Source organism: Cavia porcellus, unplaced genomic scaffold (genome assembly GCF_034190915.1).
Source record: "Cavia porcellus strain 051 isolate PalLab524CR breed Dunkin Hartley unplaced genomic scaffold, mCavPor4.1 scaffold_8, whole genome shotgun sequence".
In the NCBI taxonomy this organism is placed as follows: Eukaryota; Metazoa; Chordata; class Mammalia; order Rodentia; family Caviidae; genus Cavia; species Cavia porcellus.
In genome coordinates this window covers 20,156,933-20,229,021 of record NW_026947491.1, presented here as the reverse complement: position 1 = coordinate 20,229,021, position 72,089 = coordinate 20,156,933, and the positions used below count along the sequence as shown (strand labels likewise).

General features: G+C 38.8%; 2 protein-coding genes and 1 gene segment (V, D, J or C); all 3 read right to left on the bottom strand.

The window, feature by feature from the left end:
• Positions 1 to 21,635: 21,635 nt before the first annotated feature.
• LOC100733589 (zinc finger protein 709) lies at positions 21,636 to 36,846 on the bottom strand. Its single transcript, XM_003466738.5, has 4 exons — positions 36,706 to 36,846; positions 26,144 to 26,270; positions 25,901 to 25,958; positions 21,636 to 24,299 (listed from the first exon to the last, which is right to left on the bottom strand). The coding sequence occupies exons 1-4, from the start codon at positions 36,706 to 36,708 to the stop codon at positions 22,664 to 22,666; spliced, it is 1,824 nt and encodes a 607-aa protein (XP_003466786.2). The 5' UTR covers positions 36,709 to 36,846; the 3' UTR covers positions 21,636 to 22,663.
• A 4,326-nt stretch (positions 36,847 to 41,172) lies between these two features.
• On the bottom strand, positions 41,173 to 49,891 carry LOC111755901 (zinc finger protein 14-like). 2 transcript variants are annotated; one of them, XM_063254460.1, is made up of 5 exons: positions 49,753 to 49,891; positions 46,819 to 47,330; positions 45,243 to 45,369; positions 44,867 to 44,924; positions 41,173 to 43,349 (listed from the first exon to the last, which is right to left on the bottom strand). In XM_063254460.1, the coding sequence occupies exons 3-5, from the start codon at positions 45,355 to 45,357 to the stop codon at positions 41,780 to 41,782; spliced, it is 1,743 nt and encodes a 580-aa protein (XP_063110530.1). In that variant the 5' UTR covers positions 45,358 to 45,369; positions 46,819 to 47,330; positions 49,753 to 49,891; the 3' UTR covers positions 41,173 to 41,779. The 2 variants fall into 2 exon arrangements, with proteins under 2 accessions (XP_063110530.1, XP_023419531.1); XM_023563763.2 differs by lacking the exon at positions 46,819 to 47,330.
• Positions 49,892 to 60,071: 10,180 nt separating this feature from the next.
• On the bottom strand, positions 60,072 to 60,668 carry LOC100735173 (immunoglobulin heavy variable 3-33-like). The segment is given in 2 exon segments: positions 60,072 to 60,517; positions 60,623 to 60,668. Coding segments are annotated over 2 exon segments (492 nt in total).
• Positions 60,669 to 72,089: the final 11,421 nt, after the last annotated feature.

The window sequence follows — 72,089 nt, the reverse complement described above, 5'->3', positions numbered from 1 at the left end:
AGCTTTTAATATTCTATTCTTATGCTGGATTTCTGGGATGGTGATTATTATATATCCGGGTGTAGTTTTATTTTGGTTATGGCTATTTGGAGTTCTATATGTTTCACTGATCCTGAGGTCAACTTCCATTCTCATGTTTGGGAAATTTTCAGCTTTTATTTCTCTATATATCCTCTTGATATCCTTTGTGTTGTACCCTTCTTTTTCATTTATCTTTATCAATCTTATGTTGTTTTTTTTTACATCATCTTGCAGCTGTTGAATTATTTCCTGATTCTTTGTTATTTTTAAAAGATCTTTCCTTTCCTGTTCACTAAATGCAATCTTATCTTTGAGGTCTGAGATTCTATCTTCACTTTTGTTTACGCAGTTTTGAAAACTTTCAATGGAATTTTTGATTTCCTGTGTATCTCTTTGAATCTGATTCATGTATTCTGTTTGTTTCTTATATTGTTCATCCAGGGATTCTATGTTTTTGTTTTGTTCCTCTAATTTTTTATTTTTTTAATTTTTGCCTTCTTTAGATATGTTCAGCATCTCTTTCATTACTTTTATCATTTCTTCTTTTACCTGGGAGATTATTTCTAGTTTGAATTCCTTTAAAGCTTCCCATAGTTGTTTCCTTATTTCAGTTGCTATTACTTGAGGTATTTAAGCTGTATTGCATATATTTTCTTCTATGTACATGGCTCATAAGCTTGGCATGAGCTGGAGGTTTGAGATTGCATTTTAGTCTTTCATTTTGTCATTTTCCTATATTTCCCTGTTTCAAGTGTTGTTCCAAGACTTTACCTGGGCCTGTTGAAAATTGTCTTCTATGCCCTCAGCTCCTGGGACTCTGGCAGCCCAGTTCCCTGAACTGAGAGAAGTTCACTGCATAGCTTAGGAAGGTCAGAAAACTTCAGAGCAGGTCGAGTGTGGCAGGAAACTGGAAAGTTCCTTGGCCAGTGGGAGTGATGATCTTAAACTCCCAGGGCTCGGGATGGTGCACTGACACTCACTTCTGGCTGCCCAGTTCCCCAGATTGAGAGAGAGTCACTGGGGGTGGTGCAGACAGGCTCAAGACCTGCGGAGCCAGTCTAGAGTGTGATGGTCTTTACCAAAGAGATGGCGAGAGATTCCCCTCCACAGTGAACTCTACTACAGCTCTCTAAAGCATCACCAAGGATGGAGAAATGAACGGCTCCAAAAACAGGAATTACTTGAGCCATGAAAAATGGCTTCTTTGAAAATAAGTTCAGAAATCTATAGTGAAATAAAGAGTGAAACAAAAAAAGCCTGATTCTATCAAAACATAACACTACAGGATCAGGGACATACAAGTTCCCTTTAATCTCTGTCCCTTGACTATTGAGGGAGATGCTAATCACGTGGAGAGAGAACTCTCCCCGCTATCACCACAGGGTTGAGCAGTTGATTCTCTAGAGCAGTGTGTGCCACTCATACCCAGATGGTCCTCTGTTTCCCTGCAGAGAGGTTAATGTCTACGCTCACACTTGCATCTAACCACTGTGTCTTGCACAGTAATAGGTGGCTGTCATTTATGTTGTCATTTATGTTGTCAGGAGAGGTCCACCTGCATTTTCCTCTAAGACATCTTATGATCCAAGTCCCACCTGAGCAGAGCCAGCAGATACTGGAAATAAGGATGTGAGTTCTGTGCTTACCTCACAGAGAAGTTTCAAATCATCTGGGCAGAGAAAGAGGCTGTCTGTGTTAGGATTCCTCTCCCCAAACAACCTTGTGGAGCAAATAGGTGATCACTGCCTGGCTAGATTCAGCTTCTCCTCCTGTTATCTATTGGATATTTCTACATTTCAAATATTTAACTCATGGTAATTTTCTGTTTTGAACAATTATATATTATGGACGCCATGGACTCAAAATCAATGTCGCTAAAATTCAATCTGAACCCTTGCTAATCATACTCAATCCACATTCCTTTTAGTGGGTTTTCTGAAAGATCGTTTCATCTTATAGTCCATGATATGAGGTTGAATTTTCACTCATTAGGTAGCAAGGGCTGACCTCAAATGTGTGTTGATCTTCCTGCCTCATCCTATTAAGCATCAGTATTACAGGATGGTGACACCATGTCTGGTACAAAACATACATTTGCTTTGCTTTGTTTTGTGAGAAGATATTTTAATTCTAAGTTCATCTTAGTCTTCATCTTGAGATTCTGTTTCCTAAGACTTCCATTTTCTGACAGTATGCATATAAACCAGCATTCCTGTTTTGTGACCCAATTTTTCCTTTTTTACTTAACCTTAGAAATGTAGTCCAGGCCACACTGAGTTCCCTCTGTTCTTAATTGTTTCGTTGCATATTTCTGCTCCAACGATAACATCTCCTAGATAAAGGGCCAATGTGACAATAATAATCTTCTCCAAGGATGAGCATTCAGGTCCATTTAATGAATTCCTTGCTTTTGAGACTGAAAAAACTCATCACGTTCAACAGTTTTCAGGGAAAAAACACCCACTATTAAGATGCACATAATTTCTAGACAGAAATATAGTGTTCACGCATTGCCCTATTCCAGAAAATTCTCATGCAAGACTTTGATATTTCCTTGGACAGAAACATGAGTAATGCTGGAAATATTATTGCCATAACCAGTACAGAGCACAGCAGACATAATCAGTGTGGGGCCTTGAGTCCCTGTCCTTCTGTGTAGGATCTACCTAGGATATGCGCTGTGTTAACTTAGCAAATCTCTAGTGATTATTCTTGGGGAATTACATAAAGCATGAGGGAGCCTCCCCACAGTGTGGCAAGCACCAGTGTTTGTGCCCCGTTCAGGCAGACATTTGTCCATGGGAGTGAGCATGAGGATGTAAATGGGATGAAACCCTAGGGCCTTTTCTCAAGTGAAGACTCTGGAGCTTGTTCACATGCACAGGTCCTCTGTGGTCAAGCTGGGGCTCTCTGTGTGAGACCTTCCATGTCTCACAGACCAGAGCTCCTTCAGGCTCCAGTGTCCTGGCAGAGAGAGCAATGCAGTGGAAAAAAACCCTCCATGTCTGCTCTTTCCCTGTGTTTGACCTGGAATCCTGTGTGTCCTTTCCCTCAAAACCATGGGGTAATGTTTTTCTAGCCCACTAATCTATGTCTCCATTTTACTGCTCTTCCCAAAACAGAATGCTGTTCATAGCATGGAGGAGGATTTTTGGCCTCAGCAAATGACCCTGCAGAAATGGGTTACTCTGTCTCCTCTTCAACAGATATAACCACGGGTCACACCCTGCTCCACCACTTTACATATGATTTATTTGTGTTTCTGGTAGATCTCTACAGCACTGGAAATATTTTAATGGTTGCTAACCCTGCATAATAAAAGGTGCAGACAGGAGGCTAATCCAGCCTCTGGGCAGGGTTGTATCTGTGCAGTAACACATCCTGGATTTTTCAGGTCTGCATTGGATAAATCTATGAACTACATCAATTTATTCAGTGATTCTGAGCCCTTTTATTACATGTAATAAATGTAAGAAATTATGGACCTTACATCTTCAATTCATAATATGTTCTGTGAGGTAAGACCTTTACAATGAATCTAAGGGGAAATGGAAACCTGAGCATGTATTAATACATAAATGTTCTGCTCAGGGCCTGAGTCCTGCAGCTTTCTCCAGACAGGCAGGATCCTCACCAGGAAACACACAAGGCCCCATCTGCTTTTCTAATGGAACAGAGAGGATGCTGCTCTGCTTTACCCACCACACCCAGCCCTATGTCACCAACACTAGTGTAACCATCAGCCACAACAATTAGCAGACTTCGGGGTAGTGTTATGGACCTCACAGTGCCATCAGGAAAATCCTTTCACCCACTGCCCCCTTTGACACACAGCCTTGAGCTCCCAGGTCCTCTCTGCCTTAGGTTGATCCTTGCACCAGCTCAAAACAGCATCTGCAGATTCACACGATTCTGAGTGTACAAATTCAGGCAGACCTTCTTCATGGCTCTTGAAATACTTTGTCTTATTATTTTCTTATATTAAAATGTGTTTGAACATACATGACTGGTTTAAGTCTTCTTGCACTTTAAGCTTAAAAAGACAATAGTCCTCCCTCATGCATGTGCTGTTGGAGGGAGTGTCTGCATGATTTCTACCCAGTGTTGAACATGACACAGGGGAGTATGGCCAGGAGCAGATGGGCTGGGCCCCTAGGCTCCCTGATGAAGAGCAGGCTGAGGAGGAGGACTTGAGGAAGAAGGCAGGAACCAGAGAAGATTTGGGGTGACAAGGAAGATGCCCCTGAGTCAGAAGGTAAACAGCTTCACTAGTGGAGCTCTAAGTCCCCTGTCAGGTTCTCACAGAAGGTAAAAGACCCACAGCAATGTGTGGACAAACACATCCACATAGAAGATGTTTCATAAGCATTAGAATCAAAGAGCTTTGCATGAGCCAGGACTGGATGACATGGAGATGCGCCTGATGGTGGATGGCAGGTGTGCACTTAACATGGGGGTGAATAATCATCAGGTATTTCTAAACCAAACACTGAGTTACACTGTGTAGTCACCTGGGTGTAAATAAGAATTCACTGAAGAACACAAAGTGCATTTTATCATGAGCTAGAGGCTAAAAATCAAAAAGGCTTCCTCCGTGAACACATAGCAGTGTAAGCTTAGAGACCAGAGCTCCTTCAGGGCCCAGTGACCTGGCAGAGAGAACAATGCAGTGGGAAAAAACCCTTCAGTGATTCTCAACTGCTCTCATATGGATCCCTTGTGACCCTTGTGTCCTGAGTGACCCCTGCTAGTCCTGTGAATGCCTTCAGGGAGGGGGACTCATCACACCTAACCTGGTCTGCACCCTCTGCACCCACTGTTATTGGACACATGGGAGCCTCATGGGTGGTAACTGGTGGTTAGCTCCAAAATATCTGTGACTGACACTTGAGGAAACCCCGAGAAATGAGACTTGAGGTCACATCTTCCATGTGTAACATTGTCAAGCTCTCAAGTCTGTGCTCTCTTCTTGTGATGGGAGTGGCAGATTCTAAATCCAATTTGTATCCTTTCTCTATTTTCCTGTTGAGCAGCCTCTGCTTTCTCTTTGTCTACACTGTTGTCCTTATCACAGGTTCCCTTTATGTTACATCAGTGTTCCCTCTAGTAAACCTGTGTCATTTATAGCTTGGTCAGTCTAGGAAGTCATGAAGTTACTAAGTTTCCTTCCCTTTGCTCTGGTTTTCAATCATTGTGTCATTGGAGATGAGCTCTATTGTGCCATTTGTGGATCTGTGCAGGACATTTCTTCATCATGCACCTATGCATGTTTTCTGCATTAGTGTATCACTAAAATTTTACAGTTAGTTCTGAACTTTAGATTTGATTTCTGGACTGTTTTCTTGTTTTCTAGAACTTTTGGTTTGTCTTTTACAATGGCACTTTTTGGGAATTTTACTCACATGCAGTGAAATCAAACATTAAGTACACAGTTGAATGGGATTTTCAGTATTAAATTATTTGTGAGTCTGTCATAAAAATACTTACTCTGTATGTGTACCACTATAAGCAAGTTTATTGTATTTCTAGTTTTTCCCAGTGTAATTCATGTCCCCATAATCCCTGGACTTTGTAACACTTTTCTGGGTGTAATGACATGAAAAATGTGGATAATATGTGTCTCTAGAGTCAGACAGGAGGGAGTATTTGCATCTATGAGTATGTGTTTCAATGAATGTTCAGGAAGTCACAAAGACATAAGTTTCATTTTCTGTATGGTTGAGGAACATCTCGTGTGTGGAAATAAATGATTTGATTATCCTACATGAATTGACGCACTTTTCAAAAGTTTGTCAGTTTTATTTATGAGAAAAAATATTTATAGGTATCTCAGTTTGCAAAAGTTTGTGTAAACTGACAATTTGAAAACTCCTGGTTAACTACCCAATGATAAAATCATAGGAGGAATTCATTATGTTAATTTTAAAAGATATTAAACTAGTAGGTAAGCTGTGAAAACTCTCACTTTCACCACCATTTTCAAGCTCTCTAATATTTCCACATCCATAGCAGTATATGCATTGCCTATAATTTGAATTCTAATAACAGAAAATGGCATAAAATGTAAAAAACTGAAATTATTTTACTAAGCATTGAATTTAGAGAAAACCTCTCTATTTTAGGAATGTTATAGAAGTTTTGCAGAAATGGCAAATCCACAAAAGCAGAAATGGATATGTACTCCCAGACGGGGTCAAGGAGTGGGCTGTGCCAGAATGGAAAGGGACACTAAACGTGTCTGATGTCCCTTTGGCGTTGAGAAAACTGATTTATAATGACTTTGCACTTATTTTTAATACCATATGCTCACAAATAGTGACCTTCTTAACTTTTGATTGGGGATGTTGTTGATACATAAATTAATTAAACAATTTTGCAAAGGATTAACAGAATTTTAGTTAAAAATGTTATTAGCCTAACATGGATGAAGAAGATGTAATGAAAGACACACAGGGCCCATTATTACTCCACTTCCACAGTGGAAAGTGGGTCACAGGAGGACGAGGAGTGAGGATGACCTGGAATCTCAGGGCCTAAAGTCCCCCATGGTCTCTGTGCAGCTGCTCTGGTGCTCGGTCCTGGAAGGACTGGCTTGTGGGCATTATGATCACCCTGAGTGCTCCTCAGCTCCCTCTGAGGGGACTGCACACCTCTGAGCTGTGAGGAGCAGTGTCCGCAGGTCCTGATCCCTGCAGAGCTGAGGATTATAGCGGGGCTCACACTGACCACCCCTCGATGTGGATCCAACTTCTATACAGACTGTTACCAGGTTCCCTGAACTTCACCAAGATCTAGGCCAGATGAACACAGCAGAGTCATTTTGACCCACTATAATGTGAGTTTTGCACAGCTGAGAATGTGTTCTATCCAAGCAGCAACAGCAACTAGGCTGAAACTTCGAGGTGAGGACACACATGTGAATTTGAAGAATCAGGGATAAATATTACATGGAGGTCCCCCCGCCCAGATGCTGACAAGAACCCACATTTCACCTCACTTGATTTATATTTTAATTTTATTGGTTTACGTTCATGTACTGGACAGTCATCCTGGGGAGTGGTTAGGTGCACACACTACAGCTCGGCCCCTGCTTTTAAATCACATTCTTCCCTTTTACCTCCAACTGCCTCCTCCAATTTCCCTACTCCATGTTTCAGTCATATGGATGTTAATCTTACTGAGCTCGTATTATGGCATATAATGTTTACAGTAATTGAGGTTATTTGGTTCTGCTTCAAAAGAAAACTTTATTCTACTTATTTTCTTTTCCCTTCTATACTTCATCACTCGCCCTTGTTCCCTTGGACCACTTCCCTACTGCATGAGACCATCCCCTTGTTCTCTTCTACCCAGCCTTTGTTATTTTCCTTTTTGCACAGTATTTTAAATGTGCTCTGAGAAAGATTCTGAGCTGTGTGTCCCGAGCGCCCCCTGCTGGTGCACCGCACTTATGCAGGGAGGTTTGCATCTGGGCTCCCACTGATGTCCCCTCACCATGTCTCTCACATAGTAGTACAGGGCCGTGTCCTCAGGTCTCAGGCCACTCATCTGCAGGTACAGCGTGCTCTTTCTGTTGCCCCTGGAGATGATGAATCGGCTCTTCACGGAGTCTATGTAGTATGTACTACCATTCACTTTTGCCCATGTACACAGATCATGGATCTTTTTTTGATGTCGCATATTTTGTAATCGTGCAAAACAATGACAGTGCCATAAACCATTGTGTTATCTACATTGGATCCCATGTCATAAGTTTATGCCCCTTGTCTGGCTCTATGCTCTCCTAGACTGTGGAGAGCTTCCTGATCTGGGTCCTGGACAGAGAGGGACTCAGCTGCTGAGGTTCACATCCACTCTCCCCTGTGGTGAGAGTCTGTGTGACTTTGCTGCATTCTGCCACTTGCTGAGAGGAAATTGAGCGGTGATCATGTTGGTGCCTGTTAGCGGCTCTCTCATTGTTGAGTGTTGTTTTCTCTCCCTCTTATTCTGTTCTCACCTGTTGTTTATCTGTAAAAGCTTCACCAGATACAAGGCATCAACTGCTCATATGTAAAGTGTGCATCTGAGCAGTATTAATACACATGGGCCCTTGCACAACCACACACATCCAAAGCAGGGAGCACATGTGTCATCCTCAGTGTGTCCTGAGGCTGCTCTGCAATCCCTCCCTCCCTGCATCCCTCCCGTATCCTGTTCCCAACGAGCTCATGACCATCCTCAGGCTACTTCACCCTAACTTTCTTTCCTATGAATGCTGCTACATTGTTGCTTGGGATGGAAAGTGGTTCAGACATTTTAAACCAGTATGGATATTCTTCAAAGAATGGAAGGTAGAAATCCCTCATGAGGGCTGGGGATTTAGCTCAGCGTGTAAGTGCCTGCCTAGCAAGTATGAGGTTCTGTGTTCAATGCCCACTATCAAAAAATGAAAAAAATCCACATGATGCAGCTATTACCATTCTACACATCTTAACCACACAGCTAAAAACATCACACTACAGAATTATATGCATATCGGTGTACAACATGATTCATAACAGCTAAATTCTAGAAGCAGTCTATATTTCATAAACATATGAATATATAATGAACATATGGTAGTTGTACATAATGAATCACTATTCAGTTATAAAGAAGGGTAAATTCTACAAAACAATCATGCCTAACTGGGAATAAGGACATACATGGTATTGGAGTACCTGGGGGATAAGTATTATATGAAGAACAACTTCTAGATCCTAACAGAAAACTGCCTTTCACCTTCTTCTAAATCTTCTCTTGAGGTAGACATTGTGTTCTCTCTGTGACTCAACTGCTACCTGCTGGCCATGAGTGCCCTGCAGGAAGCTTTGTGTCTGGGCTCACACTGAAGTCCCCTGACTGTGTCTCTTGCATGGTAACATATGGCTTGGTTCCTGGATCTGAGGTTGCTTGTTTGAAGAAATAGTGTGTTCTTGGAGATTTCTCTGGAGATAGTGAATCAACCCTTTACAGATTTGGGATACTATGTGCTACCACCACTTGTACACTGTGTAGCCCTTTCGTTGGAGCTACTGGAACAAGATAATCCAGTCATCCCCAAAAGTGAATCACAGGAGAGTCTCAGGGACCCTCAAGGTGCATCAAACCTCCCCTGAAATCTACAAGCTGCTCCTTACATTGGACACCTGCAAACACAGAGACATCCTGCATAGGAAGCTGTCACACAGCTGAGTGGTTTCTCCCAATCATGTCCACTTACTCACTCAGTATTGCTTGTTCTCCACAAATTAACTTTTAAAACATAAAGATGAAAAAGCCAGCTCATTGCAAACTCCATAGTGCAACATCTCTGTTCAGTCCTGGTTCCACAGCAGGTACACCTGGTACCCAGGGCTCAGCTCCTCTGCACAGCCACAGGGTCTAGGCTGGGCTGGGCTGGGTCTCCTGCTACAGAGACTCCTGTACTTATAGAAGCCTCAGATAGGGAAGGTACAGTACATGTGAAAATGTTCTGGGAGATATTTTTGCAATATTCATAATACTGATAAGAATATGATTTCTTGCAGTATTGATAATACTGATTAGGATATGATTTCTCAATATGTGTCAGTGTTGTGAAAAATACACGTGAGTTTTACCATAGTTTTATATATATGCAATTAATGCTTCTGGTCATTTTCTATGTTTTGCAGATGTGCATATATAGAGTTAGAAGCACAATACACCTATGAGTTATGCATTGGCATATAATGAGAACCTCTTATATGTTTGGGCCTAGAAATCTTCCAAAAGTACTGAACTGGCACTTGAAGAATAGTAAGACAGAGTAGTCATGCTTAGCAATGATTGTCTTCAAGTGAGAGAACATGAATGGTTTTTCTGCATTCCTATATTTTTATAATAAATAGAAAACAACCATTCTTTCAAGCGTATGTTCAAGAGTGTGACATATCTTTATTATCTATATCTGACTTAATTTTCCTCTAATAATTGTATATTTATACATTATAATTTTAATTATAGACAAATCAACACATCTTGACACATACATAATTTTTCAGATATTGACATAATCATTTTCAGGGTCAAGATATATAATGAAATGGCACCCATAAATTCTCATGTAGTTTTCTATAAATTGTCATACCTGTGCCTTCTTGTATGCCCCATTTTCCTAAGCTGAAATATTTAGGCCTGCATGAGACAATACTCCTCATAGGAAATAGCAGATAAATTGATGGTGATGATCACGATGGCTGGATTTCCAAAGTACCCAAGTTTCTAAAAGTCCAATTTTTTCATAGTGTAAGAGAATCATAATTGCTCTTCCACTTATTTTCAGATGAAGATGAAAAATAAATTAATATATAACAGATTTGTATGTGTGTGTTGTAATTGATCTTCAACAAAACCCTTACATTCTTTGCAGTTTGGAGTGTGGAAACCTCATATGTAACCTGGAGTGGATGCATGGTGGTGTCTGGTCAGTTTACATAATGCTAAGCCAAAAAGGAAACCCCAGAGGCTTACAGGAAGCCGGCTCCCCCACTTCCTTCTCTGCAACTGTTTTTTTTTTTGTGCCCCTCCAGGCTGCTACATAGGGCTGAGGTGGTCCCCTGGAGCAGTGTTACAGCGTGCCCTCTGTTGGGTGTGAGTTTCCCTGCAGGGCTGTTAATGTCTGGGCTCACACTTGGATCAAAGCATTGTGTATCTTGCACAGTAATAGGTGGCTGTGTCTTCTGTGGTGACAGAGTTCAGCTGCAGAGAGAACTGATTCTTGCCCATGTCTCTGGACATAGCTTATAACCCCCAACCACTCCAGGCTCTTTCCTGGGGGCTGATGGATCCAGCTCCAATTGTAATAAGTGGTTGTTATAGAGAATCCAGAGACTGAGTAGGTGAGGGACAGGGCCTGTGAGGACTTCACCAGGCCAGGCCCTGACTCCTGTAGCTGCACTTGGGACAGGACACCTGGGGACAATAAAAATTATCCAATCAGTCACATGCTTTGGTACTCTTTCCATGGAGCCGAGTCCCACATTGAGGACACTCACCATGGGGAACTGTCAGCAGGGACAGGAGAAGACCCAGCAGTCTCATACTGTAGACCACACTCCTGCCTTCCTGGAAGCTCCTAGCTCTGTCTGGGGATGCAGCTGTGAGCTCCCACAGCCCATGAGCACATTTATGAATCTGAAGTTGGAGCATATATTTGCATATAGTGTGCACATTTCCTATTGGAAGAGGACACTAAACCCAGGCTGTCTGCTCCTTTTGTGTTACGGAGTAGAAATTCATTCTGAATTCTAGCTGGGTTTGATTCTGTGATAAGTGAGGAGTTAAACTCAGAGGAGTGGTAGAGGCAGGGCAATGACAGCCCTATCTTCTGGTCCCAGGAAGGGATTCCTCCTGACAACTTTTCTCTTATTATACCCAACTCTGTTCCCATCCTGGCTATGGTACTGGTTCTTGGGACCAAATTGGGCACAACACCCTTTGTGTCTCCCTGGTGTCTGTGTGGTTTCATCCATGCTGCTTAAGACCTCACTTCACTGTCATTTCTGTTTTCAGGAGAGGTCCATCTGCCTCCTGCTGTAAGACATCCTGTGATCCCAGTTCCACCTGAGCAGAGCCAGCAGGAAGTAGAAATAAGGATTTGAGTTGTGCGCTTACCTCACAGAGAAGTTTCTAATCATCTGGGCAGAGGAGGCTGTCTGCATTAGATTTCTTCTCCCCAAAGGACCTTGTGGAGCAATTTGGTGGTCACTGCCTGTCTAGATTCAGCTTCTCCTTTTGCTCTCTGGTGGTGATTCCTGCATCTAAACATTTCTCTCATTACAGTTTTCCCTTTTGTACAACTTTGTATTATGGACATCATGGCAACTCTAACGATGTCCCTAAAATTCAACCTGAACACTTGTTAATCATGTCATATCCACATTACTTTTTTTGGTTGGTTTTTTTGAAAAACAATGTGCTTTTATAATCCAGCATAGGAGACTGAATTTTAATTCATTAGGTGGCAAAGGCTGGCCTCAAATATGCATTAATCTTCCTGCCTCATATTACTAATAACTGAATTACAGGACTATGACACTGTGCCTGGCCCAAAACATGTATTTGCTTTGTGAAAATGGATTTCCATTCAAGTGCACCTTCAACTTGATCCAGGTTGCCAAATAATCAAAATAATGCTGAGACTGATTTTTACAAATATTGTTGTTCATGTACAAAACTTAAGCCATTTCATTGGTCAAAATAATACATTAATCTGGTCCCTACATCTTACCAAAAATTTAGAGATAATTATAAGTTAAGCTAGAGGGATTTACGACAAATGTCAGATTCCATCCATAAAGGAATCTAAGTGTCAATGGGTCAAAATTGTCTCCCTAAGAAACAGTTAGGGAAGGGGCTGGGGGTTTAACTCAGTGGCATAAGCGCCTGCCTTGGAAGCAGGCAGTCGTGAGTTCGATCCCTGGTACCGAAAAAAAGGAAAAAGACAAAAAAAAAAAAAAAAAGGAAACACTTAGGGAGCTGTACTGCTCACACTGTGATTATACACAGTTTGATCAAAATTTGCCCTTGTCTAGAAGGTGCAAAACCTCAAGACATCATACAGATAAAATGAGTAACAAATATGTTGATTCTTTTAAGATTCTTGCCAGAGAAAGTGTCATATGACACATGTTGACACCTTAATTAATTATACCAGAGCTTGAATGATACCAGAGTTGGTCTCTCTCTCCTAAATTTAAAAGGTAAAATTAATGAGACAAAAATCAGACAAAAATCCTCCAAAATCAGATGACATTAGACATTTTAATAGCACAGGAGATACTTGTGCAATTGTATAAATTAAATATATGCATATTCCTTCTGCTAATATTGAAATATCTGTTCAAGATATTAGATGACAAATCAATGCAATGCCATGCCAGACTCTAAAAACCCCTGGACGCTATCTTATCCTTCTTATGGAAAGTCATTACTAGCTCCTCTTGATGAAAATCTTTAACAATATTCATAATTATCATAATAATGCTATTGTTTGGCCCAGGCATGCTTAATTCTTTCTTTGCCATTGTATCCTCTAGATTTAAAGCTGTATGCCTACCCTAGATGAAAATGTCTGGTATCTATTGAGGGCCTTTAGACAGACCCTCTTCAGAGTACCTCTGATTGCCTATCAACAACTACAACAACTACAGCCTAAAGAAGACACATTGGTCATTACCCATTTCTCCCTCATGGCAGTTCAGGTTATTTCTTTGGAGCGGGTATTTCCTTCAAGAAAAGTATGATGAATACTCAAAGAATCATTTCCATATCCCATTCAGAATACAATAGACATAATTAGTGTGTGGCCTTGAGTCCCTTTCCCTCTATGCAGGAACCACATAGGATGTGTGTTGGGACATAATGTTAAATCTCTAGTGATTTATGTTGGGAAATTACACAATGGGTGAGGAAGCCTCCCCACATCTTGGCAAAGCACCAATGCGTGTAGCCCATTCAGGCATACATGGGTGTGAGCATGGGGATGTGAGTAGGGTTAAAGTCCAGGCAATTTTCTCTAGTAAAACTATGGTTGTTGTTCACCTCCACAAGTCCTCTGTGGTCAGGCTGGGGCCTGCGTCTGTAAAATCCATGCCTGCCCCTTTTCCCATGCTTAAGCTGGAGCCCTGTGTTATTAATGTTTTCCCTTGAAACAATGTGGTAATATTTTTTTGTCTCATTAACCTATGTTTCCATTTCAGTACACTACCCAAGATACAATGCTAGTCATCATATGGAAGAGGATGTTTGGCAAGAAAGGAAGACTGTACAACTGGTTACTCTGTTTCCTCATCAATAGACATAACCATGGGTCACATTCCACTCTACCACCTTTTACATAAGGTTGATGTGTTTCTGGCAGATCTCTACAACACGGGGATTGTTTTAATAATTTCTCTCCCTGCAGAATAAAAAGTATAGACAAGAGGCTAATCCAGGCTCTCTGGGCAGAGCTGTGTTCTCACAACAACATACACTGGATGATTCAGGTCTGCTTCTAAGAGATCTATGAACTACATCAAGTTATTTAGCATTTCTGTTCATTTGTTACAGATCATAAATCCAAGAAACTATGAAACTAACATTTGAAAGTTATAATATGCTATTTGAGGTAATAACTTCATAAAAATCGTATGGGGAATGGAAAAACGAGACAGTATTAAATCATATATGTCATATCCAGGGTCTGGCTACTGCAGCTCTGCCCAGACAGGCACCAGGTAGGATCTTCGCTAGGAAACACACACAGCCCCATCTGCTTTTCTAATGGGACAGAGGAAGATGCTTCTGCTGCTGCTTCACCCACCACACTCAGCCCTATGTCACCAGCACAAGTGTAGCCATGGTCAGCAAGGATGACCAGACATCAGGGTGCTAGTGTGGACCCTGCAGCATTGTCAGACAAAGCCTTTCACCCGTTGCCCCCTTTGACACACAGCCCTGCACCCCAGGTCCTCTCTGTGTGGGGTTGATCCTTGCACCAGGCCACAACAGCATCTGCACATTCACATGGTTCTGAGGGCACAAATTCAGGCAGACCCACTTCATGGTCCTTAAAATACTTTGTCTTATTATTTTCTTTCATTAAAATGTACTTGGGGGCAACTCTCTTGAGATTCCTTCTGTCTCTCCCAGACAGAAGCTTTCTTTATCCCCATTGTTCCTAAAATCCATTCTTCAATTTTATAAAACATGAACTTGTACTGGACATCCAGTAGGTTGGGAGTTTTATTCCCTTATATCATTTGGAAGTCTTCAACCGAGAACACTGGACAGAGACCAGACTTAAAGCTATATGCCTAACCAAAATGAAAATGCCTGGTGTCTGCTAAGTGCCTTTGAAAGACCCTCTTCAGAGTATCCCTCACTGCCAATCAACAACTATTGCCCCCTTCAGCACAAAGAAGCCAGATCGGTCATTTCCCATTACTGCCTAATGGCAGTTAAGGTTTCTTCTTCAAGGAGGAACGTTACAGGCAGCTGAGTTAGTTAGAAATATTATAGGTAGTTAAATGGATGTGCTTTTGAAGGAGCCAGTGCAGAAGACCAGCTCTCTTGCAACCTTGGAGGAGACAGACACCTCTGTTGATATTCTAAACAGGTGTGGATCACTCTGAGGAAGTCAGGAGTTACCATCCCAACCAACCACAGGAAGTCATTGCTCTTTAAGCATGCCAGCTTGCTACATGATTCACTTTCCTGTTTGTCCCCAATTTGATCATTTTTACCTGAACAACTAATCTTAATGCTTGACTATAGTTCTGTCCCACCCCATGCCCTCTGGCTTGTGAGTTCTCGTTTTCCTCATCTTGGACCCATCTCACCTCATGATTTTGCTCTGTAAAAGTCCCTAGAAAAGACAGAGTATTTGGAAACCCATTTGGAACCCCTTTCTGTCTCTCTCCCAGAAAGAAGCTTCCTTTCTCTCAACAAACATATTCTGCTCTTAAAAATAAAATAAAATAAAATAAAATAAAATAAAATAAAATAAAATAAAATGTATTTGGACATACATGACTTATGTAAGTCTTCTTACAATCTGAGTAAGCTTAAGAAGACAGCAGTCCCATGCATGTGCTGTGGGAGGGAGTGTCTGCATGATTTCTACCCAGTGTCGGTCATGACCACAGGGCAGTGTGGCCAGGAGCAGATGAACCAGCCCCCACTGTTTCCCTGGTGAAGATCAAGCTGAGGAGGAGGACTCGGGGAGGGAGGCAGAAAGCAGAGAGTTGGGGATGACAGGGAAAATGCCTTGAGTCAGCAGGTGAGTACCTTCACTAGCAGTGCTCTGTGTCCTGTGTCAGGTTCTCATGGGAAGGTAAAGTACCTACAGTATCACATACACAATCACATCCACATAGCCAATGTTTCATAAACATTAGGATCAAATGGCTTTGCATGAAATAGGACTGGATGGCGTGGAGATGTAGCCATGTGGATGAGAACCTAACAGAGGAATGATTAATCATTATGTATTTCTAAACCAAACAATGTGTTACATTGTGTAGTACTTGGAGTTAAATATGGGTTTACTGAAAAAAACTAAGTGCATTTTATCAGGAGTTACATGTTGAAATACAAGAAGCATTCTTCCATGAACATACAGTATTGTAGGATTAGATACAAGAAAATTTCTTGAAACTCCATTCTCCAGTATCCTGAGAGAGATGACAACCTAGCAGAACAAAACCCCTTCAATTTTTCCTAATTGCTCTAAACTGGATCCTTTGTGTTCCCCGTGTCCTGAGCACCCCCTGCTGGTCCAGAGAAATACTGCAGTGAGGTTTCTGTGTAGGCTTACACTGAGGATGCTTCACTGTGCCTCATGCAGTAATAGAAGTTTCTGTCCTCAGAGGTCACTGCATTCAATCTTGGAAAACCTGGTTCTTGGTTGTGTCTCTGTAGGTGAATATATGGGGAATGAGAAATGTATCTTACTTCCTGAAAACCTCAAAACCTACTTCTCCCATCCACTCAAGCCTCTTCCTTGAGGTCTGCCAGATCCAACACCACCAGTAACCACTGGTTGTGATGAAGACTCCAGAGACTGAGCAAGTGAGATTGTTATGGTTTATGTCTGAATGCTCTGCAAGTATCATGCACTCATGGGGGGTGGATCTTGGAAAGATGACTTAATCTAGCATTTGTGATTGGTTCATTGTCTGGTGCCAGGATTTGTCATGTGGGTACTTCACCTGCCCTGGAGTAGACAGCCTGCATACAGCCTGTTGTACTACAATGCTAAAAAACTAAAATGCAAAGTTAAAAGGATTGTTATTAGCAAAAACAGCTTTGTCATTCTGTACTATGCCTATCACCCTAGTAACCATGTAACTGAAGCACCAACCACATGGTTATAAATTAACTGAAGCATCGTCATACTGTTCTGTATGCATCATCACCCTGTTTGTTGTGCCCACCTTTGTTCTCTTTGTGAGAGACAAATGATGTTGTGTCAACCTTTGTTCCCTTTATGAGAAACAAATGTTCCTGAAATTAGCAGACCAAGGGCGGGAATTAAGGAAAGGAAGGGGTAACCACCAACTGTGAAATGTCTCTAACTCAAGCAAAGGGGAACAAAGGCCTTTTGCATTCTTGTTCTTCATCACTATGTACTTTGCGATTTTTGAGCTATGGTTAATGGGCTATAAAAATCTGTCAAATTTCTAACCCAGTTACACAGCTTTGCAAACTCCATCTGCACTATGTCACTGGTGTCAGCTTAAATAAAAGCACTTGTTCTTTTTAAAAGAAAAAGATGTCTTGCTCTGTTTTTTTTTTTTTTTTTTTTTTTTTTTTTTTTTTTTTTTTTTTACTTTGGGGGTACAACATATAAGGGAGGAAAAGAGGCATGCTATTTGCTTTTTGTCCTTTACTATTGCCACTTTGGTATTTACTGCAGCTGCCATAAACAGTTGCCCCTGAGCCATGCCACCCTACCTTGGAAAAAGTTGAAACTTTCAAAAACTGTATGCTAAATACCCATTCATTTCTTCAATTTTGGCATCAAGTATTTTATACCAGCAATGAGAAAAAGTAACCATCACAAAATTTGGTATAAGAGAAGTGGGGTTGTTGCTGTGGTTATACCTGACCAGGTGGCTCAATAGCCTTTGGAAATGGCTTATGGGAAGAATTTGTTAAGGCTCAGAGATGTCACCTGAAAGAGGAGAGCTGGAACACCTTATGCTGTTCCGTATGAGGAATTCTGGTCAAAGCCCAGAAAACCAGGATTATAGAAACCCTGCCAGTAAAAACCAAGCTTTGGAGGAATCTGCTTGGAAAGATTTCATTGCTTGCTGGGATGCCAGACAATGTATACTACGACTTGGCAAAAAGTTCACCTGCATTTTAACTGTGTCCAGAAATTTTACCTGACACTAAAGTTAAGGGTGGTGGACTAATTGATCTGGTAGAATAATTTCAAGGAAATCAAATGGTGAGGTGGTGGCAAAGCTATTGTTGGGGGCTTTTAGACAGATTTATGTTGCAAATCAAGAGCAAACAGCCAGCAGGATGATTCAAAATATGAGTTTGGCCAGAAAGAAGGCTTTGGCAAGGCTGTGAACTACAAATATAGAGCTGAGGTGATCTCCATTGTTGAAAAGGAACAGAATAAGAAAGATAGCCTGAGACCATCAGAGGAAACAGCAAATCTCTACCCTTTGCAGCCCCATAACTGTAAAAGTGACTTTGCTTTGAGAAGAAAACTGCAGGGCACCACATTCCAAAATGGCATTGGCAGCCCCCCCCCCATTTACAAAATGGTGGTGGCCACACCAGGTTCCAAAATGGCAGGAGCAGTGAAAATTAATTCCTGACAATCATATTCAGAGTGCTCAGTAATGCAGGCAATCAACCCTGACAACCAAGAAAGAGGAAAGCCTGACTGCTGCTCCACCCAACAGCAGACCTTGGCATCAACCATGTGGTGCTGCCTTTAGGTGTATGAAGAATGCAAGAACTCTGAGGTTAAAAAAGTTTCCACCCAGATTTCAGAAGATGGCCTGGGAACACAGGCAGTGTGCCTCTGAGAGGGCATTGTGGGAGGCTGTGAGGGTGAAGCCAAAGCTGCAATGGAGATGAAAGAAGTTTGGAAAAGCTAGGAAAATGAATCATCTAAGGAAAGCTGCAAGGAATGAGCAAAGCAGGCCTATCAGAGAAGCTGCAGGAGCTACAACCACCAGAAGTGCCACAGAGGAGGAGCCATGCAAGCCTTTTGCAGCTCACAATTTGCCACAGATTTCTGTGGATATTCCACATACAAGTATAGGACTTAGTGTTTGCCATGCTGAATTTTGGACTTGCTTTTGTCCCAATTCCTTGTATCCCCTTTTGCACCTTTTGGAATGGTAATTTGTTTTATACCACTGAATGTTGGAAGTGCTTAGCTTTTCATTTGTACAGGGGCTCATAGGTAAGAGTTTTTCTGTTATCTTGGAGGATACTTGGGATTTGAACATTTCAGCAATGCTGAGGCTGTGAGGTTTTTGACAACACATATTAGAGAAAAACTAAATGCATTTTATATAAAGTGTGCACATGAGTCTTTGAGGACCTGGGGCAGAATGCTTTGGTTTAAGTCTGGATGTCTCTCCAAAGCCTCATCCAGTCATAGGGGCAGATTTCTGGAATTTGTGATTAATTCATGTTCCAAAGCTGGGATGATGGGTGTGAGTGCTACAGTCACGCTATCATGGATGTGGCCTGCATACACTCATTATAAGGGACAGAAAAAGTCTTCCTCTATGCTATTCACTTTTTTCTCTTGCTGTCTTCCACAATGAACTGTTGCCTTCTGCTATGTTCCACTCTGCCTTGAAGCCAAGTATGGACTGAAACCTCCACAAACTGAGATAACTTAAACTTTCTTTTCTTAATTTGGGGTATCAGGTATTTTATCCATACAATGAATGAAAAGTAACCAAGACAGAGAGACAGCATCTCTAATGGCTTTGTGAAGTCAGGGTCATAATACTATCGCAGCACCTGGGCATTATACTTGTGAACAAATGTCTTTATTTTGTATTAGTAATCTGTTTTCACTCCTCCCTCTGGGTCCATCAGTTCTTATTGATATTCATACTCCCCTCAGGAAGCTATCACCAGGCACAGGAATATTCCCAGAATCCTCATTTACTAAAGCATTCTCTAGAGCATTCTAAATATTCTCTAGTTCACTCTCAGCAGAGGACCAGGAGTTCTCAGTCCAAGTGGGAAAATTGAACCTAGAACTTGAGAGATAATTCTCATATGAGGATTCTTTTATATGAAGGGGAAGTGTAGGGAGCCAAGTGACAGCCCATTGCTGCCTCCCTGCCTCTCTCTCCTATGGGCACTGCGTCTGCCTACATTAACCATAATCCTCTCCTGCTTACATCACATATCTGGATGTGATGGTGACCCTGTTGTATTCACCCCTTAACCTCTTCCTGTCCCACCTCCTGCCATTGGCCTATAAAAGGTGTGATCATTTCCTGAATAAACGGAGGCTTGATCGGATTATTTCAACTTGCTTTCATCTCTATTTGTCTCCCCCATGTCTTTTATTTAATCCCCGTTCCCCCTTCAGGAGTTCTCCATGGATTGATCTGCAGGCCGGATCAGGAAAGAGAATCAATTTGCATTATACTTTCTGTGTCTCATGAGATGAATTCCCATAAATAAAATTTTTTAAACTCTGATAAAAGAGCACATGTTCTAAACAAAATGTTTGAAGGCTATCAAAGTGAGATTCCCCTCATGAGATAATACTCTCCTACACAACCCTTTACGTTCCAGAGCCCCAGGCCAGTTCTCCTTGTCTTCACTGGCTCTGGTCCTTGCATAGTCAGTGCTGATTCCAGCACAGCTCCTGCAATTTTCTTTGTCCCCTACCCTAGAATGTGGTCCCCATGACCACTAGGACCTTCTTATATGGTCATTTTGCTGCTGTCCTCTACAACCTTCTTATACTGTCACTTTGTTGTTGTCACGTGAAGTCCAGGATGCCTTCTGTCCTAAGACAGCCTGTGAATCTATGACATAATTTGTCCAGGTAGGAGACAATGTGGACGAAATAGTGTGTCGTGTGTGTTTCACTGGCAGGGATGATCCTAGATATTTGGGGAAGAAAAATCATTTAAATGCTCCATTATAGATAGGACACTTATGCATGCCATAATCAACCATCTTCTTCTTCAATATGCAATAATCCTGAATTTAAACTTCATTCTTCAAAACCTGATATTACTCAGAAAGCATTCAGAGCTGGGTTTCACCTATGTTATAGTGCTCCAATTGTAAAATGATAGGGATAAGCACAAAAGACTTCCCTTCTATTGTGGGAAGGGAATTAACACATTTGCATTTCTATGTAGCACAGTTATACCACGTTAAGTATGTTCATGAGTTCTTACTTGTATCTGGTGACTGTGGTTTAAAGAAATGTGTCTGGTTGTGATAGTTAACTGATGGTGCCAATTTGAGTACTACATACCAAACTAAATTTTCCCAGCAAAATTCTGAGTGTGGAAAGACCTACTCAAAGTGGAATTGTTGCCAGCTTATTATAAAAAAGGAAATAGGAAGGCTTTGTTCTAATTCTAGGGAAGAGTTTCAGAATTCAAAACCTTGGAAACTGTCTTCTGGCTTTCAGCCAATTCTTCTGCCTTCAGCTCAGACAATTCAGTCTTCTTCCACAGACCCCTTGGTCTCCTGTTAGATTTGCAAGGGTCAGTACAGTGGACTCAAGGCCTTCAATTGGCCTATTTTAATATCCAGTGAAGGGACAAGCCTTTAACACTCTTCCACATCTGATTCTGTGGCAGCCACTGAAAGGAAATCCTGTATATCCTTACATTAAACCTGTTTCTATATTATGTGCTGACTTACAAATGACTCTAATTCATAGCCATCTTTCTTCTTATGTATCACAATTAGACACAGCAGTATGGTTATTTTTTGGTATCAGTAGTAGTGAAATTAATACAAAATTATAAGTCATATCAATATAAACATGAAAAGTAACACACTGATACTAAGGAAATTTTATATAATTTGTAATATTGAGCCCACTATGAAAGCAAAAGTGATTAATTTAAGCATTTGATATAATTGCTTTTATATAGGAATCTTGTCTGAATATGAAAAATAAAACATTTGCTAAGCTAGAAGTTGTGAAAACAAATGAAATTTTCAAATTTACATGTTCACACACATCTCTATGTATACATATATAACATCCAATTAAAAACTTCTATTTACATGTAATACGGTGTATTCACATCAAGAAAATTAAAATCAAAGCTAGTGAGAAATCTCAATTAAAAAGTGAGAAATGTGATTTTAGTACTCTACACCTATTAACAAGAAAAACAGACTAAAACTACATATATAAACCATACCTGTGAGAAATGCATTTTGATTCACCTTGTTGAAGTAGAACACTGTATTTATTAATTTTAAAGACAACTGCTTACACAAAAATATGTCAGTATTTTGTATAGTAAAGACTATAGATACATAAGTCAGGTATTTACAAGTGATTTTACACTCGAAGATACCTTCATCTGGGAAGGTATTTTCAGGAAATTTTATGAAGAAATATTGACATTGAAATTTTCATTAAATTTATACAGGTGTCTAGTACATGAGGCATTTTTATAGGATTTTCAAAATAAGGTTAAGTATGTAGGGTTTCTCCACAGTGTGATTTCTTTTATGTAATTGATTAAAACTGCTCATTGTACACTTTTTCCACATTACTTACATACATAGGGTTCCAAATCTGTATAGGAGACCTATGTATCTGAGGACTCACTACCAAATCATTGTCTAGGGCTTACCTGCCTAGGGTTATTCACATGTGGGACACCTTTCATGACTTTGACCATATTGCTGTGTAGTGAACCCTTTCTCACAGTGCTTTCACAACAGGGTGACAATAACCATTTGTGGTGTATCATTCTCACATTTCTTACACATAAAGCATTTCTTCCCAGTGTGAAATCTTTCACATATCTGACAGGTTCTCTGTTGTCTGAATGCTTTCCCAGATTGTTTACATGCATAGGGATTTTTCCCAGTGTGAATTCTTTCATGTATTTTTTTTTTACACTGCTTAAATGTATGGGGTTTCTCCAGTATGAGTTCTTTCATGCATTTTAAAATTACTCTGTTGTCTGAATGCTTTTCCACACAGTTTACATGTGTAGGGTTTTTCCCCAGTGTGAATTCTTTCATGTATTTTATAGCACATCTGTCTACTGAATGCTTTTCCACATTTCTCACATACATATGGTTTCTCCCCAGTGTGATTTCTTTCATGTATTTTACAATTACTCAGTGTAGTGAATGTTTTCCCACACTGTTTACATGCATAGGGTTTCTCCCCGCTGTGCCTTCTTTCATGTATTTTACGGCAACTCAGTGTAGTGAATCCTTTCCCACACTGGCTGCATGTATAGGGTTTCTCTCCAGTGTGACTTCTTTCATGTATTTTGTAACACATCTGTCTGGTGAATGCTTTTCCACATTTCTCACACACATATGGCTTCTGCCCAGTGTGAGTTCTTTCATGTATCTTACAATAACTCAATGCAGTAAAAGCTTTCCCACATTGTTTACATTTATAGGCTTTCTCGCCTGTATGGGTTCGTGAATGTCTGCGAAATACAGACTTATCGGCAAATCCTTTCCCACACTGCTTACATACATAGGGTTTCTCCCCAGTGTGACTTCGTTCATGTATTTTACGATAACTCAGTGTAGTGAATGCTTTTCCACACTGGTTACACACATAGGGCTTTTCCCCAGTGTGACATCTTTGATGTATTTTACAATAACTCAATGTAGTAAAAGCTTTCCCACATTGCTTACATATATAGGCTTTCTCACCTGTGTGAGATCGTTTATGTTTGCAAAATGCAGACTTATCAGCAAATCCTCTTCCACATTGCTTACATACATAGGGTTTCTCCCCAGTGTGAATTCGTTCATGTACTTTACGGTAACTGGGAGTAGTAAATGCTTTCCCACACTGGTTACATGCATAGGGTTTTTCCCCAGTGTGACTTCTTTCATGTATTTTATAACACATCTTTCTAGTGAATGATTTTCCACATTTCTCACACACATATGGCTTTTCCCCAGTGTGAATTCTTTCATGTATTTTACGATAACTAAGTGTAGTGAATGACTTCCCACACTGCTTACATGTAAAAGCTTTCTCTCCTTTATGTCTGAAAAATACTGACTTATCAGTAAATTCTTTTTCACCTTGCTTACTTACATAGGGTTTCTTTGTAGTATGAATTCTTTCATGGATTTTAACACCACCGGGAGGGATGGAGCCTTTCAATCTTTTCTTACATACAAAGATCTCCTGTCCAAGGTGAGTTATGTCCCTAAGGTCACAGTTGGTGTTGCCACATCGCTCATATTGGTAGTTTTTCTCTACAATCTTTGTTCTTGTGTCCTTTGGAAAGTACTGGACATTGCTGCAGGTTTTTCCATGTTCATAACAATTATCCAGCTTATCACCAGAGCCCACATACTCACATGGTTTCAGTCCAGTATCAGGTAAAATGGGCACATTTAGTGATAAATGCCCAGTTAGGTGCTTTCTACAAGCTAGACTTTCACCAGGCTTTAGAGCAGCTCGTGGCATCTTCACATTCTCATCTGAAGTCCAAGGAAATAGATTTTTATGTTGATTCCAAGCTTCATTATCATCAAATTTTACCACCTCTTCATTTCTTAACAACAACAACAAAAGAACAAGAATGTTAATCACAATGAAAAGGTCTCCATATCTGTACTTTACCAGGACAAGTTCCAGCTTGATGATGGGTAAAAAGGTTTTAGTCTGTATGGGCTGAATTCCTCAGAGACTTCCTCCAAAACACCCACTTCCCTAGGAATTTTACTCATTTGAAATTTTAAATGTATACATGTCTGTAATACATAAGGTCTAGTTTCATTTAGGTCATTAATACACAGGTGTCTCTCACATGGATCATTTCAGGCACCTTTCTCCGTATCTCTGTCCCTCTCTCTCCTTACTCTGGATATCTTTTCCACCTCCAAAAACAGCCTTCCTATCTCTATCACTTCTCTTTCATTTCAGTCCCCAACTTACATTTTGGAATCTCATATGAAAGGCAAAATCATGATCCTTCCCTTTATTTGTCTCATTTATTTCATTTAACTTTATGAGATGGAGTCTATCTGCTTAGTTGTTACTTGCCAAAAGACGTATCATTCTTCTTTATGGCTGAATACGTAACGTATTTTTCAGTGTTGAGGATTAAACAATGGTTTTAACCATGCATTATTCTTTTTTGTTTCTTTATTCTGAGAGCAATTCTCACTGATCATTCATTTAGTCAGGGTGAACACTTCACATTGTCTTCCTGCTAGCTCAGCTTAAGAGAGCAATGGGATTATCAAAAGATACCACGATGCGGAGTCCACCCCATGCTTCTTATCCATGTGTGTAACTGTGAGCATCTAGGATGCTACAAGAGATTAGGTCTCATGATTTCCAGAAATCAAGACACTGTGAATACCCAGGTATATGCTGCTCTGAACATGAGTACACATGTGTTGCTAAGACAGGATGATTTTAAATGCTTTCAAAATATATTTAGGGAAGTTTACTTGAATCAACTGCAAATTTCTAATTTTACTATTTAAATATCTGTAGATTATCAAAATGGTTCTATTTTACGTTCTTACCAACAGTGTATGAGCGTGTGTTCTAACAAATTCTTTAAAGGTGTTTTAAAACCTCTATTATTACAACAATAGGAATTATTTGCAGCTTGAGTAATGCTCCCAGGTTAGCAATTTTTTAGATGATGTATGTCTCATTAATATATGTATATGAACAGATATTGTCAAGATGACTTTCTCTCGGGGCTGGGGATTTAGCTCAGCGGCATAAGCGCCTGCCTTGCAAGCAGGCAGTCGTGAGTTCGATCCCTGGTACCGATAAAAACGAAAAAAAAAAAAAAAAAGATGACTTTCTCTCAAAGAAAATTTATTCTTATATGCCTATATACAATATACAAATCGAATATTACACATTTCTATGATGCTGGTCATGAAAGAACTTTTTATAGTGATCTATGAGACAGTGGTTCTTGTTGCATAATATCATCACTAACTTAAGCTTCCTTAATCTTCCTGCATTTAAGTGTCAGATTATAGAAAACTGAACTGTATGCACATCTGGACAATGTTTGTAAGATTAAATAAATTTGACCATGGTTTCCTTTTTAAAGTTTCTTTGTAATATTTCTATTTATACACTGACTGTAAGGGAATATTAGTTTTACATATAAATGCATATTACCTTAGATTTCTTGAGCAACTTTTGTATTCTTCTATTTGTTGGTTCTCCAAGGTCCTTCCTGAAATGTAACCATAAAAATATAAAAAGTCACTATATCATTATATAATTATTAGCAGATCACAGTTAGATTTATGGTATAATATAAATTCTTCAAAATGTTTTCACATTCTAGTTACTGAATCTGTTCCAATCAGCAAGAATCAAAGCTCTCTCATTGTGTTAATGAGAAAGTATCATCCTTACCTATAGCAGTCATATTCATAAACGTTTCCCACATCACATCTCTGCAGAGCTTCTTTTGGGTTGGATTCAGCACAGCCCACTCCTCCTTGGTGAAGTTCACTGTTACATCCTCCAAGGTTACTGCCTCCTAAAGAATCACACATATAATTCCTGAAAGAAGGTTGAGACTTATACCCTAAGATATTTAATCTGTTCTCATAAAAGCTGAATTGAAGCTGATTCTTTCAAATATTAACTCCATGCCTCGGTCACCTAATTCCACACAGCAATTCTGATGCTAGATTCCAACTCACAGCTCCAGCAATAGCAGAACAGTAGCACTGGTTGCCTGGTAGAGTCACTGAAATTTTATTTGTTTACTTTATGTGGTGGAGCTCATAAGGGGTGCCTGCAAATTGTCATCCAGAAAACCATGGCAGGTAAATATCTAATCAAGGGTTCTGAGTTAGAGTTGAGCAACAGATGACAACTGTTTTCAAATCCAATTCTTCATACAATCAAGTCATTTTTTTTAATGGTCTTAGGCTGCATTAAGAAATTTGATATGGTTGGAAAGAAAAAACTGAATGGAATATTAAATAAAGTTTATGAATAATAATGAAAACACATGGAAAAACAGTATTATCAGAGCAAGACTGTGGGACATGAAAAGAGTGCAAGAGAGACATATTATCTTGTACTTCAGTGACACCAAATCAACTTGCAGTCAGGAGCAGCTAAGAGAGATTAATGAGGGAGCAACAGGAATGAATACACTGAATCAAAAGTAAAGAAATCAAAAGATAATTAGACACGAATTACAAATGGAAAACCTCAGCCAGGTGTGGAAGTACATAGCTTTAATCCCAGCACTTAGGACACTTGGTACAAAGACGTTGTTTGAGAACTGTCATGGATTCAAAGTCCAGCTCCAGCTATATAGTAACTGCAAGACCAGTCAAGATTATGGGGAGATCCTAATGTTAAACCCACCTCAAAAAGGAATACGGACAACACTCAACACCTGCTGAGCACAAGGTGATAGCTTGCACAATATACATGAAAGACATTCATATTCTACCTTCATTACAATGTAAATTTAGTAGAAAGAATAACAAATGGATCTCAGGGAAGGAATAAAGCCCTCTATGGATCCATAGGTAAATAGAATTACTGACTCAAGATGCAGCTGGTTTACACATCTCTTGAACTTACCATATGGTTCAATCATGTTCAGGTAGAAGCAGGTATGTACCTGGAAACCTCAACTGTACTCCCTTTTGTTCTATGCACACAAATTACATACTTAAAGGGAACAATACACCTGAATTCCTTTGGACTTTGTAACAGAATAATTCTTAGTTATAAAAAGGAATTTCCTCAGAAAAAAAATCAAGGAGCCATCAGCATTAAAGGAGGTACAAAATCAGACATGGTGGCTCATACTTTAAATTCCAGCGCTTGGAAGGCTGAGTCAAGAGGATTGCTGTGAGTTTCAGGTCAGCCTGCTGTACATAGTGGCTCAAGACCAGCTTCAACTATATAACAAAAGCCAGGTAGGAAAAAAAAAGGCAAGTTGAAGTCTACAAAAACAATGAGAATAAAAAATCTGCTGTACACAATACAAAGATTTTGTATACACAATAAAGACAAATGAAGACAGATCTAAAGTATAATATACAATATAGCTGACTCAAGAAAAGCACTAAACATAAAACACTGTTCACTTGCAAGATGCAAATAAAACAATGCTGAGATTCCATCTCATATGAGAAAGAATGGCTATGACTATAAAATCAATCAACAAGATATACTGCCATGGCTGTGAGAAAAAACCCTTCCCCACTGTCAGAATGTAGACTGGTGCAACCACTGTGGAAAACAGTATGGAACTTCCTCAAAATTAGGACTACAGGTCTTATCTGACCCAGCTATTCTCCTTCCTGTATTTTCCCAAAAGAAAAGCATCCATACCACAGCAATTAATGCCCAGCTATCTTTATAGAGGCACAGTTTCTAACAGTTAAATCTTGAAAACAACACAAATGCCTATCAAAGGAAGAACAGATTAAAAAATGTGTGTATATAAACATATGTAAAATGGTGTACCACTCTCTGATAAATCATTTACTTGAAACATTTATTGCTGAAAGGATAGATACTGAGACTACAGTCTTAAGTGAAAAAAAGGGCACAGATGTTTGTATCACATTGTCTCACAAGTATGAGAAAAATGAAAGTGAAAGTAACAAGAGAAAAGTTGTACAAGAGTTATGATGAAATGGGGGAAATTGTTTAAAAGGAAAGGGGAACTTAGGGGGAAAGAAACAAAGAAAAAAATAATAAAAGAAGGATAAAATGGAAACAATGCTTTGTGCAGGGGGAGACAGTAGTTAAAAGAAGAGGAGGGGAATGAGGGAAAAAGGCAAATCAAGGTATGTAATGTAGTGGTACAGAATACCTATGATGAATGTGATCATCATATGTATCCAAATTGCACCAATAAGCCTAATAAAATATAAAAAACAAGGTCCAAATCTTGAGAAAATAATCAAAGAAAACTGAGATGTGGAAGAATACAGTAAGACTTATGTATGAATTAAAACTCAACTGATTTACTCCATACTTATCTCTTTTACTTAGGAGTTTACCAAAATTGACAGATCACTGATTCCCTTCCTATGTTTAGAGAATACATTCTGCTATTATTCATGACAAGATATACTTCTTGTCAAATAAACTTGAAAAATCTTTAACTTCATCATCCATGGAACTAATGAAAAAGTATTTTTTCTTTGATATACATATTAATGAACGGGAAAAGCAAGCCCTCCAAAATATTTCTCTGTGAAATTTCTGTAATACTGACAATTCCAAGGAAGCATAATAAAAACAATAATCATGGAAAATCACACGTGGTAAACTTAGGAAAACTTGCCCAAGGAAGAGAGTGGTCATCAATAATGGTAGAAAGGTTTGAATCAGGTAGTCTGTTCATCATCTGAATGCTTTCATCCATTGTCTAAGGCTCAATGAAATATTCTGAATACAAGCAGAACATTTATAGTATTATTCTTATTAAACCTCACCACAATTTTTTAAGAAAGAAACTGTTATAAAATGTTTTTGAAGTAAATAACCAATAACAAAGTTCACGTGCATCTACATCTGTTTACGTGCCTTCAAACATGAGGCATATTTCACAGATGTGGCATCAATAAGCGAGCAAAGTTGCAAATTTTGAGTCCTACAAATTCCCAGCAAGCCATGATCAAACTCTACGGTGGCCATCAGGGGACTAGGTCAGACCATCAGAAAGAGAGAGAAGAGGCATCAGAGCTGATCAGTGTCTGGATGTCTTGGGTATGGTGGAAATCCTATCACTACCTGGACAGAATTAGTAATATGCACATTGATGAGAACTGACTAAATAGGAAGCTATGCAAAAAGACACACTAGACCAGCACTGAGTCAATAAAATTTTCTGAAAGAATATTACATTGATAATATTCAATTTGTACCTCAAAATAAGTAAGGCTGAGAGTGATCAGATGATGATATGAAAGGGAATTCTCTAAAGAACAAACAGTTACTAGTACATATTCCTCTCAACAGAGCATCTACTTATTAAGGCAAAAACAAGGATGTGAAACAAAAAATCATTTGTTTACAACTATACCAGAAGACTTCAAAACAATTCTGTCAGTAACCACAGGCTGAGGAAGACAGAAAAATTTGTGTAGTCACAAATTAAACATCACCACATTTCAAAGGAATTTACAGGATATTGCAGTGTTTAGCACACAGTGGCATGGTACAGTCTTCTCCAAATCACAAAATAAATTCACCCTCATAGACTGTTCTCAGAAAACAGTAAAGAACATTATGTCTGAAAAGTATCTGAAGTCATTCAAAGCAAAATCTTGCACAATATTAGAATAAAATTAGCAATCACGGAAATACATTTAGAATAATTTTAAGAATGTAACATTAAATTGCAAGTTTAAATGACACATTTCAAGTGAAAAGGAGGATTGAATATTAAGGATTTCATAACACATGAAAGTGAATGTGTATCTTGTAATTGTTTCTGAGAACCAGAAATTAGAGTTTCAAATGAAATTAAGAACAATGCATGCCCTTATTGGAAAATAACAAATCTACCAACTTCAGAAAAGTGTAGAAAAAAATGAGATTAAAAATGAAAATTATTCCAGAGATAACAAAACATTTCAGTGCTCAATATCCATGCAGATTATAAATGACAATAGAGAAGAAATTATTAAATGTATCAATGACATTTTTAAAAAATCAACCAAATGCATTGCAATTAAATCTTGGACAAAAATCCTAAAAGTGTATGAACTGAAACAGAAAAAATACAAGAAACAACAACAGAATAGGAATAGATTTAAAATGGAACACACAAAATGATCTTCACTTGCATTGAACATCAAAATGTATGTTAGAAAATTAAGTTTCAAGAAGAAATTAATAGAATAAGATACTGTACCACAGATCATCTCCCTAGATAAAAATATAAAAATTTCCATATAAATATGTATCACACAATCAAATGGATTGGACATTGTAAACATAACAACATATTAAACCCACAGTGACGCATTTTCACAAATGTTAAAAACACACATATAAAAGAACTATAATGAGCACAAGATAAAAATCAAAAAAATATTACGCTGACAACTATAGGTCAAATGATTCTATGTGTGGGCAAAGTAAGACACAAATATCTATTAAAAAATTACCTGAAAAATTCATATATGTGAATATCTGCACAAATTTTGAAATTTTTTTTCTGAAGACCAGTATTTCTTATTTTATCAAAAATCCTAATTCATGCAGAAAAAAATCAACAGTAACATTTTTAAGCACATGAAAGACAGTAAAAACAAAAGCATGGTTAATATAACACAAACCCAGAGGCAGTGAAGTAGGGACAGTGAAGGAACTGAACTATAATCTCTCTTAAAGCATGCATCCACGAGCTTGTTCAACAGAGACCTACAAGAATCTGTACCCTATTCCCCTATCACAATTATGATAGAGCAACCTCAATTATTAACTCATAGTAACTCCTAAGAGTGGAAACCAAATAAACTCTTGCTTAATGAGATGGTTAAAGGCCAAAGAGATTACAAACCTTGATCTGTGGCCACCATGGACATCACTATAAGAAATCAGGGAAATGTAGTGGAGGTAACCATAGTTGATTTCCTCACCTCCACCTTGCTTTTTAAACATGTCTATGATGAATGTAAAACAAATACATGCATTGCATCTGAATATTTCTTGCTTCCTCAGAAGTGATCCATTCTATACTCAGTTTTAAACAAAGAAAATCCAGGTATTATGGTGAAATTTTAAAGGACAAAATTTCCAATATTCCTTCAAAAATAATTAGGTGAGCATAGGAGTAAGAAATTTGAGAACCTACGGAGCATATCTATCAAAAAGTTTTACAGCACACAGACTCTTAAATCCTTGAGGTAACTTGTATATTAGATGAGAAGCTTGCAGGAAAAGAAGCAAATTTAGGTAAAAAGGCTGTTGAACATAAACCAATTTTACAATGAAAGTTGGTGTGCCCAAAATCAGTGTACCTCCCCAAGTGACCAAACTGATGACAAATTCAGAGCACAGTCCTGGTACACTGCTTCATATGAAGATTGCTGTACAAGCCATGTGATGTCGTTTTTCATTATAAGTCATCATTCTGGAGTTCTAAAGCTGTAGCACATTAAGTCACTCCATTAGTAAAAATCAATATGATATCTCAGAATGGCTTATGATAAAAAGAGAAGGACATTCGACTACACAGAAAATTATAACAGTCTTAGATTTTTTCTTTGAGAACCTAGGGAACATATCTATCAAAAATTTTTACAGCACACAGACTCAATCTCAAATTCACAGATAATTACCTAGATCAAGAAGTTTTCAAGGAAGTCTTTCAGCATGGCACCTACTCATTCTTACTGAAAAACATTTTCAACTTTTCTTGACATTAAAATGAAAAACTGATGGTGTTTAATTTAACCAAGCACCGTGATCCCATTAGACAATTATGCTTGGTGATCCACAATCGTGATAGTGTCAATCCAGGAGGCTAAGAAGAGAACAGTGTCAAACTCAGCCTGAGCTCCACAGAAAGACCCAGTATTAAAACTGAAATAATAAAACTAAGCATGTAAAAGGTTGGACGTCACTCAGAGGGAAGTTCAACCTCCAGTAATACAAAGAAATATGCTGCACTCATTTCTATCCTTGAGAATACCCTTTACAATACACTTAGGTTCTGTTTTTCATGTTATTTTTTAAGGAAAAAAATTCCAATATTCCTTCAAAAATAATTAGGTGAGGCATAGGAGTAAGAGAAGATATATACTTCCTATATTTGTCACTGAAGTTTATAGTCTTGATGCACCTGCAAACACAGCCAGCATATTATAACTTTTCAAATCTCACACTAAGAATATCCTCAGTGAAACCATACAAGGACACACCTGTGAATTCACTGTGACTTGAGTTCATGTCAGAATTCAATAGAATTTTAGGGGCATAATTTCTGCCTCCAAAGCTGAAGAATTTGATGTAGGCATAGAGAGAACTATAGTACACATTTGTTTAAAAAAGTATGGTGGCTAAAATCAGTCCTATTCCATGCTCCTTGTATGTGACAATTTCCATTGTTCAGGATTCATTCCCACAATAGTCCTAAATCTGGAAACTCAGCAGTGCTCAGGCTAACCACACCACCACTCTACCACATTGCTAGGCCTCCCCCGAAACCTATGTTCTTCAGAGTACATTCTTTAAGCAGCTGTCATAAAATCTACAGCATCAGACATTTGAACATGAAGTCACATTTATCCTCACTGTTGCAGACACCTGGTAAACACTTCGTGGTATTTTATGTAAGCTGATGGAAACTTTATTATGTAGCAATGACATTTGCACAGAGTCAAATGAATTCATAAAAATCACCTTCATGTTATATACATGTTCACACTGAACCGTATCTCAAACCAATAAATTATCTCTGAAAATTTTGGCACAGTGTAATAATTTACCAATTTCATTTGAATACATTCAAAAATAATTGGTCCTTATATTGTACTTTTTGGTCACTTAAGCTTTTGAATTTTCTCATCATTTCATTTATCCCCAGAATTTACTAAGCCTACTCATGCAGACATGGCTGTTGAGACACAGCACTCTGGGTGAGTGCACTATAACTAAGTCTCCCTGAGCAACAGAAAGAATGGACACAGAATGCCAATAAGGACATGTGATAAATTATAGAATTAATATGTCCCAGTGGAGAAACAGCACACTACAGGAATCAGCTATCTGAAGACATGAGTGTGCCTTTTGTCCCACTGCAGCAGCATGAAAGGAGAATGTAGTAAATCTCCCTTATCAGCTGGTTCACCAAGAACTATCATGTGAAATCCAAGTGAGATTATGAGGTCATTATGAAAATAAAAGCATCTAGTGCACACTGTCTTCCACAGAGGAACTGCATACTTTCCAAGTGTAGGATAGTAAAGCATAGTTATAGGCTTGGAACTTAATGTGCTTTCTAGGCAGAATAATTCCGGTGTAGAAAGGCAGATAATGACCCATGGTCAAAGCAGTGACAACAGTCTCTAAAACTAGTGTGAGTCACAGAGAGAAATGGAAATACTTTCCCTTCAACCTTATACATGTTCAGTGTCTTGTGTTTCAATGACTCAGCCCTGAGTTTTTTCTCCAAAAATTTCCATCCTAACCCTTCATTCTCATGTAAATCAAATACTTTGACCAGAGTGGGATAGCTCTTTATAACACACACACACACAAAAAAAAAAAAAAAAAAAAAAAAAAAAGGAAAGAAAGAAAGAAAAAATGGCAGAGTATTTTTCACTTTTTGGAACAAAATTATAATGCTGTAAAAAATAGGTTGCTCAGGAAAAACTGATTCAGCATTCAAACAAACAAACAAAACCTCTGATGAGTGTCATGTCCTACAAAGGACTCTATGAAGTTCTGAACAAATGGATGGACAAATGTTACCTGAGTTGGAAACAGAGGACATCTTCATCAACTGAAAAGCGACTTAAGATAAAACATTGAAAAGCACAGAATATATGAGACCACAAGCAAATATCCTGTCTAAGACTTGGGTTCTTTAAATCTGCTCAATATGCATACCTTGTTCTGCATTTGGGAAATTTATGTAACACAGTCAAATTCATAATAAAACACAAAATATCTCATGTATTTTAAGGAATACGTACTGTAAATCACTAGTTGTTCACCTGTGGTGTCCTTTTTCTGACAGAATACTTAATTATTACTAATATCAAATTTGCTACCATGAGCCGCCATGTACCACTACCGTGAAAAAATGAGTAAGATTCAAAACTGTAAGTAAGATTTGCACTAAATTTTTGTTTTTCCCTTTACTACTAATATCTCAGGCATTCATGCATATTAGACCAGTTAGCTTGGGGTAGAAGTATACCTCAAAATATTTATTTCATATTGAAAAATGTCTTGCTCAGCTAGCTCGGCTCAGTTTCTTAGTTTAAATACTCCTGTCAAAGGTGCCCAAGTAGCTAGGTGTGTACTGCCATGCCTCAGTGATGTTTACTTTACCCAAGCACTGAAATCTTAGTAAATCATGGGGTTTGAGGAACCCAATTATAAGCTAGCAAGGTGGCACAGGTCTGTGTTCCCAACAGTCAAGGGAGAAGAGACTATCAAAATATCTCCAAACCTGAGCAACTTAGTAAAATCTGGTCTCGAAAATTAAAAACACAAAAAAGAAAAAGATATCATTTAGATACACAAGCTAGTGGCAAAATTCTTGCATTACATCCCAGTACAATCAAAAGGATCAGGCACAATTTCAAATCATTTGTATCCAAAGAAATCTCTTCCCATTTTACATCACTGTGGATATCCATCTTATATTTAAGCATACAAGTGTCCTAATTCTAATTTTAACCTAAAAATGATTAGATGAGCTCATCAATAGCTACAGAAGAAATATTTATCTGTTACTAAGCTCTCTCTCTTCTTTAGGCCTGTGACCTTTGACCCGATCCCAGGACAAGCCAGGTCACAATTCTTCATTTGTTACCACTCTAAGAACAATCAACTTCTGGAGAAGTTTACTGTTGTAGTTGATGATTGTTGCCACCCTCCAAAAGCCCCTGCTCTTGTTTCCTTTTTACTTCCCTTTGCTCTTGACTGATCAGAACCCTTTTATTCTATTTAGTCAAATGCCTGCATAACTTATCCATGGGAATTTACAACTACTTCAGTATGTCTTAGATAAAAATAGCATTTAATATTTCAATTTTTTAAAAAATGTCTATAAATGTTCCATAGACTGCAAAGCAGTTAGTTCAGAAATGATACTCCTATGCCTTTCCAATCATATTAATATCAAATGTACACCTCCCTGTAGATGCCCCAGTACAACACATATCTCACTGTGGATTTAACAGAAGTGCTCCTTAACAGGAACACTTTGCTCTCCTTTGGTAAAACCTGAACAACACCTTCATCTTTCTCAGTGTTCAAAATTCTATGGAAAGCCTCAATTAAATAGTGAATATGTGACAAATAAGTTAGACAGCCAGCTTATAAATGAGGCAATTAACTAAGGAAGGACCACACACTGAGTTGGGAAATTAGCCATTTTGATAAGAATTAAAATGAGCCAATCACCCAGAAATTTGAACCCACTGAACTTCCTGCCCAACAAGGAATGCAGCCCCTCCCTAGTAAGCATCTGAATTTCCAGGAATGTAAAACACGAACTATTCAGCGTTTCTCAAAAATCTCATTTTCCTCTTAACAGTGCATGCTGAGGAAATGGAATGAGTCTGAGTACAAAGTGATTGTTTTAAAAATCACCGCGCTCTCTGAGATAGGTGGCCACTAAACACCTGAGCATTTACTGGGCTCTGCTTATTCATGATTAGCTCTGGATCCAGCGAACACAGGGCCACTCACTGGGTGGGAACGCTTCCAGAAATCAGGGCGCTATTATTCTATTTCCAATAAAGTCTCTAAAATCCTTCTTTTCGTTTGCGATTTCATTCCTTAATGTTTTGCTGTTTTGAGACCACGAGCTCCCTTCGCGCAGTAACACAATTGCAAACAGATGTCTAACACACGCACACACACACATACATACACACACACAAGTTTAAAGTGATGAGATGTTTTAAAATTTAAAGTGATGGGATGTTTTATCGCTTGTATGGAACCCAGAATTTCCCCTACAGCCCTACTAGGTCCAGACTGCTGGGGATACAGCTGTGCCGGGGGCTGCCCAGGAAGGTATCCTGGGCTGGCAGCGTCAGAGCACGCTTGGGACGCAGCGCTGTCTCCGCCTGAGCGAAGGGGAAACGTTTCAGATGACGACGCAGCCCCGGAGCCCAGCAAGGCTTCTGAGCTGGAGCTGAGCAGGGAGGCTGTAGATCGCCCTGGCTGTTTCTGACAACAAACATCCAAAAAGCACCAGATTCCTCCCATCCCCAGCTCCCGTCCCACAACGTCACCATTCTTGATGTTCTCCCAGGATCCTTTCAATGCAGCTCGCAACCAGTAGAAATTATGGAATACGATGGTTTAGTCAGCCAGGAGCTGTCAGCAGTGTACTGAAGATAAGCACAGTGGCGCCATGACACAGGAAGTGCCCACCTCCCTCACCAAGCCTGATTGGTTAGTTAGACCAAGCCCGCCCTCATCGCTGACTGGCTCCTGCTCTTTTGACACCCAGCTCAAGGAAGACTGCAAGAGAAACAAACCTCTTTCAGCAGGGGTGGAGCTCAAAGGATAAAGTGTAACCCAGGAATTGCTAGACCAGTCCCTCTCCCAGGGTATCAATCTCACTTCTCTTAAGCGATGCTTCCATTTAACGGCTTTTCTCCTGGGTTTTCAAAGATCTTATGGTTTTCTTAATGGGCTTAGTGGCTTTATTCCCTGAAAATGAGTCACAGATGTGCTCAGAACGTTCCAGGGTTGGTGTCCAGTGAAAGAGTCAATCCTTTGATGTCAGAAAACATCATTAATCAGGGCCAGAACAAATTAGAATAGAGGGAATCCTTGCTGTTGGGAAAGAGGCAGGTGGTTTCCTTACCAGGATTTTCCCACTATCTCTCTTTTTCATATCATTAGTCTCATTTTCATCAATGAAAATGAGTGTGGCCCCAAGAGGGAAACAATTATTGTGTAAATGAAGATATTGGAGTTGCATGTTAGCAATATTTGAAAATGAGTAAAAATTTTTAAAAAGCAAGCATTCCTACCCAGTCAGAAAAGCTTCATACTTTATCCAAGGTTCTATAAAATACCACAATTTTTGAAGATAAAGGTATTTGCAGTGTGAAGACCAGAGAAGCTGCTGGAACTGCTCCACATTTTGTCCACCTGATTAATTCCTCCATGTGATGTGGCAGGGGTGCAAAATGGCTTTAGGCTGTAAGCTGGCCCATCAGGTGTTGAAATTCTCCACCTGTCAAAATTTACCAGGAGTCAAGTGATACTTGTGTTAATAACTGTGGCTTGAAAGATGTATAGGCTATTAACAAAGCACACTTGTCGGTGTGCCTGGTTGAATCATGACAGTGTGACCTGAGGGACCAAATCTATCCCTGGCTCCTTCCTCTCGGCTTCTTTCCTTTCTCTATGGATTTTGGGTCTTTTAAAGTCAGTATCTTTGTCTGTTATTTCCATTTATGACTGGGGTGGGCATCTCATAAAACAGGATTCACCTGTGCTATTACATTAGCACTTACCTAACACTCAACCATGTATCATGCAGGAAATGTTTCACTAGCATTTTTGTGCTCTGCTCTTAGACTTTCCAGCTTCACTAATGTACATTGTATATTTTCATGCTTTACTAGTCATCCTGTATGTGACACCCTGACACAGGAATAAGTAACATTGACAGGATCATGGAATAGAACAAAAGCATTTGCTTCATGACGTCCAATAACAATCATTGTCCCCAAAACAAGTCCACTGTTGACAAAAATTCCTTTGGCAGTGTCGTTCGTTCCTGATAAATCATGCCATCAACCATACTTTTTGCAGGGATTTATAAATAGGCATAGATTACTATGTCAATGTGAATGAAAAATGCCTAACTAAATGGGAAAAGCATGATTATGAGTATAGAAGATCAACTCTACAGAGGACTGTTGCAAAATATTACAAAAGAGAAACAAAGAAGAAATTATTGGTTCTTTTTCTTTGGTGTAGTTCCAGTGTACATCTTCAACTTGGACATTGTCTCCTGGCTTCCAGCACAGATTCTTTAGCCTCCAGCAAAGACAATATGGCCTTGTGGCATAGAACCTTTGGCCATCTGACAGTGACACTGAAAACTATACTGGGCTCCAGGTATTCAAACAGATGCTTCATTTCTCCAGCTCATGGACAGACCTTTGCACTGTTCCACATATGACTATGTGAGTGGCCACTGAATGCCAGACTTTTAAATTTGTATATTTTACGATAAATCTGTTTCATTAGTAAGCACTGAATGATAGAGATTTTGGTACTGGGAACAGCTCGAGAAAAACAGAATTGGGAGGATGAAGTTCTTTAACATCTTTAGAGTATCCCAGAGCTGGCTCTCTAGTTTGATGAGCTCTAAAGACAACATGGTCTCTCCTAGTACTGTGGGGAATACTGATAACCCTTGCTGTGAAGTGCTTGAATTAATACACGATGCAGATCTATTTGTTTGTCTTAATTCACCAATTATGAAATATAAGAAATTTATAGACTTTATATATATTAAACTTTAGAATATTTTTGGCAGAGTGGGAAATACAATGGTGAGGTCTGGTTACCCTAAGCATCTCTGAACAAGCTAATGAGGGGCAATAAGGTGAACCCCTTCCTATACAATAAAATTCTCTGAGGACAAATTAATACATTAAAAAAGGAATTCTAAAATTCAAATCCCAATTCCAGACACACATTAAAAATATTAAATTTTCTAAGTGTGTCCTGAAAGAGAATCTTTCTTTTAGCCATTTAAGATTGGAAAAATCCAAACAGCAAAATTTGATTAGCTGCAGTACAGTGTAAATTCAATACTCAGCCTCAAAAGTTATCTGAGTAAAGCTGAGGGCACTGATCAGAAAACAGTGGTGCCCTTTAAAGAAGGATACAAACACTTAAGAGGATCCTGATGAGGCTGAGGGTGTTGATGGTATAGACTCTCAAAATTAGTATGCCAGAGGAAGAGACTTCCACACCACAGTGGTGGATGTAGCTTTACCACCCCAGTGGATGTGGCTTCTACCACTATATATGAGGAAACTAATACTACATTGTCCAAGCATGATCATGCGGATATTGTTATTGACTTGCTCAGATCACTCACTTTTGTCTCTATGCCTATAACCAGAAACAAATCACAAAAGATTCCTATGCATGAGGTACATACTGTGACCCATGAGGAGGTAAATGATTTTCCCAAAGAACTTGAATTTTGTAAGTCTTATATGCACAGGTATGATGAGTAACGTGGGGATGGAATTTTTGTATAGTGGGCAATGATGGTAAAATATAAACCTATATCAGTTTAAGTTTAATGATATGGGCCTGTGAACAGGTGATTCTGAACTTAATGTTGCAGCTTATTGGAAGAATGGTTTTAATAGTTTATTTCACTAGTTGGCAAAGCATGCCTCAAAATAGGATCCGCTGTGAGATGCCTGACACTCCATGGTTTACTGTTGATGAGGGGATTCAGAGGACTAGGAATGGAAAAGCTGCAATGGATTTGCCATGTCAATCCTAACCTGTCACATTGGAATGTTCCAGAAAATTCAATCTTCACTGAAACCTTAAGAAATGCACTCATGAGAAGAGTACACAGCATCCTTCAAAACCCTCGTCATTGCTCTTCTCTGTATGCTAGACCTGACAATAGGGACCACAGACTCCTAACTGGGAAAGTTAAGGGAGTTTGATTAGATCTAATAGTGGTAGAATTCAAGTGGCAACCCAGGATTGCCAAAGCTAAGTTCTTGCACTTACCAAAATGGACAATGATCAGAATTGTCAGGTGTGTGTAGACCTATGGTGTTTGCTGATTATCCATGGTGTTTCCAAAAATGAAGTGGATAGAAAGCCTAAAAAAATTTTAGATTTATAAAATTAAAAAGGGCAAATGAACAGAAATTTACTTCAAAAAGTAATAATGGAATTACAGACCTTCAATCAGCACAGAGTTTACAGACTCAGAAGCCCTTTAATGATTTATAGGTCAAGTAATGAAGGTGTGAAGTAAGAGGGGTATCACACTGCATTACTTGTAGTGATCTACAAGAAAAATTTTTGCACCCTATTCTCATGAGCTTATGTTCTTCTGTCTTAAAGAGGTCTTAATTCCAGAAGGGCAAAGACCTGGGCCAGGAAGCACAACAATGATATCACTGAACTGAACACGAAGACTTCCCCAAGCCATTTTATTCTCCTAATGACTCTGAGGAAACAAGCTAAAAAGGGCATTACAGTGTTAAGTGAGATGACTGACCCAGACTGTCAAGGGAGAACTAAACCTTATTGCCCAATGGAGGAAAGAAAAAAATATACTTGACATGTAGGAGAACCCTTGGGGTGCATCCTAGTATTACTATACCCTTCTATTAAAGTTAAGAGGATATTAAAACAATCTTGGCAAAATGTCCAGTGGTCAAGGAACATTGGTACTAAAGGTATGGGCCACCATATCAAAGAAAGAACTAACACCTGCTGAGGTGCTTCCTCAATGCCAAGGAAATACAGAATGGGTAGTATAATTTAGTTCTAAATACCAGCTATGACCCCATGATCAGCTACAGAAATAAAGATACAGAATACAAGTTGTGAAAACAAATGAATTTTCCAAAATGTTTGTTTCCATGTATACATAACATCAAATTCAAAAATCTTTTCTACACTGAATATTAAGTGTGTACACCAAGAAAATTAAAATCAAAGCTAATGAGTAAATCCATGCATTAAAAGACAATAATTTACTCTTTATTTCCTGATAATAAAAACAGAATTAAAACTACATAAATATCCTACTTGAAAGTAAAAAATGCAGTTCAATTCATCTTGTTTAATTAGAAGACAGTATACATTATAAATAATGGCTTACAAAACAATGTCAATTTTTTGTAATAAAGAAAACAGATACATAGCCGGAGATTTAGCTTAGTGATTCAAGCTCTTGCTTGGTAAGTGCAAGATCATGAGTTCATTCCCTGGTGGTGGTGGTGGGGGGGGGGCGGCGACGACACAACAGAAACATAATTCAGGTATTTGTGAGTGATTTACGGAAAAACACAAAAGGAATACTCTAGTATATCTCCATCTGGGATTGTATTTTCTGGAAAATTTGTTTAGGAATACAGACATCAAAATTTCTATTAAATTTATATAAATCTCTACATGAGGAATTTTCACAAGATTTTCAAAACAGACTTAAATATATAGGGTTTCTCTGCTGTGTGACTTCTATGTAGTCTATAAAAACTGCTCACTGAATACTGTCCCCACACTGCTTATATACATGGGGCTCCAAATCAGGGCGAGACCTAAGAATCTGTGGACTAGCACGTCTTATTCCAGTTTACTTGCACAGGGTTGCTCACCCACATGAGTTCTTTCATGTTTTTGAAAATATTTGCGTGTAGTAAACCCCCTCCCACATTGCTTACACACAAAACGTTTCTCCCCAGTGTGAGATTTCTCATGTCTTTTACAGCATTTGAGTGCACTGAATCCTTTCCCACAATATGTACATATATAGGGTTTCTCCCCAGTGTGAGATCTTTCATGTATTTGACAGGTACCCTTTTGCATGAATGTTTTCCCACAGTGCTTACATGCATAGGGCTTCTCCCCAGTATGACTACTTTCATGTATCTTACAATATTTCAGTGTAGTGAATGCTTTCCCACATTGACTACATGTATAGGGTTTTTCCCCAGTGTGAATTCTTTCATGCATTTTAAAATTACTCTGTTGTCTAAATGCTTTTCCACACTGTTCACATGTGTAGGGTTTTTCCCCAGTGTGAATTCTTTCATGTATTTTATAGCACATCTGTCTACTGAATGCTTTTCCACATTTCTCACACACATACGGTTTCTCAGCAGTGTGATTTCTTTCATGCGCTTTACAGTACTTCTGTGTAGCAAATGCTTTTCCACAGTGCTTACATACATAGGGTTTCTCCCCACTGTGACTACTTTCATGTATTTTACAATAACTCAGGGTAGTGAATGCTTTCCCACATTGGTTACATGCATAGAGTTTCTCCCCACTGTGATTTCTTTGATGTATTTTACAACATATCTGTCTAGTGAATGCTTTTCCACATTTCTCACATACATACGGTTTCTCGCCAGTGTGATTTCTTTCATGTATTTTGCAATAACTCAATGTAGTGAATGCTTTCCCACACTGCTGACATACATAGGGTTTCTCCCCTGTGTGACTTCTTTGATGTATTTTACAACACATCTGTCTAGTGAATGCTTTTCCACATTTCTCACATACATACGGTTTTTCCCCAGTGTGACTTCTTTCATGTATTTTACGATAACTGAGTGTAGTGAATGCTTTCCCACACTGCTTACATATATAGGGTTTCCCACCTGTGTGGGTGCATTTGTGTCTATAAAATGCAGGATTATCAGCAAATTCTTTTCCACATTGCTTGCATACATAGGGTTTCTTCCCAGTGTGAATTATGTCAGGGATTCTAAATCCACTGTGAGGGCTGAAGCTCTTTACTCTTTTCTTCCATACAAAGGTCTCCTCTGCAAGGTGAGTTCTTTCCCTAGGGTCATAAAAGGTGTTCACACCTCGCTTATGTTGATTCTCTTCAGGCTTTGTCCTTGCATGCTTCTGAAAGGACTGCAAATCGCTGCAGGATTTTCCATGTTCATTACAATCACCCTGCTTGCCATCAAATTTCATATATCCATGTTGTTTCAGTACAGTGTCAGGAAAAATGGACATATTTTGTGATAAATGGCCAGACAGGGATTTTCTACAAGCAAGGCTTTTAGCTGCCTTTAGAGCAGAATGTTGCATCTCCATTTTCAGAGCTGAAGTCCAAAGGAGTATTTTTTCATGTTGATTCCAAGTTTTATTTTGATAGAATTTTACCGCCTCTTTATTTCTTTAAAGAAAAAAAAATAAAATAAACAAAACAACCAAAAATATCAATCACAATAAAAAAGGTCTCCATGTCAATAATTTACCAGGACAAGTTTCAGCTTCAGGGTGGTAAGAAATTTTGGGACTAATAGGCTGAATTCCATGGAGGCTTCCTCTAAAAACACTCATTTCCCCAAGGATTTTATTAATTTGGGAATTTTAAATGGATAAATGTTTGCAATACACAAAGTCTAGTTTAGGTGTATTTCACACTGATCATTTTTGAGACATTTTCCCATATCTCTTACCACTTTTCTCCTCATCCTGATTATCTTTTCCATCTCCAAAAAATTAGCCTATCACTTCTCCTTAATTTTACTCCATAATTTACATTTTGGTATCTCATATAAAAGAAAATTAATCAAGATATTCACTTTCTGTGACTGCCTTATTTCATTTAACTTAATGAAATGGAGTCCACTTATTTTTTATTTGTCAAAAGGTATATTATTCTTCCTTATGGCCAAATATATAGCATGTTTTTTTCAGTGCGGAGAATTAAACCAGTCTTAGCCATAAATCACTCTTCTAGTTTCTCTGAGAGCGATTTTCACTGATTAGTCATCTGGTCAGGGTGACCTTCATGGTGTCATCCTGCTCACCAGCCTCATCCATTGTGGGGGGATTATAGGAAGGTATGACTATGGTGAGTCTGCCCCCCACCCCATGCTCTTTATCCATGCACAAAATGATGGGCATCTAGTGAATACAAAGGATTAGTACTGATTTCCAGAAAGTAGCCACTGTGAATACTGATGGATATGATAGATCCATACTATGGATAGAGCAGTGTAGCTCTAAGTACAAGTATGCATGTGTCACAAAGATAGGAAAGTTTTATGTCCTTTCAGAATATATTTAGGGAAGTTTACTAGATCAAATGCAAATTTCTAGTTTTATTTTCTGAAATATCTTTGTGTTGATTATTAGAATGTTTCTATTTTATGTTCCTACCTACAACATAAGAGGGTCCCTTCTAAGAATATTAAATTTCAATTCTCTGGAGGGTGTTTACAAATCATGTATTAGTACAATAGGATGCATTTTCATTTTGAATAGTGCTTCCAGGTTAGCAGTTCTTTAGAAAATGTATGCTTCATATTCATATATACACAAAAATATATCTTGATGATGAATTCCTGTCAAAGTACAAAATTTATTCTTTTCATATATGCCTATACACAGTATGTAATTTCACTGGTTTTCGTAGTTAAGATCACGAAACAATATTGTACACTGATATATGACAGTGTCTCTTGTTGCATAACATCACTACTAAAATAGTTTCCTGTATCGGAACATTTCTGTATTCAAGTGTCAGATTTTAGAAAATCAATCTGTATGTATAGCTGGAGAATTTTTGTAAGATTAAATTAATTAGACTATAGTCTCCTTTGTTAAGTTTCTTTGTCTGTAATATTTCTGCTTACACATTACACTCTAAGGGAATATTAAGTTTTACTTGTAAATATAAGTTACCTTAAATTTCTTGAACAATATTTGTATTCTTTTATTTGCTGGTAGTCCCAGGTCCTTCCTGAATAGAAATTAAAAAAAAAAAAAAAATCACTACCATTCTATAAAAATTAGAAGACAGCAGTTACATCCATGGTATAAAGTTGGCCTGAGATATTCCTTTACATTGCTTTTCTTTTTTTTTTGTTTTTTTTTTTGGTACTGGGGATCGAACTCATGACCTTCCCCTTGCTAGGCAGGCACTTAAGCCATTGAGCTAAATCCCAGATCACTGGTCTGAGATATTCTTCAAAATACTTTCACATTCTATTTACCGAATCTGTACCCATCAGCAAGAACCAATGTTCTCATTGTGTAAATGAGGAAGCGTCACCCTTACCTACAGCAGTCATATTCATAAACGTCTCCCACATCACATCTCTGTAGAGCTTCTTCTGGGATGGATTCAGCACAGCCCACTCCTCCATGGTGAAGTTCACAAGCACATCTTCCATGGTCACTGCTTCCTAAACAATTATACATGTATTTCCTGAAGAAGGTTCACATTCACAGCCTGAGAGCTTTAACTCCTCTTATAAAAGCTGAATTAAAGTTGATGGCTTCAAATATAAACTTCTTGCTTTGGTTGCCAAACACATGCACACACTAGTTTCTACACAGTAATTCTGATGCTAGATTCCAGCTCACAACTCTAGCTATAGCAGAATAGAAGAACTTGTTGCTTGTCGGGTCACAGAAATTTTATTTGTGCATTGTTTCTAAGGGAGAGCTCATAAGAGGGTGCCTGCAAATGACCACTCATAAAACACAGGCAAACATAAATATCTACCGAATGGTTCTGATAGACCACAGATGATAACTGTTTTCAAATCTAATTCTTCACACAATTAAGTAACTCTTTCTTTGATGCTCTCTGGCTGCACTTTGGAATCTCAATCTGGTTTCACACAAAAAACTTAATAAAACATTAAACAGTTTATGAGTAATAATGAAAACATCAGTGGAAAAATAGTACAATCAGAGTAAGTCTAAGGACAAGGAAAACAGTAGAAGGGTGACATATTATAGTTCAATGACACCAAATGATCAACTTGCACTTCAATATAAGAAATCCTAGGAACATCTAAGGGAGTTTAATAACAGGAAGAACAGGAATAAAATACATAGAACACATTACAAATGGAGATAATACAAAGTAATCAGGCTCTAATTACAAAAGGAAAACTTCAGCCAGGTGTGGTGTACATGGCTATGATCCCTGCCCTTGGGAGGCTGATGAAGGAAGATTTCTATGAGTTTGAGAATTGATATGAATCCAAAGTACAGCTCCAGTTATTACTTCAAGGCCTGTCAAGATTATGGTGAGATCCTGTGTCAAACTACCCCTCCAAAAACAAAACTTAGAGAAAGCCTTCTGTGTATCTACAGGTAAACAGAACACTGATTCATGATGCAGGTGGTTTAAACATCTCTAGAAGAACTCACAGTATGTTTAATTTATGTTTAGAGAGAAAAGGGTATGGACTTAAAAATCTAAACTGTCCTACACTTCTACATAAATTGCATATTCAAATGGGAAAGATACACTGAATTCCTTTGAATTTTATAACATTAATTTTTAGACGTGAAAAAGCAGTTTCCCCAGGGGGGGAAAAAAATCAAGGAGCCATCAGTGTTATTAGGAGATATAAATCTAGGTGTGGTGATACATGCCCATAATCCCGGCACTTGGAAGGCTGAGTCAAGAGGATTACTTTGAGTTTGAAGCCAACCTGGTATACATAGTAAGCTCAAGGCCAAATTAAACTAACAGGAATACCCTGCCAGAAAAAAAAAAAAAAAAAAAAAAGTAGAAACTTTATTCTTTGAAAACATAGGAACAAATGAGATAACAAAATATTTATTAATAATTTCATAAATATTTGATATTCTAAGTATAGGATAATAAAGTATACCTATAGACTTGGAACACAAAGTAGTTTCAGGAGGAGTAATTCCAGTGTAGAGAGGCAGATGATGATCCAAGGTTAAAGAAGTTATAACGGTTTCCATGATGAGCACAAATGAAAACAACAAAGTGGAATATTTTCCCTTTCAACCTTGACACCACTGGTGTCTTGTGCTCCACCTACTCAGCCCTGTGTTCTTCCAGTGAAACTTATCCTATTCCCTTCTCTAGGTGATGTAATCCAAACAGTGTCACCAGAGTGGGGCAGCTCTTTATAATTAAAAAAAAAAAAAAAAAAAAAAAAAAAAAAAACAAACCAAAGCTAAAAACAAAACAAAACAAACACAAAGGCAGCGTATTTTTCACTTTTTGAAACACTATTATTCTCTTCTCAGATTTGGGTTGCACAGGAAAAATTGATTAACACAGCATTCAAAATGAGAAACAATGTAGTGAGTGTCATGTTGTACAGACGACTCTATGAAGAGTTGAACAAATGAATCTAGAGGGCTTCTTGAGCTGAAAAGAGACATCAAGCCAAAGATAAATGAAGATAAAATGTATTGAAAAAGCACAGAATAAACCCAATTAAGCAAAATTCATAACTAAGCCTTGAGTCCTTTTAACCTGTTCACTACACATATCTTGAGGTGTATTTGGGGAAATTTATGGAACACAAAGTCAAATTCATAGTAAGACACTAAATATCTCGTACATTTTATTGAATAAAGTACACTGTAAGTGTGGTTGCTGCCCCCATGGTGTCCTGTTTCTGATACAACACTAAATTGTTACTGCTATACACCACCATAAGAATCTATGTACCACTAGTGTGAAAAATGAGTAAGACTCAAAATTAAGATTTCCACTAAAATTTTCTTTTTCTCTTTATTACTAAAACTAAACTCAAGTCCTTGTGCACATTAGACAAGTTAGTTTGGACCGCAGGTATACCACAACAAATTTATTTCATATTGAAAAAAAGGTCTTCCTCAGTTAACCAGGCGGTGTTTGGTGATTTAATGCTTCTGCCAAATTTTCCGAAGTAGCTAGCATTAAAGGTGTGCACCGCCATGCCTCAGTGGTATTTACTTTACCCTAGCACTGAAATCTTGGTATATCATGGTGATTGAAGACTCAAGTCTTTAAACTAGCAAGGTGGCACAGGTCTATGTTCCCAATAGTCCAGGACATAGAGATTATCATAATGTTTTCCAAGCCTGGGCAACTTAGTAAGATCTGATCTCAAAAATTAAAAACAAAAAAAGAAAAAGAAAAATCATTTAAGCAGAGCAGCTAGGGGCAAAATTCCTGAGTTCCATCCCTGTACAATGAAGAGGATCAGACACAGCTTGAAATCTTTTGTATCCAAAGAAATCCCCTTCCCATTCCATATCAGGAAAGATGCCTACTTTTAAACACCCAAGACTAGTTTCCAAATTCTAATTTTGCTGTAAAATGATAGGTACGCTCATCTGTATTCACAGAACAAATACTTCTGTTACTAAACTCTCCTTCCTTCTCTAAGCTTGTGACCTTTGACCCAATCTCAGAATAAAGAAGCATACAATCCTCCACTATAAGAAAAATCTCACTTTTGGAGAATTTTACTGTTGTAGCTGATGATGTTTGCCATCCTCCAAAAACTCCGGCTCTCCCATTTCCTTTTTATTCCCCTTTGTTCCTGACTGCTCAAAAAACCCATTTATTCTATTTAGTCATATGCCTGCAGAGCTTAACTATGGGAATTTACACCTACTTCAGTATGTTTTACATAAAAATACTCAATATTTCAATTTTTTTAAAACAAGTCTGTAAATGGCCCACAGACTACAAAGCAGATAGCTCAGAAACAATACACCTTTGCCTTTCCAATCATATCAATATCACATGAGCACCTCCCTGTAAATGCCCCAGTACAACACGTAACTCAGTGTGGCTTTAACAGGAAGCCCCTCCAGGTAGTTATTTCTTAGCAGGAACACTTTGCCCTCCTTTGGTAACACGGAACACATCCATCTTTATTAGTGTTCAAAATTCTATGGAAAGCCTCAATTAAATAATGTACCTGTGAAGAATAATTAAGACAGCTAGCTTATAAATAAGGCAATTAACTAAGGAAGGACCACACACAGAGTTGGGAAATCAGCCATTTTGATAAGAATTAAAATGAGAAGAGCCAATTACCCAGAAATTTGAACCAACTAAACTTTTTCCTCAACAAGGAATGCAGCCCCTCTCTCCTAAGTGTCTGAATTTCCAGGAATGTAAAACACAAACTATCCAGTGTTTCTCTGAAATCCCATTTTCCTTTTAACAGGAAATGGGTAAAGCCTGAGTACAAAGTGATTGTTTTAAAACCACAGAGCCATCTGGGATACGTGGACACTAAACACCTGAGCATTTACTGGACTCTGCTTATTCATGATTAGCTCTGGATCCAGAGAACACAGGGTCACCCACTGGGGACGCTTCCAGAAATCAGGGAGCTATTTGCAATAAAATCTCTGCTAACATCCTTTTCGTTTGCGACTTTATTCCTCAATGTTTTGAGACCACGAGCTCTGTTCGTGCAGTAATACAATTGCAAACAGAGGTCTCATATAAAAATTTAAAGTGATGAGATGTTTTATAGCTTGTATGAAACCCAGGATTTCCCTACAGTCCTGCTAGCTCCAGACTACTGGCGATACAGCTTTGCCGGGGGCCGCCCAGGAAGGTATCCTGGGCTGGCAGCGTCAGAGCATCTTGGGGACGCAGCGTTGTCCCTGCCTGAACGAAGGGGAAACGTTTCAGTTGACGACGTAGCCCCGGAACCCAGCAAGGCCTCGGAATCCGGAGCTAAGCAGGGAGGCTACAGATCAACAAGGCTGTTCCTGACCACGAACATCCAAAAAGCACCAGATTCCTCCCATCCCCAGCTGTCGTCCCACAACGTCACCATTGTGTAGCCTGATGGTCTCCCAGAAATCCTTCCAATGCAGTTCGCAGCCAGTAGAAATTATGAAATATGACGGGGTAGTCAGGCGGGAGGTGTCAGCAATGCACTGAGCATACGCACTGTGGCGCCATGACACAGGAAGTGCCCACCCCTTCGCGCCCCCTGATTGGGTAGTTCAGACAGCCCGCCTTCATCGCTGATTTGCTCCTGCTCCTTTGCCACCCAACTCAGTTAAGCCTGTAAAAGAAACGAATCTCTATCAGCATTGGTGGAGCTCAAATGATTAACGGTAACCCAGGAATTTCTGAACCAGTCTCTCTCCCAGGATATCAGTCTCACTTCTGAGGAATGGTTGGTTGCATTAAAGGCTTTATTCCTGGAGTTGCAGAGATCCCGTCATATTCTTAAAGGGCTTAGAGGCTTTATTTCCTGAAAATGGGTCATAAATGTGCTCAGAAGGATCCAGGGTGGCTGTCCCGTGAAAGAATCAATCCCTTGATGTCAGAAAACATCATAAATCAGGGCCAGAAGAAATTAGAATAGAGAGAGGGTTTGCATTTGGGCATGAGATTCTCTGATTCATTGCCAAGATTTTCACACTGTCTCTCAGTCTCATTTTCATTTCTGACGATGCATATATGGCCCCTCGGAGGAGTACGATTATTGTGTAAGTGAAAATATTAGAGTTGCATGTTAGTAATATTCGCAAATGCGTAAAGATGAAAGACGAAAATCAAGTTTGGTAGTGCACACCGGTAATCTCAGCACTAGGGAGGCTGAGGCAGGAGGATCATTGCAAGTTGGAGACCAGCCTGGGCTACAAAGTAAGCCCAAGGCCAGTCTGAATGCATAGTGAGACCCTGTCTTAAAAAGCCAAAAAAGAAAAAAAAAAAAAGACCAAGCATTCCTAGTTGCTCAGACAAGCTTCATGCTTAATCCAGCATTCTATAAAATAGCAAAATTTTGAAGATAAACGTATTTTCAGTGTGAGGGTCAGAAAGACTGCTGAAACAGCACCGAATTTCATCCATCTGGTCACTTCCTCATGATGAGGCGGGATGCAAAATGGTTTTAGGATGTAAACTCACTATGACCTGTCCAGGCTCATCACATGTTAAAATTCTCCACCTTTCAAAGTTAAAATTCCTGGGAAAAATTACCTAGAGTCATATGATATACTCCTATTAATAACTGTTTGGCTTGAGAGATATACAGGGTATTAATAAAGCACACTTCTCGGTGTGTCTGTTTGAATCATGATAGTGTGATCAGATGGACCAAAATTACACTGTTCTCCTCCTTTTAGCTTCTTTCTGTTGATTTCTATAGGGGACAGGCTGATGAAGACCACTGCAAAGTGGCTCTAAGCAGAATATAAAATTAGCCAATTGGCTTTCTCTGTTCATTTGTTAGTTTGTCCAAGCTCTAAGCTTCTTGTCTGGAGATGGGCAGTAGATTGGTAATAAGTGAACCTCTATGAATCCCTAGTCCTGGCTGTGATGCCAGTGAAACCTCAAAGGACAAAATAAGGCCACAACTGAGGACTCTTGGCTCCAATCTCAATTAACTAGATAAAGACAGTAACTGCAGGCATCTCACTCCTGCTGTCTCAGTCCTTCTATGAATGCCAGCCTAGAGATAAGATTTCTCCTAAATTAACATGATTTTTATACTTGGAGAATTCTTTGAACTGAATCTCAATGTCTTGTTCAATTCACATTTTCCTCAGTTTCTTCTCCCTTTGTTTGAAATTCAAACAAATGTGGGCCACCCAGAGAAGTTCTTGGTCTCAGCCCCCAGAGGATCTCAAATTCTGCTAGAGGGTTTTGATCTTCTTAGAGCTTTCAAATCATACCATTTGGCTCCTTTATTTAAGCCTTGTCTGTCCCTTCATTTGGAAGGTTATGGACATGATCCATCCACAATAAATGGCATCTGAGAAAGAGACCTAAAATCTTTGGACTGGAAATTTTATCCTAAATGAGTAAGTCTACTTAGTGTGGAAAATGTGGGAGACAAAGAGGAACTCACAGAATAAAAACTTCACCAGGGATGGCTGGAGAAAAGAGGAAAGAGAAGCCTTCAAGGGTGAATCTTCCAGCTGTGAATGAGCCATTTTAATTGGCAGTAAAATGGTCTAAAAGTTTCCAGTTGAGGAGCAAAGATACATACAGCTGCTCCAAGGCCTGCTCAAATGCTCAGGGCTCCCACCAACCAAAGACCTAACAAGAATGTAACAAGAATGTAACAGAACAAAATCCATGGTTTCCTTGGACAAGTACTATAGATATTGATAAGTAGAAAAGAGCAGGAAAAAATCTTATAAAGGCACATATTAGAGGAAAAGTAATTTCCTCTGAGATGTTCTCAACTTGGAATCTGGTTCATTCAGTTTCGAGTCCATTCCTTAAAGGGACCACCTTAATAGGAGCCGGGACCTTTCATATTGGCTCTATCTAGAAGTTTTCAGATTTTAAGGTATGAAGCAGCCACAAAAGAAGTCAGTGGCACCCTTGCTTGCTTCCCTGGTGGCACTCAACGAGAAGATAATGATCAGGAGATTTTTATTCATATGTCTTTTAAATTACAGCTGCTAAAAAGCTTAAACAAAATGTGGCTAACAATGAAGTTCAAAGCTCATTTACTGTCGGGACTCTTACAATGTATTTTTAATACATATCAGATGACACCGTATGGTATCAGGCAGCACAAATGCACCTGTCTCCTTCTCAATTTCTTCATTCTGATGTAAAGTGTATAACCTTGTTTCAAGCAGGCTCGCATAAACAAGATAGGTCCTAACCTGAGTTTGGCAATAAATGAGGAAATGCTTTCTGGGACAGGAATGCATGTGCCCCTCAGGGAACAGATCGAATGTCCTGATGGGCTATATCCCTTCAGGCAGGTTACAAAAAAGGCATGGCCAACTTTTCCAGAGGATGAGACTCCTGTACAGTCCTTTTTTACATTCTTCAAAGACCCAAGGAACCCCTTTACTCAATTTGACTAAATTACAAGAAGTTGTTCACAGCCTGGTTCCAAAAAAGCAAGCTTCAGACATTTTAGTTTTACAATCCGCTTGTGTAAGTGCCTGTTGAGACTGTAAACAAGATTTAAAGCATATAAAATAAACTAATGATTTAACAACATGTATTCCAGCTTGTCAGGATATTGAGACTAAATCATATAGGACAATAATGATGGCTCAGGTTGGTTAGTCTGGCAAATGCAAAACAGGGTAATGTGAAATGCTTTAACTGTGGAAAAATGGGATATCAGAAAAACTTGTAGAGTCTTGCTGGAGCTAATAGGACCAACACTGATGCTGCAGCAGTGCCTCTGGCATGGAGGACTCAGGTCCCATTCCTGAACCCTTTCTGAGATGCCAAAAAGGAAAGCATTGAGCAAAACATTTTCATTCTAAATTCCATAAGGTTGATACACCTTTGCTAAAAAGGAGATGAGGGCATTTCCTCAGACCCACCAAACAGGAGTGGAAAGACAACCTATGAATTGAAGTGTCACCCAGCTTTACCCGGTGCAAACACGCCAGCAGGTTCAGCAAACATAAAGGTGGCTCCCTGGAGAGATGATAGCTCCTTCACCAAGGGAATGAAAATGCAGGGTTAGATCTTCCACAGCTCATAGAGTCACTCTTATCAGAGGTGACCTACCTAGCCCAATTCTCACAGCAGTTTGGAGTTCCACACCTGAAGGAACAGTTGGTCTTGTACTGAGAAAAGCTGACCTAAACTTAGAAGGAATAACTATTGTGTCTAGTGTGACTGATGGTGATTGTTGAGAAGGGATACAGCCTATTTCACATGCTATGGACCTCTGGTTTTTTAAATAGGAAGAATATGTATCGCACTTGATTTTGTTACCTATAGAAAAGCCTTTTGTTAAGTATAGACAGCTCATGAGGTACCAAGATGCTCAGAGCAAGACTACAAAAAGAAAACTTTTACATAGGAAGTGGCTAAAAACAGGCCTATGTGTCTAATAAAGATTAATGGAAAATACTTTGAAGGTCTAATAGACACAAGCACAGAGGAGTCTGTAATTGCGTTAGAACAATGGCCCACCACGTGGCCAACACAAAGGTTCCAACCTCCTTAATAGGACTGCAGTTCCCTCAGGACTTACCACAGAGTGCCTCTCTTGTGCCTTACAGAGGCTTCACCAACAAAAGGGTTTCTTTTGTACTACACATGGCACCAATCCTGTCAATTTGTTGAGAAGAGATTTATTACAAAAGTGGACATTAATGTTTAGTGATTCTGATTCTTAAAATTAAACAAGCAAGTTCCAATTCTGAAATTGACCAAATAGAGATCTTAGAATTAGACAAATGATAACTAACATGGGATATCAAGAAGACAGAGGACTAAAAATATAGAAACATACAGGGAATCAAACAGTCTGTAAGTACTACACCTAAAAATGACAGGCATGGTTTTTGACAAGGGCTGTTGATGCTTCTCTCCACAAAACAACTCTGCTTCTACAAAGGAAAACCTAGGATCCTGTTTGGGGAGATCAATGGCCTCATAACAAGGAGAAGCTAGTTCAATTACACAAATTAGTGTAGGAACAATGTCAGCCAGGACATTTAAAAAACTCAGTCCTTGGAATACTCCCATCTTTGTTATTAAAATAAATCAGGCAGGGGCTGGGGATTTAGCTCAGCGGCATAAGCACCTGCCTTGCAAGCAGGCAGTCGTGAGTTCGATCCCTGGTACCGATAAAAATGAAAAAGACAAAAAAAAAAGAGTTTTACCTAAAATAAATCAGGCAAAAGAAGGTGCTTACAAAACAGAAGAGTTGTAAATGCTTGTTTACTTCCTATGGGGGCACTGAACCCAGAACTCCCAGTCCAATTGTGGCCACAGAGACTGCCTCTCATCATAGCTGATTTAAAGATTGCTTCTTACATATCTTCCTTTTCCCATGGTCAGGCCACATTTTGCCTTTTCTCTGCCTCAATTAAAGGAACAGGACAGGATGGGGTTTTAGTTCAGGGGTATAAGCACCCGTGTTCCAAGTAAGCAGTCATGAGTTCAATCCTTGGTACCAAATGAATAAATAAATCAAGGACAAGTACAGTTAACCACATGGGAGCAAGGTTATGCTTGGATCTTAACAGGTGGCGATGGATTCACAAGGTGTTGCCATCCAGGAATGAATGATGCTGGCAGGAGACAGGACAGATCCCAGAGACAGCCCCGTGATGGCTCTGCTGACATCATACAATTATCATTCTTGCTGTGAGAAAATTTAAAACTCCTTCTTTTTTCTTTAGCAGGAATTGAACTCATTACCTTGTGCTTGGCAGGGAGGGGCTTGTGTTGCTTAGCTAAATCCCTGGCACTAAATTTCACTGAGTATAATGTCTGAGTGCTAACTCTACTCAGCATGTGGAAGAGAGCAGCTTAGGAACTTGTTCCTCTGATTAAGTGAATATTCAGTCCTGGGATGGACATCTCTCCCACCCTCAAAGTCGAGCCCCAGTTAACATCCATTGGATTCAACAGTTGGCTGTAATCAATATTTTTAGATTCTGCTTGTAAATGAGAACGTGCTTATTTTTCTGTATAGGTTTGTCATAATATTTCTTAATACAGTGTCTTACCGAATCCTCCACATTGTCATGAGTGATAGCAAATATTTCTCTAGGATACTGAAACATGCATCATAACTACTGACTTAGACTCCAGTATGTGGGTGGGCATGGTGGCTTTCATACCTTGCCTGTGGCAAAGAGTGTCGATTTGAACACAGGAGTGCAGATTAAGATTTCTTATTGTAATCAATGAACTGGAATGAATGAGTTGAGAATATTATCTAGCAAAAACATGGTAAGAATGTGCTTTGCTTATCATGCATAGCTCAGGTCCAGTTATTTGCCTGAGAATTGTGTCCAGGCCCTACTAAGGCATGGCCGTATAGAGAGAGACACAGGTTTTCAGGTTATCAGAGTTTCCTACCCAGTGGACACTCATCACCCCATCTCCCACCTGATATGGGGTCTCTGACTTGTCCCTAATGTGTGAGGGAAGCAGTGGTAGTAGATCCACCCTGAGCTCTATCCAAACTGCACAAACTAGGACTGGCTACTTCCAAAATGACACCTTAGAATTAATGATTCCAACTAAATTAATGAAGAAATTAATCAAAAACTTCTCATTCTTGGGGCAGCTGTCAACTGCCTTGGCAAACATTGAATCCTATGGGTAGGCAGTCAATTAAACTCTGATACTCACTTTTGTATAATGTACATTATTCTTATTTCTTTCAGTCATTCTGAATACTTGGAGGAGGTTCAATGGCTTCTCCAGGGTGCATTTCATAAAAATCTGGATGGAGATATTGCTGATCTTCAGGATTGGCTTCAGACCCAACCTTAGGATCTTCATATGGAGGCTCACAGTGCTATATTAGATCATCATGATGAGACTGCCTTCTGCCTAATCCTGGTCTCAAAATTCACATTTGCATTCTTACATGTATTAGAATAACCTTTGCAGTCTCAAGAGTCCTTTGTGTGCAGTTCCAAAGGCCCTTCCCTGGGGAATCCATGACGCCTTTCCTGCATCAAGCTCAGCACCTTCTCCTCTGTACTCTCCCCAGCTCTGTCTATTCTAAACTATGAAATGAAACAGGGGAAACATAAGGGAGACCCTAGACAAAGTATGATTACAGTGAATGCAAAAAGATGAAGGGACTTGCTTCACAAAAGTCCAGGACTCCAGGAATGAATAGGATAATGTTAGAGCAGATCTTCCAGACAACATTCAGTAGACTGAGAGCAAGTTATGTTCAGAAAATATTCCCTTGGTGCAGGAGGTTCACATAGCCTCCACTCAGCTTGAGTGAGTACAAGGACCTATGTCCTGTAACATATGACCTCCTCCCTCCCTATCCTGTGTCCAATACTCCTGAGGAAATGTTTGCTTCTCATTCTTCCTTCTCACATCCTTGAGTTCCAAATCAACAACTACAAATGGCTCAAATCACATCTCCTTCCCTAAGGCTAGACTGAGTATAGGAAGCTGCAGTGGTATTTCTGGACTGAACCAAGTCAGGACTCCATGAAATGTTTCTTGCCCTCTAAGCAACCAAGGCTACCCATCATGATGGTGGTGTGGAGAAAGGTTTTGCAGTGGCATTGACTCCCCTGCATCTTCCTCAACACAGCTGCACACACAAAACTTCTCTAACACAAGTCTTCAAACTAGAAAGAGACAAGGAAATTTCTGGAGTCCCTTAGGGTGTGACATTTCCTTCCCTCTGTTGCAGGGGCTGAGCCTGCCTAGTTGATATCCTGTGTTGCTCCAGAGGAGGAGAAATCTCCATGGTGTCTGACAGAATACAGAGGGATGTGGAAGTTTTCATTTGCCAATCTGAAACGTTTAATTATGCAGGAAGCAATTCCTTATCATTCAAATTAGTTTATCAGGTTCATTTTTAGATGATGATAACGATTTGATATTCCAAAAAGCACAAAACTCACCAAGTTTACAAGTTATTTTGGGATTAGGACAAGTCATGTTTACCAAGTAAGTGAAATTCCTATGCAATTTAATGAAACTGATGATGTTTATGTGGACTTCGATACTTCATTGCAGTTCACACAGTATAGGGTCAGGGGACAGACTGGGCTGGTTTTTACGAGAAGAGGGAGGCTATGTTTGCATGGCCTCTTGCTATATAGCCAGTTCTGCTAATGGATAGCTCTGAGTGGACAGTGCCCACTGTCCCCTGTCACACTGGATAAATCCAATGTGGGTGTGCTGGGTAAGTTTGTCAGCAAGGATGAACAGACCCGGGTGAGGTTATGAACAAGAGCCTTTATGCACTGCAAACCTTAGATCCACAGCACGGGTCTCCCCAGGGCTCTGCATGTGCTCAATTCATCTGCAGCTTCTTGCTGGGTCTGAGGTCAGGACTTCTGGAAGATCCTCTTCATCAGCTTCAGAATTGCTGAAAATGTTGTCTGGTTATCTTGCCTCATTGATTAGGACAGACTTGGACATACATGATGTATTTAAATTTTCTCATATTTTGAGTTAGTTTGAAGTGATAGTCCCATGGGTGTGCTATTGGAGGGAGTGTTTGAATTATTTCTGCCCAGTGTTGCTCATAATCTCAGGCAGTGTGGCCAAGTGCACATGGACTAGGTTCCACAGTCGCACTGGAAAGAAACAGGGCTAACACAAGGAGGACACAGAGAGGGAGGTGGGAAGCAGAAAGAGTGTGGGGATGGCTGGGAGGGTACAGCTGAGCCTGTAGGTGAATGTTCTCATTTGCGGCACTATCTATCCTCTGTCAAGGCCTCAGAGAACAGAAAAGTACCTCCAGCCATGTGAGGACAAACTTATCAACAGAGAGACTGTTAACCAAACATGCTGAGCACAGGGATTGTGTGTACCAGGACAGGATGACGAGGAGATGTGCCTGATGAGAGGGAGCAGATGTGCAATTAACAGGGTGTCAGGAATCAATAAGTATCTCTAGATCAAAGAATGAGTTACTCTATGTACTCTCCGAAGTTGTAAATAAGGATTTCATTGAAAACTACTAAGTGCATCTTGTCATGCGGTAGATATTAAAAAACAAAATCTCTATGTCCAGATAAACACAACACTGCAGGATTAGAAACAGAGAAGTTCCCTGGAAATTTGGTGCCTGTTATCTTGGGAGAGAGAACAATAAAGTGGAGAAAAATTCCTTCATTTTTTTTCATTTTCTCCAAATTTGATTTCTGTACTCCATGTGTTCTATGCACCCCTTGCTGGAACCAAGCATCTTAGCAGGCAATTTTGGGTCAGGGTTCAACATTCAGACTCCTATGTGTGTTTCCCAGGGGTGACAGAGCTCAGTTGTGTGAGACCTTGCTGTTGGCTACGTCTCTGTAGATGGAGATGTAGTCTCTCTAGGGGGACACTGGTTGTACTTCCTCACGGCCTCATCACCTATTTCTCCCATCAATTCAAGCCTCTTCCTTGAGGTTTGACAGATCCTAAGACACCAGAAAGCACTGGTGGTGTGGAGAATCCAGGGACACAACAGGTGAGACACAGGGTCTGATAGGACCTCACCAGATCTCGTTCACACTGCTGTAGCAGCGCCAGGGACATCTGTGGACAAGTGTCATTGATACATATTGGTCAACTACTTTCACCACCTCCATCTGGGGCCATTAGACCTCCCTGATATTCACCTCAGACAGGTGAATTGCCAGTGCAGCCTTATTCTAAAGACTAGAGCTCTGCCTTCTCCATTCCAGACCTGACATATGACTGTGAGCTCCCACAGCCCAAGATGGGTATCTGAACCTAGAGTTTGAATAATGATTTGGGAATGTGTATTCTTTGATATAAGTGGAAAAAATAAGAGTTGCACTTGTACTTTCCCTGTCTCTCAGGACCAATTTTCATAAATTGCAGTTGTGTTTAACAATAGAGTACATGTTCCAAATACAGTGGTAGAAGGCTGTCAAAATGAGATTCCATCTTGATGAGATCAGAGGTCCTTGCCACTCAGCCCCTTTCAGTTTACAGGCCCAGCCCAGTTCTCCACATCCTCACTGGTTCTGGTCCTTGCATCCTATCTGCTGAGGCCAGCACAGGTCTTGCCCTCTCCTTGTTCCCTGCCCTACAGTCTGGTCACTAGGTCCGCAGAGATCTTTTATGGTCACGTTCCTGTTGTCAATGTTTCCTGTCCTCTAAGCAACCAAAACTGCACATTGTGATGATAGGATAGAGAGAGGGTGGGCAGTGACAGCGACTCTCCTGTCTCTTCCTCAACACAACTGAACATAGAGTACTTCTCTCAGGGCACAGTCTACAAAATAGAAAGAGAGAAGTCAACTTCTGTAGCCCTTTAGAGTTCGAAATTATCATCCCCGTGCTGCCATAGCTGAACCTGCCTCTTGGATCTCCTGTGTTGCTCTGGAGAGGTGAAATCTGCATAGTCTCAGACAGAATGGAGAGGGATGCAGAAGTTTTAATTTCCTAATCTGAAAGGCTTAATTATGCAAGATACAATGCCTTATCATTCAGACTAGATTATCAGGTTCCTTTTTAGATAATGATAATGATTAGATGTTTAAAAAACTTAAAATTTACAATTTATTGAGATTGGTATTGAAATGAATTGGTAGTGAGATTGGTATTGAGTGAAATTCTTGTGCAATTGCATGGAACAGGTGATGTTTACATGGATTCAGATACTTCATTGCACCTTGTGCACTGCAGGGCAGGATCAGGTGCTATGAATTAACTCAGAAGGGAAACCCCAGAGGCCCCAAGGAAGCCCTAACCTCCTGCTTCCTTCTCTGCAACTGCTCCTGGGGCCTGGCCTGGTTCTTCCTGGACCACAGCAATCCCTGCTGGCATGACCTTCCCCACAGTGAGGTTTTGTCTGGGTTCAAAACAATGTTCCCTCTCTGTGCTTGCTGCACAGTAGTAATGCATGGCCATGTCCTCGGGTCGCAGGCTGCTCACCTGCAGATACAGTGTATTCTTGCTGTTGTCTCTGGAGATGGTGAATTGGCCCCTCACGGAGTCTGCATAGTACGTTTTACTACCGTCGTACCAGATAACTGAGATCCACTCCAGCTCTTTTCCTGGAGATTGACGGATCCAGTGCATGTCATAATTACTGAAGGTGAATCCCGAGGCCATGCAGGAGAGTCTCAGAGAACTTCCAGGCTGCACCAAGTCTCCTCTGGACTCCACCAGCTGCTCCGCTCCCTGGACACCTGTAAACACAGAGATACCCTGCTCAGGAAACCATCATAGACGTCCCGGTTTATGTCATTCAAGTCCACTGAGAAACTCAATATCTCTTGTTCTGAGAAATTTACCTCTCAGAATCGCAAACAGGAAAAGCCAGCTCAGCCCAAGCTCCATGGTGAGTCGTCTGTGCTCTGCTCTGATCACTAATGAGCAACTACTGGCCATCCAAGGCTGTGCTCTAATGCAGACTCTGGGGTCAGACTGGGCTGGTTTTCTTGACAGAGGGAGGGCCTATTTGCATTCCCTCTTGCTATATAGTTGATTCTCCTAATGGATAGCTCAGTGAGGGCAGTGCCCACATCAGATATGAGTGTGCTGTGGATGTTTGGTAGCTATGATTTGATTGTATACCACATGAAATCTCATCATGTTATGTAGTGCTATTTATGTATTTCTCTAATTTTTTTCACGTGCACATAATATGTATTTTTCAAATAAATTAATCTGCTTTGGAAGCATGAAAATGAGTGGTTTGGGAACATTTTCCAGTTTGCACACCAGCTCCATCTTTGAAAAGCATTTGAACTTTTTCTAGCTTTGAACACAAGTATGTTGGGTTCCAGGGTTGCTGAGCAAACATCAAAGTTTACTCTGCTACAGCAAGTACTCATGACAAAGAATGCTTGTTGCAATAGAAATGGTTAATGTGCAGATGTGCCTGATGGTGGATGGGAGATGTGCACTTAACAGGTGGTCATAAATCATTAAATACTTTTGAATCTAACAATTAGTTCCATTGTGTTAGTTACCTGAGTTGTAAATAAAAGATTTCATTGAAAACTGATAACTACATCTTCTTATAAGGTAGATGCTAAAAATCAAAAACCCTATGGCCATGAACAAAACATAATGTAGGATTAGAGAAAGAAAATTCCCCTGGAAATTCTGTGCCTCAGTGATTTGAGAGAGAGGACAATCAAGTACACAGAAAATCCTTCAAATTTTTCAAGTACTATATATTTCATTTTTGTTTGCCATTTGTCCTACGAATCTGATGCTTGTCCCAAGCATTTCTGCAGGAAATTTTCCATCTGGACTCACACTGAGGACCACTCACTGTGTCTCACAGAGTCAAACATGGCCCTGTCCTCAGGGTCAGACAGTTCAACCACAGGAAAACTGCCTCTTGGCTGTGTCTCTGCTGATGGAGAGGCAGCCAGGGAGAGAAGGGTTGTACATTCTGACACCATCATAATAAAGTCTTTCTCCAACCTACTGAAGCCTCTTCCTTAAGGTCTAGCCGGTCCAGTGCCACCAGAAACCACTTATTGGGAGAAGAATTCAGAGACTGAGTAGGTGAGAGACAAGGTGTGTGAGGGATTCACCAGGCCAGGTTTACACTGCTGTAGCTGCACCTGGGACATTACACCTGGGCACAAATGTCATAATTTCACGTGCTCTCACAACCTCCAACTGGATCCATTGGATCGTGCTCATATTCATCTCAGGAAGCTGTCAACAGGCACAGGAAAAGACCTGGATGTCTCCTCTATAGACCAGAGCTCTGCCTTCTCCAGCCAGGTTTCAGCAGAGGACTGTGAGCTCCCACTGCCCAACAACAGAATCTGAGTAATAATTTGCATAGGGGGATTCTTCTATAGGAGGAGGAAAAAGAGTTGTTTTTATTCTTTCTGTGTCTTTTGAGACTAATTCTCCTGAATTGCAGTTGTGTTTAACCCAGATCAGGGAGCCCATGTAATAAATGAAGTATTGGAAGGTTGTCAAGGTGAGATTCTGGCTGCAGATCAGAGGCGCTTTCCTGCGGAGTCCCTGTGCGTTCTTCAGCACTAGGACAGTGCTCCTGCTACTCTGGTTGTTTCACCATCCATGCTGAAGGCAGCACAGCTCCTGCCTTGTTCCTCTTTTCCCTGTCCCACAAGCTGCTCCTTGTGTCTACTGAGATCTTCTTATATTGTTGCCTTGTTGCTGTCACACAAAGTCCAGGATGCTTCCTTTTCTATGATACCCAGGTTGTATTAATACTGCAGCTCTGAAGAGAAGACAATCTGAATAAAATAAGTGTCCTGTGTTTTCCTGGCAAATATTCACCTCGGCATGTGGGGAAAAGGGGGAGGTAATCTGTTTAAATGCTCCACTGCATAGATGACACTGTGGTGTCACAATCAATAATTTGAACTCTAAGTTCAGCATCACATGATATTCCTCAATTTAAACTTCTTCCCTCAACATAGACTGAAGTTTCTGGAAAGACATTCAGAAGTGATACCACGTCTACAGGGATCATGTTCTTAGAACCTGACCTTGAAACCAAATAACCAATCAGGTTCTAGCTTCACCCTTCATCTTTAAATTCAATCAAGAAAATTTTCCCCAAGCCACTCAGAGAAGACTGATCCTGTTTTTATGGGAGCCCATTTTGATTGTGTACTTTGACATTGTGAGGATTTATTAATATAATTATATCAATATAATTTTGATGAAAATTTTCTTTCCTCAAGGAAAGTCAGTGGTTGTGAGCCATTTAGTCAGTATATTGAATCAAAAATATTAATCACCACCAACTGATTTGAGGATAATACATTTACTGTGTATATTCAGACACTTTCTAATTCTAATCACAGAGGGTAGGGCTTTCCTGACTCATGTAGATCTCCATGAGCACATAGAAGTATTGTTTCCTGAACAACACTTGGAGCACCCCACACATAATGGTGTAATTTTTCTGCAGAATGAAGTGGATAAGTAGATGAGGGTTCATTACTTCTTGATGAGATATTTACAACTCTGATAATCACATGCTTTATCCTGCATTGAGGTCTAATGGGAAGTGTTATGATGATGCACTTGGACAGGGTGGGGGAGCATCCTTACCTCTTCTGGACAGCCATGAGGTCTTGGGTTCATGCTCTGCTTAGGCACAGATTTGTCCATTACAGTGAAGGAAGGATGTTGGAATCTCACACCGCAGTTTCAGATCTGAAATTCTGACATCATTCAGTGCTGTATTTCTCAGTAATCAGAGCCTGGGATACACAGAGGAGACATCCATGGTTGCTCACTTCCCTCCTCTTGATTTACTCTTTTTGTGTCCTTAATGATTTGTCCTGAGAACTTGTTTGAGTCCATTCCTACATCTTTCTTCATATTTCCAGTTCATGAATATACTCAAGACAATACTCATTAGGGGAAGGCAAGAGATCCTTTACAGGAAATGCTAAAAGCACATTCTACAAAGTAGAAATAGGTGAGACAATGTCTTTAGTCACTTAGGATTCGAAATTATCTTCTATGCAGTGTTGTGGCTGTGTCTCCTTAACCCTTCTCCTGTGCTATTGCAGAGGAAGAAAGAGCTACCTGGGTTCACACAGAAACAATGTGAGGGCAAAGATTTAATTTACTAAAATGAAACATTGATTTACGCAGAGGAGATTCATTAAAATTAAGATTAAATTAACAGGTTATTTTTTATTTTAAAGAGATTAAGACAAAAGAGGACATAACAAAGCAGATGAGAACAGAGTAATGTAAGCAACAGTATTATACCACAAGACAACCTGGAATTAATAGTAACTACCATAATGTCTCTTTCTTTGAAATAGGTGAGCATAATTCATATACAATAGTATCAAACATAGCAAGATAGTATGAAATGATTCAAGAGAATGAAAGTATTATAGAGCGTTGAGAACCAAATAAAAGATAATAAACAGTGGCTAATATATTATCTCATTTTCCATAGAAAATGTGTTTCAACTATCACATATAATAAAATCCCATAAGATACAATATGATAGAACCAATGGAAACAGAAGAACAAAAGCATGGTAGGACTTCAGAGTAAGATAACATTAAATCAGCACTGGCTATTATAATGTCTTGTTTTCTTCAAAACAAAAACCAGGATAAAACCATTCCAACTAATGAATGCAAACTTTATAAGGCTTCAAAGCAATGTAATGGGGAATCATTATGATTACCATAAACTCTTACGTGTTCGGGGCTGGGGATTTAGCTCAATGGCATAAGCACCTGCCTTGCAAGCAGGCGGTCATGAGTTCAATCCCTGGTACCGATTAAAAAAAAAAAAAACTCTTACGTGTTCTTACCATTTCTTATACTAGGGAGACAACACGGTATTTATACAAGGGAGTTTGATTTATTTCACTTAGGAGTATGGTCTCAAGCTGCAACCATTTATTTATAAATATCTCAATGTGTTCCTTCTTTATAGCTAGGTAATACTCCGTTGTATAAAAATACCACAACGTTTTTTTATCCATTCCTCAGTTGATGGACACTGAGGTTGTTTCAAAGATCTGGCTATTACAAGTTATGCTGCTATAAACATGGGTGCACATGTATTACTGTGATATAATGTTTCCAGTTTTTCTGGGTATATGCCTAAAAATGGAATAGCTGGGTCAAATGGGACTTCCAATCCCGACTTTTTGAGGAATCTCCAGATTGATCTCCACAGTGGTTGCACCAGTCTACACTCCCACCAAAGTGCCTTTCCAGCATTTGTTGTTGGTAGTTTTCTTGATCCTGTCCATTCTTTCTGGAGTGAGATGGAATCTCAGTGTGGCTTTAATTTGCATTTCTCTAATGTCCAATGATGATGAACATTTTTTAATGTATTTATTTGCCATTTGTATTTCTTCATCTGAGAAGTGTGTATTCATCTCAGATGCCCATTTTTGGACTGGGTGTTTTGGAGATCTGATTTTTTTTTTAATTCTTCATATGTTTTACACAGAAGTCCTTTGTCTGAGGGACAGTTCACTAAGATTCTTCTTACCAGTTTGTAAGTTTTCTTTTCACTACGTTGGAGGTTTCTTTTGACATGCAGAAACATTTTAATAAGATGTGATCCCAGTTATTGATTCTGGGAAGTATTTCCCATGCAATTTGATTCCTGTTCATGAATTCTCTACCTACCCCTATGTGTTCAATGTTTTTAACCAATTTGTCTTCCAATAGATTTAGTGTTTCTGTTTTAATATTCAGATCTTTGATCCATTTATATTTTAATTTAGTACATGGTGATAGGCATGGGTCTAGTCTTAGTGTTCAGCATAAAGCGAGCCAGTTTTTCCAGCTCCATTTATTAAAGAGACTGTCATTCTTTCAATGTACATGTTTGGCCCTTTATCAAAGATAAGGTGGTTGAGTGTGTTTGTAGCTATGGTTGTATCTTCTAATCTATTACATTGATCTTCAAATCTGTTTTTATTCCAGTACCATTTTGATTTTTTTACAGTGGTTTTGTAGTATAGCTTCAAGTAAGGGATTGTGATGCCTCCTGCCTTGTCTTTGCTGCTTAGAATTGCCTTTGCTATTCTAGGTCTCTTATGGTTCCAGATGAATTTAAGGATTTATTTCTCTAGATCTATGAGGTTTTTTGATCATATTTTCATTGAGATTACATTGAATCTGTATAATCCGTAGAACAATATTTATTCTTCCTAGCCATTAACAAGGAATGTCTTTCCATTTTCTGAGATTCTCTTGAATTTCTTCTTTCATGGTATTAGAATTTTCCCTGTATAGATATTTTACTTCTTTTGTCTTTTTAGTTATTGGTAGTCACTTAAGCTTTTTTTATTTAAAGAAAGAGAAAAAAACAAAGCAGTAAAAGGGTACATGTAGTACACAATTTCAAGAAAAAAATATACAGTAAGAAATCACTAGTTAATTGATTATATGTTATCATCTTAGAAACAGTTGTCCAAATTACAAAATTAAAGCATACAAAGTGGACATTCATACAGTGAGATTGCTGCCAGTTCTATTCAATGATCCAAGAAAAACTCAGTAATATGGTGTTCTATCCTACACACTTAAATATACATGCAGTTATATCCTTTAGGCCACTTTCTTTTCCTTTCTTTTTTACAATAACAACTACACTTTTGGGTTTTATTACTCTAATAGTTCTTACTACATTCTTTTTTAAAATTTTATTTAAGGAGAAAAAGAAAAAAAAGCAGAGAAAGAGTACAGGTTATACAGATTTACAGAAAAATTAAACAGTAGGAAATCACTGGTTAATGGATTACATATTGTCTTCTTAGAAATAATTGTTCACGTTACAAAATTAAAGCTTATAAAGTGGACATGCCAACAGTGAGAGTGCAAACAGTTCTGTTCAATGATCCAACAATACTCAGTAATATCATTATCTATTTTATACACTTAAATATACATGCAGTTATATCATTTAGAGCACTTTCTTTTCCTCTCTTTTGTACAATGACAATTACACATTTTGGGTTTTGTTGCTCCCACAGTTCTTATTACGTTTTTGGTAGAGCATAGAACCAAATGTGACATAACAGAACAGAGTCAGTCAAATCAAAAGGGTAGACCCAATAGATAATGTAAAAGCATAATACAAGGTAATCAACAATGGTTACCATAATGCCTCCCACTATCTCTAATAGAATTGCCTATATCATCAGTTATAATAAAATTGAACAAAACAGTAAAGAACAAAACCAACAAAACCAAAACATGGGAGACATTACAGGTCTTCAAAAGGAGATAATAGTCAACCAGAATGGGCGTCATAAGGAATCCCACTATCTTCACAGCTGTTGCCTAAACTTTCGAACCTGATATTATCAAGCAAAACAGAATAGAGGAACATCAGTCAAAATAAGATGGTAAGAGCAATACAGGGCTTTAAATCAAGATAATCAAAAGCCAAAGTGGGTTACTATAATGTATCCTGCTATTTTTTATTTATTTTCCCCTTAATTAAAAGGATAAAAATAAAAAAGTAAACAATAAAATGGAGATTGAGATAAAAGAGGGCATAACAGCAAAACAGCGCAGATCAAAACATAGCCATTTAAGCAAAATAGTGTTTCACCACAAGATAATCTGGACATAAAAGTAGTTACCATATTGTCTCTTTCCTTGAAATATTTGAGTATAACTTCGTATACTGTAGCATCAAATATATCAAAACAATGTAAAACCATTTAAGAGAATTCCAGTAAAACCAAATGTGACAAAACAAAACAGAATCAGAACAGAAGGATGGACATAGTATATGATGCAAAAATAGAATACCAAGTGATCAGCAATGGTTGCCATTATGCTTCTTGCTATCTTAAAAAGAGTTGCCTATATCATCAGGTATAATAGAATTGAACAAAACAGTACAGAACAAGACCAATAAGAGCTAGACTGGAGACCTTACAGGACTTCAAAAGAAGATAATAGTCAAATCATAAAGGGCATCATAATAAATCTTTTTGCCTTCAAAGTGGTTGCCTATACCCTCAAACGATACTATCAAACAAAACAGAATATAGTAAAAATCAGACAGAACAGGATGGGGAGAGCAATACTAGGATTCAAATCAGGTTAATAGGAAAACAAAAAAGTTACTGTAAAATATCCAGCTATTTTTAATTTAGTTTTCCCTTAATTAAAAATAAGAAAAAATAAATTAATTTTAAAAAGTGGGAGATTGAGATAAAAGAGGACATAGCAACAGAACAACACAGGTCAAAACCGAACAATTTAAGCATCATTGTGTTTCACCACCAGATAACCTGACATAATAGTAGGCACCGTAGGGTCTCTTTCCTTGAATTATTTGAGTATAACTGTGTATACTATGGCATCAAACATATTAAGACAGTGTGAAGCCATTCAAGACAATGTAAGAATTACAGGGTATTTGGAACCAGCTAACAGAAAACGAACAATGGTTTCTCTATTATCTCTTTGCCTATAAAAATTTTGTTTATACTATAGTAAAATATAATAAGATACATCATGTTAAAACCCATGGAAACCAACAAACAACAGCTTGATGAAACTTCAAGACAAGATGATATTAAGTCAGCACTAGCTGTTATGATGTCTTGTTTTCTTCAAAATTGCTGTTCGTACTATCATAGACAATAAAATCGAACAACCCAGATTAAAACCATTCCAATTAATGAGTAAAAACATTATATGGCTTCAAGCCAATATGATTGGGAATGATGATTACCACATACTTTTATGTATTCTTATCATTTTGTACACTAGGGAAACTATTCGGTATTTATACATGTAAGTTTGATTAATCTCACTTATGAGTATGGTCTCAAGCTGTGTCCATTTATTTATAAATATCTTAATGTAACCATTCTTTATAGCTGAGTAGTACTCATTGTAAAAAATACCACAACTGTTTTATCCATTCTTCAGTTGATGGACACTTAGGTTGTTTCCAAGATCTGGCTATTACAAATTGTGCTGCTATAAACATGGGAGCACATATATCACTGTGGTATGATGCTTTTGGTTCTTCTGGGAATATGCCTATAATCCCAGTGGAATAGCTGGGTCAAATGGGGCTTCCAGTCCCAGCTTTCTGAGAAATCTCCAGACTGACCCCCACAATGGTTGCACCAGTCTACACTCCCACCAGCAATACAGGAGAGTTCCTTTTTCCCTGCAGCCTCTCCAGCATTTATTGTTGGTGGCTTTCTCAATCTTGGCCATTCTTTCAGGAGGGAGATGATATCTCAGTGTGGTTTTAATTTGCATTTCTCTAATGATTAATGATGATGAACACTTTTTCATGTATTTGCCATTTGTATTTCTTCATCTGAGAATTGTGTATGCATCTCAGATGCCCATTTTTGGATTGGGTCTTTGAATTTTGGGAGTCTGATTTTTTAAATTTTTTTATGTTTTAGACAGAAGTCCTTTGTCTGAGGGGCAGTTCACTAAGATTTTTTCCCAGTTTGTGGGTTTTCTTTTCACTATGTTGTAGATTTCTTTTGACGTGCAGAAACTTTTTAATAAGAGGTGATCCCAATTATTGACTGTGGGAAATATTTCCCATGTGGTTTGAGTCTTGTTCATGAATTCTCTACCTACTCCTATGTCTTCAAGGTTTTTACCCAATTTGTCTTCCAATAGATTTAGTGTTTCAGTTTTAATATTTAGATCGTTGATCCATTTAGATTTTATTTTAGTACATGGTGACAGGCATGGGTCTAATTTTAGTTTATGGCATATGGAGAGCCAGTTTTTTCCGCACCATTTATTAAAGAGACTGTCGTTCTTCCAGTGAACATGTTTGGCCCCTTTATCAAAGATAAGGTGGTTGAGTGTGTTTGTAGTTGTGGTTGTATCTTCTAATCTATTCCACTGATTTTCGGCTCCGTTTTGGTTCCAGTATCGTGTTGATTTTACTACAGTTGCTTTGTAGTATAACTTCAAGTCAGGGATTGTGATGCCTCCTGACTTGCCTTTGCTGCTTATAAATGTCCTTGCTATTCTAGGTCTCTTCTGGTTCCAGATGAATTTTAGGAGTGATTTCTCGAGATCCTTGAGGTATGTTGATGGTATTTTTATCGGGATTGCATTGAATATGTATAACAGTTTTGGGAGAATGGTCATTTTCAAATATTTATTCTTCCTATCCATGAGGAAGAGATGTGTTTCCAATTTCTGAGATCATCTTCATTTTCATTTTTTAGTGTATTATAATTTTCCCTATATAGGCTTTTCAGTTCTTTTGTAAGAGTAATTCTTAAATATTTCATTTTTTGGTTGCTAGTGTTAAGGGAGTGGCTTCTCTTATTTCTCTCTCTGACATTTTGTTGTTAGTGTATAGGAATGCTATTGACTTTTGAGTATTGATTTTGTATCCAGCTACATTGCTGAATGTATTTATTATATCTAGAAGTCTTTCAATGGAGTTTTGGGATCTTCTATGTAGAGTGTCATGTCATCAGCAAATAATGATAATTTAACTTCTTCTTTTCCTACCTTTACGACTTTTATTTCTCTCTCTTGTCTAATTGCTCTGGCTAGTTTTTCAAGTACTATATTAAATAGGAGCGGTGATAAGGGTCATCCTTGTCTTGTGCCTGATATTAATGTAAAGCCCTTCAATTTTTGACCATTTAGTATGATACTGGCTGTTGGTTTGTCATAGACAGCCTTTATTACATTGAGGTAAAGACCATCTATTCCAATTTTCTGCAAGGTTCTTATCGTAAATGAATGTTGTACCTTATCAAAAGCTTTTTCTGCATGTATAGAAATGATCATGTGATTCATACTTTTGACTCTATTGATATGGTGGATTAGATTTATTGATTTATGTATGTTGAACCATCCCTGCATGCCTGGGATGAATCCTACTTGGTCATGGTGTATGATCTTCTTGATGATTTGCTGCATCCTATTTGCCAGTATTTATTGAGGATTTTTGCATCTGTGTTCATTAGGAAGATTGGTCTGTAGTTCTTTTTCAGTTGGGTCATTCTCAGGTTTTGGTACTAGAGTAATTATTTGCTTCTAGGAATGAATTAGGAAGTTTGCTTCCCTTTCAATTTCATTGAAGATTTTGAGATGTGTTGGCACTAAGTCTTCTTTGTATTTCTTGTAGAACTCTGCAGTGAATCCGTCTGGGCCTGGGCTTTTCTTTGTAGATAAGGACTTAATTACATTCTCAATTTCATTAATAGAAATTGGGTTATTCAGTAGTTTTACATCTTCATGACCTAGCTTCATGACCTGTGCTTCTAGGAATCTATTTCCTCTGTGTTATCAAACCTTTGAGAGTAGAGGTTTTCGAAATAGGTGTTGATGATCTTCTGTATTTCTATAGGGTCTGTAGTGATTACGCCTTTTTCATTCCTTATCACATGAATTTGAGCTCCCCCCCCTTTTTAATAAGGTTGGCTAGGGGCTTATCGATTTTATTTATTCTTTCAAAGAACCAACTCTTTGATTCATTGATTTTTTGGATTGTTTTTTTAGTCTCCATTGCATTGATTTCTGCTCTGATTTTTATAATTTCCTCTCTTCTTTTGGCTTTGAGCTTGACTTGCTCTTGTTTTTCAAGTTTGAGGTGTAACATCAGGTTGTTTGTTTGTATTCGTTCTGTTTTCCTGATGTGGGAACTCAGTGCAATAAATTTTCCTCTGAGAACAGCTTTCATTGCATCCCACGGATTCCGGTAAGTTGTATTTGTGTTTTCATTTGTTTGTAGGTATTTTTTTGATTTCTTCGGTGACCCACAGATTACTCAAGAGTGTGTTATTCAGTTTCCATGTGTCTGTGAGATATTTGCAGTATCTTTTATCATTAATTTCTAATTTCATAGTGCTATGATCCGATAGTATGTAAGGGATAATCTCAACCCTTTTGCATTTATTTAAATATGTTCTGGGAGTTAATATATGGTCTATTTTAGAGAATGACCCATGTACTCCTGAGAAGAATGTGTATTCTGTTGTTGTTGGGTGGAATACTCTGTATGTGTATATCAAGTCCATTTGGTAACAGGTGTGATTCAGTTCTTTTTTTTCTTTGCTGATTTTCTTTCCATTGGTGTTAATGGTGTGTTTAAATCTACTGTTAGAATTGTGTTGCTGTTAATTTGGTTTTTCATTTCTGTTAATACTTGTTTTATATAGCTGGGTGCTGTGGAATATGGTTTATATATTTAAGATAGTTATCTTTTCCTCTTGAAGTTTTCCCCTAACCAGTATGTAGTGACCTTCTTTATCACTTCTGATCATTATTGGTTTGAAGTTTGCATTTTCT

Bases quoted from the DNA above. Each gene is read 5' to 3' on its own strand.
- LOC100733589 (XM_003466738.5), bottom strand. The intron at 25,959-26,143 runs GTAAGGATGATA...GTTACATTTCAG, and splicing joins TATGAATATGACTGCTATAG to GAAGGACCTTGGAGAACCAA. The intron at 24,300-25,900 runs GTAATATGCATT...GTTGTTGTTAAG, and splicing joins AGTTGCTCAAGAAATCTAAG to AAATGAAGAGGTGGTAAAAT.
- LOC111755901 (XM_023563763.2), bottom strand. The intron at 44,925-45,242 runs GTAAGGGTGACG...ATTTCTATTCAG, and splicing joins TATGAATATGACTGCTGTAG to GAAGGACCTGGGACTACCAG. The intron at 43,350-44,866 runs GTAACTTATATT...TTTTCTTTAAAG, and splicing joins TATTGTTCAAGAAATTTAAG to AAATAAAGAGGCGGTAAAAT.